This window comes from Lactuca virosa, chromosome 6, assembly GCF_052849685.1.
Source record: "Lactuca virosa cultivar CGN04683 chromosome 6, Lactuca_virosa_CGN04683_v6, whole genome shotgun sequence".
In the NCBI taxonomy this organism is placed as follows: domain Eukaryota; kingdom Viridiplantae; phylum Streptophyta; class Magnoliopsida; order Asterales; family Asteraceae; genus Lactuca; species Lactuca virosa.
Genome location: NC_136431.1, coordinates 126,412,705 through 126,484,793, shown reverse-complemented (window position 1 = coordinate 126,484,793; position 72,089 = coordinate 126,412,705). Strand labels below are relative to the sequence as shown.

At 38.1% G+C, this 72,089-nt stretch overlaps 1 protein-coding gene across 1 annotated transcript; it reads left to right on the top strand.

The window, feature by feature from the left end:
• The first annotated feature begins 51,044 nt into the window (after positions 1-51,044).
• Positions 51,045-52,828, top strand: LOC145119703 (9-cis-epoxycarotenoid dioxygenase NCED6, chloroplastic-like). Its single transcript, XM_079055411.1, has one exon. It carries the CDS (start codon positions 51,086-51,088, stop codon positions 52,826-52,828), a length of 1,743 nt encoding a protein of 580 aa, XP_078911537.1. The 5' UTR covers positions 51,045-51,085.
• Positions 52,829-72,089: the final 19,261 nt, after the last annotated feature.

The window sequence follows — 72,089 nt, the reverse complement described above, 5'->3', positions numbered from 1 at the left end:
TCCTCCAGAGATCACATTGATTACCTTGGCGCCCGCATGAGGGGATCCTAGTTTCTCTGGGATCTTATAAGCATCCTGGTTTTTTTCTTTGGATCTTTCTTTTCTTATTCCAAGGATCCCCTTGAGGTATCCCATGCTAAGTAGGTAATTGATCTACTTTCTGAGGGATATGCAATCTTCCATAATGTGACCGAAATCCTCATGGTATGCACACCATTTGGACTTATCTTTCCAGGCGGTGGACTTTTCTCATTTTCTTAGCCATCTTGCTATGTCACCAAGATACTGTATAGCAAATATTAAACGTGAAAAATCCACAGAAAAACAATAGTAAGTGATCTTAGGAAATTCTTCTTCCTCCCTTTCATCTTCACGGACATTGACCCTATGATTATCAGGTTTGGAATAAGGTTTAGATTTATAGGATCTTCGGACTGAGGAGTCGGCCTTCCTATTGGGTTTATAATATGGGTTGCTCCTTTTTTGGATCTCATTGTCTTCTTTGAGCCTTATGAATCTCAATGCTCTACTCCTTACTTCGTCAATTCTTTTGCATGGAGTCATTAAAAGTTATTCTTAGAAAGAAGAGTCCTTCTTTAAGCCCATTTTGAAGGATTTCGACGACAGTTGCCATATCGATGTTGGGGATACTTAGAGCTTCCCTACCAAACCAATTCACGAAATTCCTAAGGGATTTCGTAGGATCCTGAACCACCTAATAGAGATCACTAGTGATCTTTTCGAATGCTCTGCTACAAGAAACTTGGTTGTTTAAAATATTAACTAAATGTGAAAAATGAAGTAATAGAGTAAGGAGGAACATTTAATAGACATTTCAAGGCTGATCCTGTGAGGGTCGAACCAAACCCTTACATAGGCAAGCTTCCTTCAAATCTATGGGAATGGGGATGATCTCCATTCTTTCCTTGTATTGTGCCACATGTTCTCTAGGATCCGCAGTCCCATCGTTAGGCTTCATGCTAGGAGTTTGGAAGCGCTTTGGGACTTCGGTATCAGCAATCGTCGGAGCGAATCTTGAAATCATGTGGCTTGCCAGGGAAGCTTCCAGTATAGGTTGGACCACCCAGGGCACACTAGAGATCATATGCCTTAACAGTTGAAGTTCCTTGGCCATGACCGGGCTTATTCCTTCATCAATGTACATAGATTTAGTACTAAAAGTATTATTGTTAGGGACAGGATCCTTGACTTATATTTAGGATCCTAAAATACTTTAAAAGCCTCAGTATCCTTAAACATATCTTGAGATCCTGAATATTATCACTTATATTTCTAACACTTGTAACGACTATATTCTCTTCATTTTTCTCACATGTGCAGAACGAGACAACAAGAGACCCATTCTCAACGGAGAGTCATCTCAACCAGGCAAAAGACCCGAAATACCATGTCAAATAACGTTGATATGCTGATTCTGGAGGATCCTGAAATTATCGGACTTCTTGTTATTAGCGTTAGACTATAAATAACACATGTAATTAGCACACTAGAGACACATTGAACTCATCCATGATACTTGTACTTATATTTACACATTCATTTATGTATTCAACATTTGATATCAATAGAATCAGCAAAGCAGGTGATCATTATCACATCCCAAGGTTTTATGCCGAAGATCCTATCAAGAATGAAGGGCTTTCCTTGTAACTCAACTGTGTCACCTTGATTATCATTTCTTACTTGATTTATCATGAACATCACAACCTCTCATACAATTTAGTTAGATTCTACTTAGTTGACTTTTGACCAAAACAATTTGGCGCCTACCGTAGGGCCGTGGTGTTCAAAACCTTTAAGAAAATCATGTCTACATAACCAACCATATCTTCCTCCTCCATTACTCCCATTTCCTCTAACAACCTTCCTCCACCCCCAGAGGGAGCTCCCAAGAAAGCCTCTGGGGCATCGAAGAATAACACCTCTCAGATCGCTACCTAAGGACTTCAGGATCCTCCTACGTTGATTTTCAATAATGAAATATTCGCTATGATGAAAAGACTGGAACGACAAGTCACTCAACAGTAGGAGGATAACAGGACAATACTCAAGGAAGTGGAAAGAATGAGGGCATAGATCCACAAGCCTTAAGAAGCATCACCCTCGATCTTGCAACCCAAGATCCTGAACTTTGATGACACTGGATCCCCAACAAATTGCCGTGAAATAGGATCCTTAACACCGGCCTCTGTTCCCACTTGGGGCACAACTCCAAGAGAGCAGGTTTAAGCCTGATCTTGAACTTTGATGACACTGGATCCCCATACAACCTAGGACCCCGACGAAACCTTACTACTAACTCTATGGACCTTGATACAGGTTTAAGCCTGATCTTGCCTAAGGCGCTTCAGCAATTAAGACAGATGATCTTAAGCATACCTAGATTAATCCAACCTATACCGGAAGTATCCCTCACAAGCCATAGGATCTCAAGATTCATTCCCACATTAGTTGTTACCGAAGTCCCGAAGCGCTTCCAAACGCCCTATGATGGGACCACAGATCATAAGGAGCACATCGCACAATATAAGGAAAGAATGGAGGTCATCCTCATTTCCACACACTTGAAGGAAGCTTGCCTATGCATGGTTTTATTTCGACCCTTACATGATCAGTCTTAGAATGGCTTCTTAACGTTCCTCCTTACTCTATTACTTTATTTGCTCACCTAGTTAATTATTATAACAATCAATTTTCTTGTAGCAGAACATTTGAAAAGATCACTAGTGATCTTTATCGAGTGGTTCAGGATCCTAAGAAATCCCTTAGGACTTTTGTGAACAAGTTTGGCAAGGAAGCTCTTAGTATCCCCGGCATCGATATGGCGACTGCAGTTGAAGCCTTTAAAATGGGCCTAAAAAGGACTCTCCTTTCTAAGAAGACCTTGTAATGACCCCATGCAAGCGAATGGATGAGGTCTGAAGCAGAGCATTAAGATTCATAAGGCTCGACGAAGACAAGGAGATCCAAAAAAGGAGTAACCCACCAAGCTCATACGAACCCCCTAACAGGAAGGCCGAATCATCGGCATAAAGATCCTACTTGTCAAAACCATATTCCAAACCTGATCATCATAGGGTTAATGTCATTGAAGATGAAGGGGAAGAAGAATTTCCTAAGATTACTAACTATTGCTTTTCTATGGATATTTCAGGTATAATATTTTCTACGTAGGATCTTGCCGACAAAGAAAGATGGCCAAGGAAGGGAGAAAAATCAACCACCTGGAAAGAAAAATCCAAATGGTGGGCATACATACAAGACTTTGGTCATATCACAGAGGATTGTATAGCTCACGGAAAGGAGATCAGCTACCTCCTACGCAAAGGATACCTCAAAGAAATCCTTGGAAGAAGAAAGGAAAGATCCAAAGAGAAAGATCAGGATCCTCAAAATATCCTCGATAAGCAAGGATCCCCTCGTGTTGACGCCATGGTAATCAATGTGATCTCTGGAGGATTTGACATTTGTGGTACCTCTTATACTGCAGCAAAAAGGCATGCTAAGGTGTCCAAAACATAAAAAGAATAAAGGCCATGGAAGAATACGTCGATCACAAACGAGAAGAAGATCGCCTCCGACGAAGCAGATAGGCAAGACATCCAGAATCCTCACCACGACGAATTGGTGATCACTCTTTACATCGCCAACAATTTCGTCAGAAGGATCCTTTTCGACGGAGGATCCTAGGTCAACATTATACTCTTGGTTGCTTTAAAAAGAATGAACATCCTAGAGTCTGAAATAATCAAAAGGTCGTCAGTATTAATAGGATTCAGCGGCGAAACAAAATATACAGTCAGCGAAATAAAGCTACCTGTCTACATTGAGGTGGTAAACTCTATGCAACGGTTTTGTGTAATAGATACATTATCCTATTATAATGTTATACTAGGTAGACCAAGGATCCACAAAATGAGGCAGTCTTATCGGCATATCATCAATGCAGGAAGATGCCCACCCCATGGGGAACAATGAAGATCACATGTGATTAACAAGGATCCAAAGAGTACTACAAGACCTAAATGAAATCCTCAACAATACCACGACAAATATAGCAATTAAAGTAGGGGGCACATGATGTGCCAAGAACAAAAGAGCAAGATATAAAGGAAGTGCCCCTGGATCTTGAGGATCCTGATGCCAAAGTTCTCATAGGATCCTCAATACCAGAACCAATCGAAAAAGAACTAATAAAGTTCCTCATAGCTAGAAGCAAGAAATTTGCATGGAAGCACGAGGACATGACAGGTATAGATAAAAATATAATAACCCATAAACTTAATATTGATCCTTCTTTCATACCAATACACCACAATAGAAGGAAGTTCGCACCAGAGAGAAACGAAATCATACAAGAAGAAGTATAAAAACTTCTTAAAATAGGAATGATCACGAAAGTGAACCAATCGACGATGATAAGGTAACAACCAGAGTTGCTATATATTGTTATACTGCCATGCCATTTGGTCTTAAAAATGCAGGTGCAACATATCAAACGATATTCAACAAGATGTTCAAGGAGAAACTAAGGGACACTATGGAAGTCTAAATTGATGACATGGTGCTCAAATCGAAGAAAGATGAAGATCATCTCAAGGATCTTGAAGAAGCCTTCTACATACTAGACGAGTATAACATGAAGCTGAACCTCGCCAAGTGTCACTTTGTAATGAGATCAGGCAAGTTCCTTGGGTACATGGTGACCAAAATAGGAATTGAATCAAGTCCTGAGAAAATCAAAGAAATCATTGATATCGGATCCCCGTCCTCAACAAAGGATATTCAAATATTAACAGGAAGAGTGACATCCTTAAACAGACTCATCTCAAGATCCTCAGAATGATGCAAACCTTTCTACGACATCTTGAAGAAAAATAAAAGGTACGATTGGACTAAGGAGCACAAAGATGTTTTCTAGGAACTTAAGAAATACCTAAGTTTAGCACCCCTATTGGTAAAACCATTAGAGAGGGAACCACTTCTTCTCTACCTTTCAGTATCCTCAAACGTGATGAGTGCAATCTTAGATTAGGATCTTAACGGGAATCAACATCCCATCTACTATGTAAGTAAATGTCTCTTGGATCCTGAGACCAGGTACTCTCACCTTGAAAAACTTATACTTATACTAGTAACTACTTCCATGAAATTAAGACACTACTTTGAAACACATCCTATAAACATAAAGACTAACTATCCTATTAAGAATTTTATGAGAAAACCATAAACGTCAGGAAGGATGGCAAATTGGTCCATAAATCTAAGCACATACGATATCAAGTACGATCCAAGATCCGTGATAAAATCCCAAGCACTGGCAGACTTTCTGGTTGACTTTAATAATGATCTACAAGCCGAAGTAGAGATAGAAACTAAACGATTCCTAGAAGAAGAAAACACATGAAGATAGATGCTATTCATAGTTGGATCATCAAGCCAAAGATAAACTGGATTAGGTATCATATTAAAGTTGCCACAGGGGGACATCCTACCCCAGGCAGTCAGTTGTTATTTCAATGCAACCAATAACGAAGTTGAATACGAACAACTAACCATTTTAATGGATCCTATGTAGTAAAAGGAGAAAGACTAACAATATACCTCCAAATCCACAAAATATTAGCCTCTGAATTCGAAGAAATCAACCTAAACCAAGTTCCTAGAGAAGACAATGCTAAAGCAGATACCTTAGCCAATTTAGGATCTTCCCTTAGGATCCCACCAGAAACCAAGATCCTGATAATACATGTGATGATCCCAGTAATCTAGGATCCTGCGAAAAGACTGATGGATCTCGACGATGACAAGGAAACAACCAGAGTCGCTATAATCGAAAATACTGATCCTCAACATCCTCGTCGGGATCCTACCATCAAGGATGCTTCCTCAACCTCAAGATCCTGGATTCAACCCATTCTAGAATATCTCCAAAATGGTACCATCCTGAGGGAAGAAAAAAGTGACAAGTCATTCAAAATGAGGGTCTCACGTTTTGTGATGATCCAAGGTAAGCTATACAGGAAATCCATGGCAGGTCTATACCTTCGATGCCTGGAAGATCACGCAGCTTCGGAAGTCTTGAAAGACATACATGAAGGAGATTATGGTAACCACATTAGGGGAAGATCCTTGTGCTCTAATGTGTTGAGGACGGGATACTACTGGCCAACCATGAACAAAGATTCCTTCTTGTATACTCAGAGATGTGATGCTTGTCAAAGACATAACAACATCCTGCACAAGCCAGCGGAACCATTACATCCTATCATTTCCCCTTGGCTATGTGACATCTGTCAAAATTTGATCAACAAATGTAACATTCATAAAATTCTTGAAAATTTTAAACTTTTTACACAACCCAAAATCCATCATTGTTTAAAATTTGTTTTCAAAATAAGTTTCACATCAGAGAAATCCCAAAATCGTAAAACCAAAAACATGAGGAGTTGCACGATCACGTCTTCTCCTTGCTGCGATCCTCTGAGGTACCTGAAACACAATCCAAAACTGTAAGCCCAAAGCTTAATGAGTTCCCCAAAATACCAATACATAACAACAGTACAAACATAATAACATCATGTAATGGGTCCACAACTTAACAAACTGGATGACCCCTAAGCCCACAATATAAGTCTGGCTTGCCCTTGGCCCAGAACTTATGTTTGGCTTGCTCCCCGGCCTGATCAGTCAACAGACTGAATATTGCTAAGCCCTCAGTGCGAGTCTGGCATGCCCTGCCTGGTCCTCAGCTCGTATCTGGAATGCTCATGACTCCTCAGTGTGGGTCTGGCATGCCCTCCCTGGCCCTCAGCTCCTATCTGGCATACTCCAGGGTTTGTTGGCTACAGCACAAAGCAGTACTACCTCAACCCATCCATACAATATGACGACATATAACAGATAATATTATATATAGATAAATAGGCAATTTCACAGGTAGTCCTATAGGTCTACCAGACTAGCATATCAAAACTAGCATACATATTTATACCATACTCAGCATATCAACAATATCAAGTTATCAAACCAATTGGCCAGCCTTGGTGCCTTCGACCTGAAAGTATAGCGAGGAAGACTCACCTCACAAGTAATGCTGAAATGATAAGATCTAACTCCGAATCTGAGCTCCCGAATCAAATGCCTACAACCACCATGTGACCACTTCCATCAAAACCCCGAAATACCCAAAATGCCCTCAAAAGTGAACTTGGTCAACCATGGTCAAAGTCAGAGTCAATGGTCAAGGTCAACAGTCCATGTTAAACTAACTCGTCGAGTGCACCAATGAACTCGTCGAGTTTCTATAGTACTCAAAAGGTCGGGAAAACCCTAGCCAACTCGCCGAGTTGGCTGGACAACTCGCTGAGTTTTCCCAGCTTAACACATTCAGTTAATTCTTCCATTCCACACACCCTAAGGCTCAGATATAATACTCAAATGTTGTCTAAAAGGATAAAGTTTCCAACTTTATCCTTTGGGGCTACTCCAAGCACTCAAAAACCCCTCCACAAGGCTTGATAACTCAAGGGCTTAACCATTAAGCACAAAAATCCTTAAGATCCGAAACCCAACCTCCAGAAGAGATTCTAGCTTCAAAAACGTCCCAACGGTTGGTGCTTTATAGACATGCATGTCCAATGCATGTCGTGAACCCAAAATGAGTCAAAAGGGAGAATATTACCTAAACTCCATGCATGGCATCAAGGCTTTGCTAAAGACTAGATTCAACCCACTATAAGGTCACCTTGACCTGGAGATTTATAAAGTTGCAACCTTTATGAAATCCGTCCATAGCAACATCCAAGAATAAGGAGAAAAGGGATAAAAACTCAAGATCTAGCTACATAGAGGAATAAAAATCGAATCTTGGACACTTACAAAGGTCCAGAAGAGTGCCAAACTGGAGATGAGAGCTTTGCTTGCTCGATCCTTTCTTCCTTCTTCCAACTTCCTCTTCTTTTGCTCCAAGAATACCACACTAGCTCACAAAATGAGAAGGAAAGGTGATTACGGTTCACAAGGGCCGATATGGGAGTTTGGAGGCTGATAAAAGATCAGTCTTAAAGCCTTAAGGAGATTATATGGGTGCCAAACCCTAAAATTTAGGGTTTCCCACTGAGCCCTCAACACGTCAAGTTCTCCTCACCAACTCAAAGAGTTGGTCCCAAAAAATACGTGGCCCAAAATCCCTTCAACACGCCAAGTTGAGGCTATCAACTCGCCGAGTTCCAAAGAAAAACTTGCTTTTAAAGAATAATCATCATACCAGGAAATCAGGATGTTACAACTCTCCCCCACTTGGACTAGGCTTCGTCCTCGAAGCCTACTGCGGAGAACAAATCCGGATAATACTCCTGCATCTCATCCTCCAGCTCCCTAGTCCACTCATAGCACCTCCGGTTCTGCCATTGTACCTTTACCAAAGGTACTTCCTTGTTACGTAAAGCCTTCACCTTCCTCTCCAGAATAGCTACCGGCCTATCGACATAGTTCAGGTGCTCATCAACCTGAATATAATCCAATAATACCACTGCATCCTCATCGAGTACGCACTTTCGCAGCTGCGAAACATGGAAAGTGCTATGAATCTGACTGAGCTCCTCCGGAAGATCCAATCTATAAGCAACCTTGCCAAGCCTGGAAACGATCCGTAATGGTCCGATATATCGGGGACCCAATCTCCCCCTTTTCCAAAAGCGAGTCACACCTTTCCAAGGTGAGACTTTCAACAAAACCATGTCACCGACCTGAAACTCCAATTCAGATCGGCGCCGGTCGGCATAACTTTTCTGCCGACTCTGTGGAGTCTGCAACTCCTGCCTAATCTGGTGAATCATCTATGTAGTCTGAAGGACCACCTCGGTCCAAACCATGACTATGTGACCAACCTCGCCCCAACAGACTAGAGTACGACATCTCCGCCCATACAAAAGCTCAAAAGGCGGAGCACCAATGCTTGAGTGGAAACTGTTGTTGTAGGTGAACTCTGCAAGAGGTAGGTAGGAGTCCCAGCTCCCACCAAAATCAATAATGCATGCTCGCAACATATCCTCGAGAGTCTAAATGGTCCACTCACTATGTAGTCGGTCTGCGGATGATAAGTTGTGCTGAAGTGTAGCCTCATGCCCAGTTCCTCATGGAACTTCTGCCAAAAACGGGAAGTGAACCGAACATCACGGTTTGAAACAATAGAGAACGAAACCTCATGGCGAGCAATGATCTCACGAATATACACATCGGCCAACTTCTTGACCGACGAGCTCTCCCGAATTGCTAGGAAATGGGCACTCTTGGTCAATCGATCCACGATGATCCAAATAGCATCAAAACCCTTTGTCGTCTTCGGCAACTTGGTGATGAAATCCAACGATACCTGCTCCCATTTCCACATGGGAACCTCCAGAGGCTGCAGCTTGCCATGCGGCCTCTAATGCTCAGCCTTAACCATCCTGCAGGTCAAGCACCTCTCAACGTACCAAGTGATCTCTCTCTTCATGCAAGGCCAGCAATAGCTCAACCACAGATCCCGATACATCTTGGTGGCCTCCGGATGGATAGAAAAAAGAGACTTATGAGCCTCCTCCAACAGAATCTGTCTGAACCCACCAGACATAGAAACCCATACCCGATCGCATCGGGTCAACAAACCACGACTATCCTAAACAAACCTGGTGATCTTGCCCCTGATCCTCTCAATCTTCCAATTTTCTTCCCGTACCCCCTTGCCCTGAGCCTCCCAAATCAACCCTACAAGTGGAGAATCCACAGATATGCTCATACAAGACGTCTCAACAGAAGATCCAGTCAACTTGCAGCTCAGGGCATCCACCACCACATTCGCTTTACCCGGATGGTAAAGGATCTCGCAGTCATAATCCTTGACTACGTCCAGCCACCTGTGCTGCCTCATGTTCAGGTTCGACTGATCCATAATATGCCTTAAACTCTTGTGATCCGTGTAGATACTACAACGGACCCCATAAAGGTAATGCCTCCAAATTTTGAGGGCGAAAACCACAGCCCCCAACTCAAGATCATGCGTGGGGTATCTCGTCTCATGTGGCTTTAGCTGCCGCGAAGCGTAAGCTATCACTCGTCCTCTCTGCATGAGAACTGCCCCCAACCCGGTGATGGACGCATTACACAAAACCACAAAATCCTCGACTCCCTCAGGGAGGGTCAAAACTGGGGCCTCGCAAAGTCTCTGTCGAAGGGTCTCAAATGCTGACTGTTGCTCAATGCCCCACCGAAAATTCACCCCTTCTTCATCAGACGAGTGAATGGTACCACAATCTAGGAGAAATCCTGAATAAATCTCCGGTATTACCTTCTCAAGCCCAAGAAACTCCTGATATCTGAGGGAGATTTTGGAACCTCCCACTGCATCACCGCCTCGATTTTGGCCGGATCGACCAAAATCCCATCCTAGTTAACGAGGTGTCCAAGGAACTAAACTTCTCGCAACCAAAACTCGCATTTCGAGAACTTAGCATAAAGCCGTTCTTGCCTCAAAACCTCCAGAATCTCACGAAGATGCTCCTCATGCTGCTCTTTGGTCTTGGAGTACACCAAGATATCATCAATAAACACGGTGACCGAGCGATCAAGCATCGGCCTGCATACCCGTATCATCAAATCCATGAATACCGCAGACGTATTGGTGAGCCCGAATGGCATCACCACGAACTCGTAATGCCCATAACGAGTTTGGAACGCGGTCTTCTCAATGTCCTCCTCCCTCACCCTGAACTGATGGTACTCAGACCTCAGGTCAATCTTGGAGAACCAAGATGCTCCCTGCAACTGATCAAAGAGATCATCAATCCACGGAAGGGGTTAACGGTTCTTCACCATTAACTTGTTCAACTCCCAATAATCGATGCATATTCGGTGTGAACCATCCTTCCTCTTGACGAATAGAATCGGCGCTCCCCACGGAGAACTGCTTGGACCGATGAACATCTTGCCTGGAAGCTCCTACAGCGGAGATGACAGCTCCTGCATCTCAGGCAATGCCAATCGGTACGTCGCCTAGGCAATAGGGGCCGCACCTGGCACAAGGTCGATCCTGAACTCGACCAGCCTCTCAGGAGGCACACCGGGTAACTCCTTCGGGAATACATCCGCGAACTCCCTGACAACTGGAACATCAACCACCGACATTGGATCCCCAACCCGTGTATCCAATACATAAGCCAAATAACCTTCACACCCATGCTGAATATACTGTCGTGCCCTGGCTGCCGAATAAAAACCTGAACCCATCCTGGTGTCCTCTCCATAAATAACCAGTTCTCCCCCACTTGGGGTTCGAACTACCACACACTGACCCTCGCAATCGATCATGGCACCGAAATGCTCAGCCAATCCATACCCACAATCACGCAGACATCCCCTATGCGAATAGGAATCAAATCGATCGGAAAGGATACCCCGCAGATCTCCAAAATGCAACCCTGATAAAGCAAAGAAGCAGAAACCCCATGTTTGTTGGCGATACAAACTCGCAACGGACACTCCAACTCCCCTATGGGCAAAGCAAACTCCTTACTGAAAGACTGAGAAACAAAGGACTGACTCGCACCCGACTCAAACAACGCTAAAGCAGGCAAGGAGTTTACTAGAAATGTACCTACCAAAGGTACAAAATATATGAGCATAAAACAAACATAATCAATAAGACAAGGGATAGAAACATACCAGTCACAACATCTGGTGCTGCTCGGGCCTCCTCAGAAGATAGCTGGAAAGCGCGACCTCGAGCCCTCGGGGGCTCCGCCCTGCCCTGACTCTCGCCAGTGATCCTCAAGGTAGCCGACGCTGGAACCTGTTCCGTCCTGGCAGCGAGCGATGGACAGTTGGCCTTCACATGGCCAACCTGGTCGCAATGATAACTAATCTTGGAACTGAATTTTGGAGCCTGATGGCGGTAATCCCTCGCCATATGGCCCTGTCGGCCACAATTGTGGCATCCAGATGATGATCGACAAGCACCCCCGTGCGCCTTGCCACACTTCCCGCAAGTGCGACCCTTTTGGCCCCCCGGTCTCACGTTAGCGGTCTTAAACCGCTTTGGCGCAGGCTGCAAATGTGCTGAGGCCGGCCTCTGCTCTCTCGTCTGCAGATCGATCTCAATCTCACGCCACCTGGCGGCCTCCTGAATCTCCAACAATGAACCATAGTGCTGTGTAGAAACAAACTGTCGGATCTCCATCTTGAGCATGCTCAAGTAATAGGTCATCTGAGTCTGCTCAGATGCAGTGAACTAAGGGCAGAACATAGCCCTCTCCGTAAAAATCTTGATGATCTCCGTCACCGTCTCAGAACCCTGTCTCAAATGCAAATATTGATGCGCTAACCTCTCACGTTCCACCAGAGGAACATATCAGGAGCGATACATCTCAGAAAACTGATCCCAAGTTACAACAGCTCTCTACTCAACATAATAGGAACTAGTAGCGAGCCTCCATCAATCCTTCACTCCGGACCTCAGAAGGTTCAGAGCACACCTGGCCTTCTATTCATCAGGGCATAAACATGTGAAGAAACATCCCTCCACATCAGATAGCTACCTCATGGCTATGATCGGGTCCTGAAATCCATCGAAATTCGGGGGCTTTATATTATTGAAGTCCCGATACTGAAAGAACCGCCCTGACCTAACACCTACAGCCATCACTGTGGAGGCTGCAGCAGCAGCCGTCTCAGAAATGGCAACATAGCGATCATCAAAGAACTCCATCATCGCGGTCTTGATAGACCCGAACATCTCCGGAATCTGTCCCCAGACAATAGCAACCACCTCCTCATGAATGATCTCCCTGCTGCAGTCCTTTGACAATACTGGCCCACCCTGACTGCCAGCTCCGGATCCCGACCCAGATCCGATCTCAACTCGTCTCGTAGTCACCTTACTCAAAATACAAGAGGAAGATATCAAATAATCCACATATTAAAATGGGGAACCAACTCCAAAGAAGTCCTAGGGGTTGTGACTTCCTTGCTAAGCGTACGGGTCCTGTGCTTTCAGTAGTACGGGCCCATACTCCACACCTACCTGTATTTGTCTCAAGGATCACCACAACGCACTAACAATACTAATAAGCATGGCCGAACACTCAAACCCCACTCCCTAGAGGAAAGGCTAAACATCTCACGACTGGCCAGCTGACCCCACATGACTCATCCATGAAACTTCCACCAACCCTGCAAAACTCGTGTATGCTAGCCATACATAACACTGGACCCTATAGACATTCGAATATCTGATCCTACCCTAATCCCTTCATCAAACAAGAACTACGAAATAAGGCTAAACTAAACATTCTTAGGCTATAAGATCTTAGTTATATATAACCATGATGTATACACTAAGTAACTACAGTAATGATGACAATTCAATAAAAGAAAGGCCCTAGGCTATCAGGCATCATATAATCAGGTAGTTCTATCATGCAATTCCTGAAGATCCCTAGCCTATCGCTATCATGTTAATCTATCATATCACTGTTGGGTTATGAGCATTCTAACACTCCTAAGTGTACATGCAACCCTAAATACCTTGGATCTATGTTTTCTCTATTATACATACAATTATGAACATCTAAGGTATTATTCTAATCTAGCATACAAAATAATAAATATAACAAGATAGAATACATACCTCTTTGATGTAGAATGTCTTCATGAAGCTTGAGTGCCTAGTGCCCCAAGTGTGACACCTCAAATGGTTCACACAACACCAAATACACTTGGAATAACTTGAGAGAAACTTGAACACTCCTTGAAATGTCTAGCCCTCACACTCACACATTAGTGCACGATTTCTTGAGCCATGGGATTCTTTTATATGGTGGCTATTAGGGTTACACCATGTAACTCATAACTTTACCCATTCCTTATGCTCCATGGATTTTAACCTCCATGGAGTATCCATGGGTCACCCCATGGACTTAGTCCAACATAAGGAATCTTGGATCACAAGCCCACATATATAAGAATGAATGATTTACACAATCAACCCATATATTTAATTAGTCTCCTTTTGATCACTTAATTAATTCCAAATTAATTCCTGATCAATACTAATTAAATAACCTTATTAATATATTAGAACTTATAATATATTAACCAACCTTAAGTGTTATTTCTCTCATTATAGTCTATCCAAATGCATGATGCCATGCAACCCAAATGGACCATGCCGGGTCGGGTCAAGTCTTACCAATTATAGTTATGGACTTAGACATTAATCCAACAGTCTCCCACTTGGATAAGTCTAAAACTATTATTGCGTATGACTTCAGGAACCGATCAGCAATCGTAGCTCTCAAAAGCTTCTATCGAACTCTGACCTTGTCGATGAACTCTGACCTTTGTCAATGACTTGTCCATTAGATAAGGGATCATATATTCCTCCATTCTAGATATCATATGGACTGAGACATGGATTATCAATCATTCTCTCTGTCTATTTGTTGTTTCCTGATTTTCGATTCATGATGACTGACTGATTGAACAAATCAAATCAGTCCTGGCTTGGCCAAGCACTCACACGTATCATCTTTAAATCATCGAGGGGCCCACAGATATCGCTTTTATCCCGAAGGTAAAAGGAATGGATAAACTTCGACTCATATGGCTTGTTCTACTACTTGTTGAATCATACACAAAGGCACGTTTTATAACATCGAGTTACCAATGCGTTTTCGTGCAATCAATGTATAACCAACTCATAGTAACAACTCATATCTCTAGGTTTGAAGAATATAAGATATTATCGTCTCATGATCACTCGTGATAAAATCCATGAAGTGATTCAAATGAGCGCGGGTTGAATCCAATACTCAGAACTTATGAGCATTCATGAGTGTTGTAGCACCACTTTGTCCACCAACTTGGACCTCTACAAACCAACCCATGACAGTCTTGATTCATATCTACTTCCAACATATGACCGACTGTGGATGGTTTGAATAACTTAATCATTCAGGAAGAGCGACTTAGTTATTCTGGAAGTCAAAACATGCAAAGTGAAACACAAGAATAAATGAATCAAATATGGTATCAAACCCTATGAATATAAATAAACACTTTTATTTATCACCATACTGATTACTCATTATTCATTGTTTCGGTTTTATCAACTTTATACTTGAATTTAAAACAATAGTTGTCCCATGCTCCAAGCATGTACACTATGTTTTCTAAACACTAGTCATGCCATACACCATGTATGCATACTATGTTTGTCTATGATCTTTACTTTGTAAAATAGATCAATTGAACATCACTCCAATGATCCTCTTTTCACAGTCCCAAATCCTTACTGCAAATGCAAGAATTCCAAATTCATGCCATTTACTGAAATCTGTTAGATTCTAAACTTATATGCATTGATCCTCTTAATGATTATGCACGAAGTCAGAAAGACTTGACAACAATCATTACAGAGCATTCCAAAGGAGATCAGCTCCTTGGAAACATCCTTCCTTCATTAAGTTTCCTAATCTTACACAGATTGAATAATTTCTAACTTTGAAACATTTCTATATTCCATTTTTGACTATCACTTCTGAACAAGAGTTGCCTCCTTACAGATTATGTCAATATGGTCCTTCCAGAATTAACATTATACTTCCAACTGTCCTTGAGCAACCAATCTTTGGTAAACCTTAGATTGTCCTCGACAATTTCTTAATCATTTTAGTCATATCCAATTCTAGACCTTTTCCCTTCATAATGCCCCAGGCATTTGGAAAATTTTAGAAAGGATGAATATAGCACATGTAATCGATCCTATATCCGAAGCATATGGGACACGATTCATGATGTCTCACATAAAGACTGAACCAGTCTTTTGCTATAATATTTCCATTTCAATTTGCCAAGTTCTCAAAATTCAGATTATGAAAAGGGATGCCGTAATCATAATCGAATTTTAGAACGCAAATAATGGACCCATATATAGAATTTCCTTATGTTGAGCCATTCCAACATGAAATTCATATATATATATCCTTGATTAAATACGATTAAAATCTCAATCTAAGCTTTTAGAATTGAAATGAAGTATAATTTCCTCTCCCTTAATTATAGCAAAACAACTTTTTCAACCCCTGCAACCTCACGAATTGAAACTTTTGTTTTCTATAATTAACATTGCTAACTTGCAACCTTTGTCATAATTATCATGCTCCCACTAACATGATGATTATTAGCATAACACTTATGCTCCCACTAGCTTTGACATGTACTCAGAAATCAGCTGACTTTCTTACCAAAGTTCAGATTTCTGATACTAGATTGTTTTGATAAAACTTTATCAAAATCATACACCTCTCTTAGATAGCTCACATGTGTGTCTAAACAATTTTAGAACTATAAAAAGGGATGCCGTAATCATAGTCTCAATTGTTTAGACCTTTGCCACTTCTCACAAGTCCATGTTAGTGTGCCGGTAAACCACACACACTCCACTAACGACTTTGAGAATGCAAATATCACAATTGCTATCTAGCTAAAATCTACTTAGTGAAAGTGTTTCCTCACCATCATTTTCATGAATCGGAGAGAAACTTTATGACACTTAGATTTAATAGTGTATGTGTTCTTATCCATGTGAATTTGTCAAAACCATAATCACAAGACAAGGTTAGTGACAAATCCAAACTCATATTGATTAAACTTGTGTAATCTTAAATTCTTGCCATTTGGCAGCTCAGGTGCCTGCCATTGCTTCCAAGTAGTTATGCAACCAATTGAGAACTCTCAGAACTCCTATTGAAAGCCAACTTGAATAGGCACAAAAATTTCAACACGATAGGTTATAAACCTCAAGTCGTGTGCTAGTGAAGGACTTTAGGTTTTATTCTTGATTAAGTCTTGAAACTTTCAAGAGCTTTAAGACTCCCACTATCCTCTTGACATATAAGACTCCCTTGTCAAATATTCAAGAGATAGTGCGGATTCTTTATCAAGACTAACACTTTACACAATTGGCCTAAGTTGGTCTCTGTTTTATCCAAAACATCACAACTTACCAATTTCAAATGTACAAGAGTTGATAACCTTTTACTCTTACATTTGACTAGTGTTAACAAACCCTCTTTAAGATATGTCACTCAAGTTACAATCTTGGAGTATGACTCTAAGAATTGTTTTGGAACGAAGTATGACTCATCTTTTTGATTTAACCATTTCAACAATTCATGACTCCTCTTCTTGACTTTAGAGGACCAATTGTGATATGGTATCTTAATCATTAAGATGATCATAAACATGATACTAAAGTACTCTCCCATCTTTTCAGGTTTGAGAAACTTTTATCTTTCTACCATACTTTGATTCTTCTTATTCGTTCTGTCTCACATTGAAACTTCTCCAATGCTACAGACTTATACTTAAACTTATAAGTATAACCATATTTACTGAACTTAAGTAAATCATGACGAATAGTCTTCTTGATCTTTTGTGGTGGACTTGACCAGTGCACAAGAATGTGTACTCGATCCCTTAGTCCTTTCCTTATTCACATAAGGAATTAGTCTTAATTTTCCAAGCTGAAAGTTCTCATTCATCATACTATACAACTTGCATGATTCCAAGTTTCGGTCCAATTGAACCATGGGTGATGAGAATCTTTCCTTATTTGGTAATATTAGACACTACCACAACCGAAAGAATCAAATCCATTTTTCCAATATTGCTATCAATGGAATCTTATAAGTAACAACTTTTCACAAATGCCATTGTAAGGATACTTAAAATAAATAAAATCAAAACCTTTTTCTTTTATTTTAAAACTTTGCGGAAAAACTTATCCTTACAATCCATATGAAAACCTTGTTGTTATCTATTCCTAAGCAATATAAATATCATAACTCTTAAGTAATAGCCCAAAATTCTGATCACCGAACCATGCGATTGAAATCCATCTTCGCGATCAGAATCAGCATGTACTTAATAGAGTTAGACAATGGACTTTACCTGAAGTAGAGCCAAACTTATTGACTTTAACATCCTTAGGTAAATTTGGCAGCTTCGTAACCAATGCCCCTTCCTTTGGCAATAGTTACCTATGGACCCTTGATAATGGGACTATCTCAGACTTCGCCTCTCTCTTTACCATTGGGTCAACCGAGTTGACTATGGCCGATCCCTTTCCATTGGGAAGAGAGAGCTTTACTGGATATCCAATGTCATCATTGTCAATGTCCATAGCGTTTTAGGAAGTTGATCTTAGCAAATGTATAAGATCATTAAGGGTCTTGTCTTAGTCTGTTTCATAGGATTCCCAAAAGAACTCACTATGTGACTTAGAAAGTAGTTGAGCCACCAACTTTCTCAAGACTTTGACACCCAACTCTCCCGGCTTGTCAATATGTGACTACATCTCCAAGATGTGATCACACCTAGACCTTGCCTTGCCAATAGGGCTTGAGTGACCTTAAACTTTTTAGGAACTTGTGGGTTAGGGAGAATAATTGGAGGAGGTGAAAGAAGTATGATATCCATGGGACATCATCTTCATTTAGGAAAGCTTGTTTCAAGAGATTTGGGAAGATCATAAATGTCTAGACCAGACATCTTTTTGGGAGATATTCAAGATAGTTGATTTAAAGTCCTTAATATGACACCCAATATGAAATATTAAGGCTAGGACCCAACAAACTATTTTATAACTTAGAAGAGGGATGCCGTAATCCAAGCTATAAAATATTTGAAGGTAGGTGAATGACGATTCACCAATTTCCACCATGAAAAACGAAATAATTTATTAGGTTTTAATTGGATTTGAAAGTCCTAGATCTTTGAGATTCATTGAACTGTTCAAAGGCATGTTTCAATCTCGAGTGTGCCCTTCAGGTTTTGTGACTGGGATGCCGAGGATCACAAAACAAGGTGTGAATAACCATGCAAATATACTTGGTACCCTTAATATTTACCCCTTAATCAGTGTGCCGGTTAACCACACACGCTCCACCGATACTATGATAAATATTAAGTTACCCTTTGCCGACCTTGTTAAGTCCAGGTTAGTGTGCCGGTTAACCACACACGCTCCACTAACGACTTAAGCAAAGTGCAAAGTGTAATTTCATGGGTTAGCACCAAATTCACATTTTCCTAAGTAACTAAGATTGGGTATTAATAAGAGTTTAGTTACTTAGTTTTTATCATTAATACTTTTAATGAAAGGAGAATTATAGTCCTTGTCCTACCCGTTCGGCTAACGACCCTCCACCAGTCAAGGAAGCGGTGGGTGAGAGTGGACACCCATTAAACTGCCATTTTATAGGCAGTAACCTTATACCCCCCTTATAGACCGGCTTCGTGAATGAGGCCTACTAACGGTAAGACTGACTTTACTCTTATACATATATATAAATATTATTAACTTATAATATTATAAAGTATAAGGGTTGAATTTTAACTTTTAATATTCTAAGGGCTAACTTGGAATTAAAGTATTCATAAGTGAAAACTTTTCAAATTCCAAAACTTGAGGGCAAGTTTTGAAACTATTCAAAACTAATTAATTCCATAACTTATGAGTTTAAAGTAGTTTTAATTAAAAAAAAAAACTCTTCAAGTTCCATAACTTGAGGACAAGTTATGGAAGACTTTAAACTAATTAATAAAAAAAAATAACTTCTTTTTATTGTAACTTATGGAACTAATTAAGGTTACACTTTTTTTTTAATTTAATGAAGAGACTCTTGAACCTCCATAACTTGAGGACAAGTTATGGAGTCATAAAACCATGTAATTAGAACTAGACTCTTCATTTTGTAACCTTTGCCAACTTTTATGAGTTTTATGATTCTTAAATGTGACTTTTCATATAACTTGAGGACAAGTTACAAAAACACACTTTGGAATCAACTCTTAGATTAAAATGGATTGAAAACAACTATTTCACACAACTTTTCTATTAATCTAAGAACCTCATAAGAACAAGATAATTCAAATCATCAATCTTCAAGAAATTAGCATGAACATACAAACTAATACAAATCTTGAAATTATGACAATTATCTTAGAAATTGGATTAGCATGAACATTACCACATCAAAAACAAGTTTATAAGTCCAAAAACATCTTAGGGTAATGTTCCTAGTCCAATTCCAGCCAAAACAATCGAATATATGCATCCAACTCGATTTTTTAGCTACTTTTGCAAGTATAACAAGAAAACAAGCCTAGGCTCTGATACCACTGTTGGGTTATGAGCATTCTAACACTCCTAAGTGTACATGCAACCCTAAATACCTTGGATCTATGTTTTCTCTATTATACATATAATTATGAACATCCAAGGTATTATCCTAATCTAGCATACAAAATAATAAATATAACAAGATAGAATACATACCTCTTTGATGTAGAATGTCTTCATGAAGCTTGAGTGCCTAGTGCCCCAAGTGTGACACCTCAAATGATTCACACAACACCAAATACACTTGGAATAACTTGAGAGAAACTTGAACACTCCTTGAAATCGTCTAGCCCTCACACTCACACATTAGTGCACGATTTCTTGAGCCATGGGATTCTTTTACATGGTGACTATTAGGGTTACACCATGTAACTCATAACTTTACCCATTCCTTATGCTCCATGGATTTTAACCTCCATGGAGTATCCATGGGTCACCCCATGGACTTAGTCCAACATGAGGAATCTTGGATCACAAGCCCACATATATAAGAATGAATGATTTACACAATCAACCCATATATTTAATTAGTCTCCTTTTGATCACTTAATTAATTCCAAATTAATTCTTGATCAATACTAATTAAATAACCTTATTAATATATTAGAACTTACAATATATTAACCAACCTTAAGTGTTATTTCTCTCATTATAGTCTATCCAAATGCATGATGCCATGCAACCCAAATGGACCATGTCGGGTCGGGTCAAGTCTTACCAATTATAGTTATGGACTTAGACATTAATCCAACAATCACAATATCAAATAACAGTATGGTATTTTAGGGTCTACTTACTGGCTCCGGCTGATCGTACACATCGCATCCTCCTTGAGTATTTTGAAAACCATATGAAAACCATTTTGAAAATATTTTCCTTAGTTTGAGTCTGGATTCACACGAGTGTTCCTCTAATTCACTCAAACCAAGGCTCTGATACCAACTTATAACATTCATAAAATTCTTGAAAATTTTAAACTTTTTAAACAACCCAAAAACCATCGTTTTTTACATCTTGTTTTCAAAATAAGTTTCACATCAGAGAAATCCCAAAATCGTAAAACCAAAAACATGAGGAGGTTCACGATCACGCCTTCGCCTTAAAGCAATCCTCTGAAGTACCTGAAACACAATCTAAAACTGTAAGCCAAAAGCTTAGTGAGTTCCCCCAAAAAACCAATACATAGCAACAGTATAAACAAAAATAACAGCATGTAATGGGTCCACAGCTTAACAAATTGGATTACCCCTAAGCCCACAACATAAGTCTGGCTTGCCCTTGGCCCACAACTTATATTTGGCTTGCTCCCCGGCCAGATCAGTCAACAGATTGAATACCGCTAAGCCCTTAGTACGAGTCTGGCATGCCCTGCTCGGCCCCCAGCTCGTATCTGGAATGCTCATGAGTCCTCAATATGAGTCTGTCATGGCCTCCCACGCCCTCAGCTCATATCTGGCATACTCCAGGGTTTGTTGGCTACAGCACAAAGCAGTACAACCTCAACCCATCCATACAATACGACGAAATATAACAGATAATATCATATACAGATAAACAGGAAATTTCACAGGTAGTCCTACAGATCTACCAGACTAGCATATCAAAACTAGCATACATATTTATACCATACTCAGCATATCAGCAATATCAGGTTATCAAACCAATGGGCCAGCCTTCGTGCCTTCGACCTGAAAGTATAGTGAGGAAGACTCACCTCACAAGTAATGCTGAAATGATAAGATCTAACTCCGAATCTCAGCTCCCGACTCAAATGCCTACAACCACCATGTGACCAATTCCATCAAAACCCCGAAATACCCAAAATGCCCTCAAAAGTGAACTTGGTCAACCATGGTCAAAGTCAGAGTCAATGGTCAAGGTCAACAGTCCATGTTGAACTAACTCGTCGAGTGCACCAATGAACTCGTCGAGTTTCTATAGTACTCAAAAGGTCAGGAAAACCCTAGCCAACTCGCCGAGTTGGCTGGACAACTCGCTGAGTTTTCCTAGCTTAACACATTCAGTTGATTCTTCCATTCCACAGACCCTAAGGCTCAGATCTAATACTCAAATATTGTCTAAAAGGATAAAGTTTTCAACTTTATCCTTTGGGGCTACTCCAAGCGCTCAAAAACCCCTCCACAAGGCTTGATAACTCAAGGGCTTAACCATGAAGCACAAAAATCCTTGAGATCCGAAACCCAACTTTATCCGAAACCCAACTTCAAAAACGTACAAAGGTTGGTGCTTTATAGACATGCATGTCCAATGCATGTCGTGAACCCAAAATGAGTCAAAAGGGAAAATATGACCTAAACTCCATGCATGGCATCAAGGCTTGGCTAAAGACTAGATCCAACCCACTATAAGGTCACCTTGACCTGGAGATTCATAAAGTTACAACCTTGATGAAATTCATCCATAGCAACATCCAATAATAAGGAGAAAAAGGGACAAAACTTAAGATCTAGCTACATAGAGGAATAAAAATCGGATCTTGGACACTTACAAAGGTCCAGAAGAGTGCCAAACTGAAGATGAGAGCTTTGATTGCTAGATCCTTGCTTCCTTCTTCCAGCTTCCTCTTCTTTTGCTCCAAGAATTCACACTAGCTCACAAAATGAGAGGGAAAGGTGACTAGGGTTCACATGGGCCGATATGGGGGTTTGGAGGCTGATAAAAGATCAGTCTTAAGGACTTAAGGAGATTATATAGGATGCAAAACCCTATAATTTAGGGTTTCCCACTCAGCCCTCAACACGTCGAGTTCTCCTCCCCAACTCAACGAGTTGATCCATAAAAATGCGCGGACCATAAGCCCTTCAACACACCGAGTTGAGGCGATCAACTCGCCGAGTTCCAAAGAAAAACTTGCTTTTAAAGAATAAATTTCATACCAAGAAATCGGGATGTTACAACAAAAGTCAACTAGAGCGTAAATTAGGTTAAAATAGTGAAATGTAATTTTCATAACCTACCTAATGTATTATTAGATATTATAATACTACATACGCCATTTTGAATCAAATATCGAATAAACTCTTTAATAGCAATCAATAGACTACGATAGCGTAGAGATTCGATAAAACACACAAGTATTATCTTCAATTGCGTAATATTCATAACACGAGGTATACGTGTTCAGAAATCCATAAACATGAAAAACATAATATGACCTAGTAGTTAGTTTGATACTCCGATTATTTTTCCGGGAAAGGTCACGAGAAAATGAAAGTTATCGTGTTTTAACGCTCATATTTTATACAACGAATTGGAAAACAATTAAATCATAAGGTTTTAATATTATTGTTAATAATATTAAATAAAATTATTTTTTCTTATTTATTAAGCCTTACAAATGACTCAAATCTCACCACACATTTATAAAAATGTCAACCTTTTATAAAAAAAAAGACTAAGTTTTTATAAAAACCATAAGAGGACAAATCATGCCTCCTCTCTTCCAACAATCTCCTAACACCCAACATCATCATAACCATCTTTATGTATTATAATCAAAAGAAATCTTACATATGTTATTATAATATAAAGAAGACCACACTTTGAATTTTATATTCCAAAGACCTTAGCCCTAATTTTATATTCAAAAGAACACATGTGCGACTTCCCCATGCAAACCAACACCTCTCACTCCCCCGCCCCCCTCTCTTTAAACTCAACCAAGAGGCCTCCCTCCCTACCATTTCATCTTCAGTCTCACTTTCATCCTCTCTACTCTCTCCAAAAACACTCTAGTTGGTTCAATGATTTTTGGCAAGTGTTTAACAAGGGTTTTTGGTAAGTTTCCTTCCATATTTTTAAGTTCTACCATGCATTCATCATCATCTTTGGTTATCTTATTTATAATCTTGACCCAAAACCCCTAGGCAAGATCTTGAAGTTCAAGAAGGTATTTTCTTCCAAGACTTGATTCTTACCTCATCTTTTCACCATCATCTAGGGAAAGCATAAAAGGTGAGTTCATACCCCCTCCCCCCTCCTCCTTTCTACTAGTTTTCACTCATTTTACATTTTCGGGGGAGGTTACATGACATGCAAACAAAATACATTTTGGACAATGATTTTACACAAAGGTCCTAGATCAAATATATGTTGGATAAAACTTTTAACATTTGGGTAATACTACATCATGCATGTTTATGTTCTAGTTATGAAAATATATACATATATTCATATTTTCAAAGGAAGCACACAAGTCTCGTTCCTTCATATGCACAAGTTTCTATTACTAGATATATTGTATGGTGGATAATACATTTATCCTTTGGATAATATTTTTACACATTGGATAACTGCAAACCAACATTTTTACCAAAAGTCTAGTCTTGAACGATTAAAACTTTGTGTTACACATCAGATAAAACCATTACCCCTTGGATAATACCATTATCCATTGGGTAATACTTTTACACACTGGGTAACCAGAACAGATTATTAACAATACGCTAAACATGGAAAAGCTTTGATTTCATCTACAACTAGAATATCATACTTTCGATGGCTTATGTGAGACATTTATTCAACCATATCGCTAAGTCTCGACCTTATAATTGTTAAATCTTAAATGAGCAGGAGAGTTGTGTATAGATCTATATGGGATTGACAACCCCAACCTATGGTTACTATCTACAATCACGACCAACGGGTCAAGGGTGACAATTGTCATAACATTTTAACGACATCCGAAGAAGCGTCGCGGCGGGCATCATTACAGTTGATAGCTCGATTATAAGGGCTCACTATGACATCAAATAGTGAAATTCTAGTGCAAAACAAATTTATAAATATGGTTATTTACTTATACACTATTTTATAAGTATGGTTATACACTACACTTATAAGTATGCTTATTTAGTTATACACTTGATTTTTGGATAAAAAAATTACATGACAAGCCACATTTTCTTATATAAGTCTAGAATTTATAGGAAATTCTATTTTACAAATACTTTTGATTACATATGTTATTATAATATAAAGAAGAACATACTTTGAATTTTATATTCCAAAGACCTAAACCCTAAATTTTATATACAAAAGAATACATGTGCTACTTCCCCATACAAACCAACACCTCTCTCTCCCTCACTCTCTTTAAAACTCAGCCAAGAGGCCTCCCTCCCCACCATTTCATCTTCAATCTCACTTTTATCCTCTCTACTCTCTCCAAGAACACTCCAGTTGGTTCAAGGCTTTTTGGCAAGTGTTTAACAAGGGTTTTTGGTAAGTTTCCTTCCATATTTTTGAGTTCTACCACCCATTCATCTTCATATTTGGTTATCTTATTCATAATCTTGACCCAAAAACAAATACTAAGTTCTTGATAAACAAATACTTTTTTAGTATAACCTGCAACATATACACAACCAGAAAGAGCTTAACATGAAGCAACAAAGATGTGTTGAGTTGTTAAGCAATTATGAATGTGATATTCTTTACCATCCGGGAAAGGTGAACATAGTGGCAGATGCCTTGAGTTGGAAAGAGTACTTAGGACGTCGAGTAAAATCGTTAACAATGACCATAAATTCACATGTTTTCGCGCAAATCAAGAATGCTCAGTTCGAGGCTCTGAAAATGGAAAACGCCCCGAATGAAGTGTTATGGGGAACGGATAAGAACTTTGAGCTCATAGATGACGGAATTCAGTACTTCATGAATCGAATTTGGACGCCAAAGGTTGGTGACCTTACATAATTGATTATGAATGAGGCACATAAGACCAAATACTCTATTCACCCTAGGTCAGACAAGATGTACCAAGACCTAAAAAGGTTATATTGGTGGCCAAACATGAAAGCTGATATTGCCACTTATGTAGGTAAGTGGCTAACATGTGCTAAGGTCAAAGTGGAATACCAGAAACCCTCGGGACTATTGCAACAAACATAAATACCCGAATGGAAGTGGTAACGGATTACCATGGATTTCATAACAAAATTACCCAAAACATCAGGTGGGCACAATACCATTTGGGTGATTGTTGACAGACTAACCAAATCCGCCCACTTCCTACCGATCAAGGGGACTAACAAAATGGAAATGCTGACAAGGACGTATCTCAAGGAAATCGTAAGGCTGCACGGTGTGCCATTATCTATCATCTCAGATAGGGATGGTCGATTCACTTCGTGCTTTTGGAAATCATTGCAGAAGTCCTTGGGAACCCGACTCGACATGAGTACAGCTTACGATCCCCAAATAAACGGTCAGAGTGAACGAACCATACAAACACTAGAAGACATGCTTCGTGCATGCGTGATAGACATCGGCAACGCATGGGACGCTCACCTACCCTGAATCGAATTTTCCTACAACAACAACTACCACTCTATCATCAAAGTTGCTCTGTTCGAAGCTATGTACGGACGCAAGTGCATGTCACCCTTATGTTGGGATGAGGTTGGAGATCCTCAACTAGCTAGGGGTCAAGCGACAAATAGCACACTTACCGGCCCTGAAATCATACGGGAAACAACATAGAATATTTTTCAGATACAAGATCGATTGAAAGCAACTCAGGATCGGCAAAGGAGCTATGCTAACAGGAGACGCAAACGCTTGGAGTTTCAGGTGGGAGACCGAGTACTACTAAAAGTCTCTCCATGGAAAGGGATAATAGTTTTTGGAAAAAGAGGTAAACTCAATCCCTGGTATATAGGACCTTTTGAAATCCTTGCAAGGATAGGTCTAGTAGCCTACAAGCTCTAACTGCCACGAGAACTTAGCAATATACATCCCACCTTTCACGTGTCAAACCTCAACAAATGACAATCCGACGAAACCCTTGTCATTCTGATAGACAAGATCGAGGTAAACGAAGGTCTGAAATTCGTCGAAGAACCAGTCGAAATCATGGATAGGGAAGTCAAACCAACGGAACAAGGTCGCATCCCGATAGTAAAGGTCCGCTGGAACGCTAAGCGGGGGCCTGAGTTTACTAGGGAACGCGAGGATGAAATGAAACATAAATACCCCCAACTATTTCAAAGTCCGTAGGAGTCCGATACCAAAAACTTTTTTCGGGATGAAATTCCTTTCAACGGGGGGATGACATGACATCCGTCAAATTTTGGTCAACAAAAGTCAACTGAAGTGTAAATTAGGATAAAATAGTGAAATGTAATTTTCATAAACTACCTAATGTATAATTAGATATGATAATACTACATACGCCATTTTGAATAAAATATCGAATAAACGCTTTAATTGCGATCAATAGACTACAGTAGCGTACGGATTCGATAAAACATACACAAATATTATCTTCAATTGGGTAATATTCATAACACGAGGTATAATGGTTCAAAAATCCATAAACATGTAAAACGTAATATGACCTAGTAGTTAGTCTGATACTCTGGTTATTTTTTTGGGAAACGTCATGAGAAAATGAAAGTTATCGTGTTTTAACGCTCATATTTTATACAACGAATTGGGAAAGCAATTAAATCATAAGGTTTTAATATTATTTTTAATAATATTAAATAAAATTATTTTTTTCCTTTATTATTAAACCTTACAAATGACTCAAATCTCACCACACGTTTATAAAAATGCTAAACTTTTATAATAAAAAAAGGACTAAGTTTTTATAAAAACCATAAGAAGACAAATCATGTCTCCTCTCTTCCAACAATCTCCTAACAACCAACATCATCATAACCATCTTTATTTAGTACTAGATGTGTGCCCGCGCAAAGTAGCGACAAAAATTAGCTTTTCTGGTGAATGGTTTTTTTATAGGAAAATAATTATTAGATTTTGTTATTAGTTATTTTATGTAATAATAAAAATTACCACTTTTAATTAAAATATTTATGTTTAGAACTTATATTTATATTGTATGTTTATACACTTTGATGTAAATTAATAACACCCAACATTATCATAACCATCTTTATGTAGTATAATCAAAAGAAATCCTACATATGTTATTATAATATAAACAAGACCATACTTTGAATTTTATATTAGAAATACCTTAACCCTAAATTTATATTCAAATGAATACATGTGCTACTTCCCCATGCAAACCAACACCTCTCTCTCCCTCCCTCTCTTTAAAACTCAGCCAAGAGGCCTCCCTCCCCACCATTTCATCTTCAATCTCACTTTCATCCTCTCTACTCTCTCTAAGAACACTCTAGTTGGTTCAAGGCTTTTTGGAAAGAGTTTAACAAGGGTTTTTGGTAAGTTTCCTTCCATATTTTCAAGTTCTACCACCCATTAATTATCATATGTGGTTATCCTATTCATAATCTTGACCCAAAAACCCTAGACAAGATCTTGAAGTTCAAGAAGGTGTTTTCTTCCAAGACTTGATTCTTACCTCATCTTCTCACCATCTACTAGGGAAAGCATAAAAGGTGAGTTCATACCCCCCTTTCTACTTGTTCTCACACATTTTACACTTTCGGGGGAGGTTACACGACATGCTAACAAAATACATTTTGGACAATGACTTTACACAAAGGTCCTAGATCTAATATATGTTGGATAAAACTTTTAACCTTTGGGTAATACTACATTATGCATGTTTATGTTTTAGTTATGAAAATATTTACATATATTCATATTTTCAAAGTAAGCACACAAGTCTCGTTCCTTCATATGCACAAGTTTCTATTACCAGATCTATTGTATGGTGGATAATACCTTTATCCATTGGATAATATTATTACACATTGGATAACCGCAAACCAACATTTTTACCAAAAGTCTAGTTTTGAAATATTAAAACTTTGTGTTTACACATTGGATTAAACCATTACCCCTTGGATAATACCATTATCCATTGGGTAATACTGTTACACACTGGGTAACCAGAATACATTTGGAACAATACACTAAACATGGAAAAACTTTGATTTCATTTACGACTAGAATAGCATACTTTCGACGGTTTATGTGAGACATTTCTTCAACCATTACGCTAAGTCCCGACCTTATAATCGTTAAATTTTTAATGAAAGGGAAAGTTATGTATAGATCTATATGGGATTGACAACCCTCACCTATGGTTGCTAGCTACATTCACGACCGACGGGTCACGGGTGACAATTGTCTTAACATTTTCACGACGTCCGAAGAAGCATCGTGGCGGGTAGCATTACAGTCGATAGCTCGATTATAAGGGCTCACTATAACATCAAATAGTGAAATTCTAGTGCAAAACACATTTATATATATGGTTATTTACTTATATTATAAGTATGGTTATACCCTACACCTATAAGTATGGTTATTTACTTATAAACTGGATTTTTGGATAACAAAATCACATGACAAGCCACATTTTTTTGTTATATAAATTTAGAAGTTATAGCAACTTCTATTTTACAAATACTTTTGGATACACACCACACAAAAATATTTTTCTTTTGCGTTCAAGGCGTACTAACACCAAACTTTTTACAAGGCAAAGTTTACGATTTTCTCACAAGGAAAAACATCAGCTTTTTCTACAACTAAACTCTTATGAACTCACCAACTTTATGTTGTGTAACACCCTGTTCTAAAAGCGTTCGTTTATGGATTTCAGAGGCCAAGGTTGGGGACGTTTTGGTCCTTCATGGGCTTTGAGTTCGATTCGAGAAGGTTTCGGGCCGGGGTGTTTTGCTAGAAGGGTAGGGCTTCTCGCCACCTTTTCATGGATATAAAGTTCGTCAGAAACGGACTTAGAATGAATGAGTTATAGCACTTTGAAGTTATTGACATAAATGGTCCCTAAAGGAAATATTTGGCAAGTAAGTCCCATGCATGCAAGGGATGCATGCACGTGTTTGGATGGGTACGCCCAGCGTATAAGGAGGATTGGTCGCAGATGCGGAGAGGCGTACTGTAACGCCCGCATATTCGGGCTAGTCAATTTAAAGACAATGATCGTCAAAAATGAGTTTTTGATGGAATATTATTTATAAGGATTAATCTTAACCAAGTTGTAGTATATGTTACAAGGGTTCTGTACGTATAAAGAACGCCGAAATCCGAGTTATAACGAAGAAGTTATGGTCAGTCGAAGTTTTACGGCAAAACCGGCACGTACCGGGAGACGTAAATAGTGAATTTTTGATAAATGACTTTTTAGCCTTAGTGATCTAAACAAAAGTAGTAGTATACGTTAAACCAAGAGCATCGATAAAAATAACGCCCAAATCTGACTTCGTATGAGTAAGTTATGAATTTTCTAAGATTTGGCATAGCAGTGCACGCCCCGAAACTCGAATTTTAGTTTGAGCGGTTTTTGACCTACGCAAACTAAATGAGAGTTGAATATCTCATTAATAGGAACTAAACGGTAAAAAGACAGACGAAAACAAAGTTCGTATGTAGAAGTTATGAATTTTACGCAGACATTTAACAGTATAATCTCCTCCTACTGTTAAATTTATGATCGGTCGAGAAATAGCCTACGGAGTCTAAATGAAAGTTTTAGATCTTGTTTTTACCTACGCGTGGATATAAAGAATGTCGAGAGTAGAGCTCCTATGTTAGAAATATGGACGAAACTTGGTCCTTAATCTTCGAGCGCGATAAATTCGATACAGTTTTGTAAATCTGAGATAGAATGAGAATTAGCTGACGGCGTCTAAATGAAAGTTGTAGTACTCGTAAATACCAACGCGTGGATATAAAGAACGTCAAAAATGGAGTTCGTATGAACGAGTTACAAATTATAATAGCATATTTACGTATTAAAATAAAGTATAAATCATATATACGTACACATATATATATAAATGTATATATCATTAGAAAGGTATCGACGATGCGCCTATAATAAGACTAGTGTTGAGTACTTTCGACATTAGTTTAGTACAAATATCGTTAAATCTATTTAAAATAGTATTATGAAGGGGTGTTTAGTTGTTTATATAACTATAAGGTGATTAAGTAATTATAGAGGGTAGTTTTTGTAAATTCAATTACTATAAATAAGAGGCTTGGGTTCTCATATTTCTTGCACCATTCTCTTGATTCAAGAGTCCTTCTCTTCTTATCCCCCGAGCATTTCGGCCCCTCGTGATTCGACTTCTCTTTCTGTAGTTTTAGTATAATAAGGTGAGTACTAAAGCGCTACACGAATCTTTCTTAGAAAGATTCAACGACGAAGTTCTGCCCCTGCAGAGCCCGACTCCTAGCTAAAACCCCCTTGTAAGTAAGTTATGCTTACCCTATTTTAATATAGCTTATATTTAAAATTAGTATTGTTATTATGAACTTATAATAAATATTTGAGCTATTATTATGCCTTATATAAGTGTCGCTATAATATCTTTTTAACTACTCGCGGTACGGGGAATCTGGTTTAAAGGGTCGCATAGGGTTGCTGGATTTCAGAAGTGCTATATGCCAAAATGGTCCTGCCCTCCGGTGTTTTATGTCTGACCCCTGCCTGTACATAGTGATTGGAAAGTATTTTTTAAACGCTTATATAATAATAATAATAATAATAATAATAATAATAATAATAATAATAATAATGATAAGACTAATAATTAGTCACGGTAGATATTAGACTAAAATCTAGTGGTAATAATACTAGGTTTCGTCGAAGGAAATTATTTTAAAGTAAACGAAGAGCTGTCCGAGTACCGAGTCACCACCTTATCAATTGAGTGCATAGTCTCTTTCATCTTACACATAGATATGAAGTATTTAATACAAATTACGTGCTATGTGTGCATATTGTTTGAATATTTGCTGTTCATGGTGGGTGAAAGATTTTTTATACATGTTTTAAATGTTTTAAACTGTATATGTATTTTATATCTACAAAATGTGTTGGGTAAAACATGGGTAGATGAAATAGTTGTTGTGTGATAACGCGATGAAAGACCTCGAGGTTGACAGTGATCCAGTCATCTAGTGGAGTATAGATGACGACCACGCCCTTTACTAGATAGTCCAGTGGAATGCTAGCAGGCTCGTAACGTGTAGGTACTTTGAACTGAGTGTGTTCACTAGGTATTTTTGAACTAAGTGTTCATCAAGTATTTTGATCTGATTGTGTTCACTAGGTGTTTTTGAACTAAGTGTTCACCATGTATTTTGAACTGAGTGTGTTCACTAGGTATTTTAGAACTAAGTGTTCACCAGATATTTTGGACTACGTGTTCACCAGTTGTAATCCATAAACCCTGGTAACAATGGACTTTGTGCCTATTCCATAGGATAATCCTTAGGAATGAATGAACGAGAAATTGTTGATTCTTAGGGTAGACCCTTAAGAGTAAAGAAGATAATGGGGATGGGTAATTGGGTTGATTGTTAGATGTTTAAACATAATAATTATATTATTGTGGGTTGAAAACCCTATGTACTCACCAGGTTTCCCAACCTGACCCACTCAAGCTTATTTATATCATAGGTGTCGATACGAAGCTACTTTACACTGAGAGATTTAAAAGAGATGTAGATCACTAGTGTAAATGAATGTAAGTTCTGTTTATGCTTATGTTTCTGTATTGACGATGACATCCCAAGGTTTTAAAAGGAATAAAAATACATTTCTTCGGAAATGCTTTTGATAATGTATTTATCATGTTTTTCTGGGAACAAATTCCGCAACTCTTTTATTAAAATTATTACTCTGATTTTTAAACAAAGCATAAACAAATCGGTCTTTTCTGGCCGTGAAAATGGGGATGTCACAGTTGGTATCAGAGCATTAGTTTAAGCGAACTAGGAATATGGATTTATTTCTAGACTTAAACTTAGAATGCTAAGCAATGATTGTGAGGAGTATATCTAATAAAATTTAGGTAATACACCTGAATAGACACAAGCACTAGCTTATTTAGGGAAAATACCTAACATGCTTTAATATGCTAAATGATTTATGATATGCATTATATGATCGGATCTATGGTCTGTTGCCGACCGGATCTGGAAACTTTATGTGTTAAGGTTTCTAAACGTTTAATTACGGTATTAGAACTGGCATATAACTTTTCGGAGTGATAGGGAGATTTACACGTCGATCGTAAATAAAATCTTTCCTATCTTAATTCTCGTCATTACACACCGAACGTTTGAATTGGTGAATAGATTGAAATGGCAAGAACCCGTAGTGGAGCCGGGAATGCTAATGGAAACAGAAATCATCCCCCAACGATTGAGCAAATACCTGTGGTAGTAGCCGCACCTGAGCCAATGACGATGGTCGGGGTACAAGCGATGATCCAGATGATGTTGGATCGTAAAATGGAGGAGACGAGGAGATTACTGCTACAGAATCGGGATGAACCCACGATGCCTGTCGAACAACCTGAATTGAACAATGGGCAGTGTGAGGAGGGAAACTACAGTAGGACCGTTGGTCAAGCTGATCCGCCGGTGAGAAACAATCAAGATAACGGAGTCGAGAGGAATGGATGCAAGTACAAAGATTTTCTAACTTGCAAGCCATTGACTTTCACTGGAAAGGAAGATCCGATCGGAGTCATGGATTGGATCTCGGAGATGGAGTTAGCTTTCATGACGTGTGGTTACAGAGGCAAGATACAGACCACCTTTGCTGTAAGTCAGTTCCAAGGAGGCGTTGTGCGTTGGTGGAATACCCTGGGGAAGACTCTGAGCCCCAATGAGCCCCTGCAATTGACATGGGTAGAGTTTTTGGTGCAATTCAAACGCAAGTAATGCTTAGCCCAAAACCTGCTCGAGCTAGAGAACCAATTCCTGACCTTGAAGAAAGGAAGCATGTCGATTGATGAATACACCAACGACTTCACAGAGAAGATGGAGTTCGCCTTTCGTCTTGTTCCGGATGAGCTGACGAAAATCGACAAGTACGCAAAGGGACTTCCATGGGAGTACGCGGTGCCAGTGCGTCAGACACCTACTCTGGAGGCAGCTATCTGGGCTGCCAAGTCTGTTGAGGAAATGATCAAGGGAAGAGCCGCCAGCAAGATTGAGGTTGGCGAAAAGAGGAAGTTTGAGGGGTCTACGAGGCCCAATAAGAAGAGCAAGTCTGGTTCAAAGGAGTTTATCGGAGGAGGAAACGAAGCGAGACGGTGCGAGAAGTGCAAGAAGAAGCACTTCGGGAAATGTAGCAAGGAAGTGACCTGCTACAAGTGTGGGAAGACCGGGCATTACGCCAACGAGTGCACCGCCAGCAAAAGGGTGTGCTATGAATGTCGTGAGGAAGGGCACGTTACTAAGGTTTGCCCGAAGAAGAAAGAGGCGGCAAGGCCCAACATTCCACCGAAACCGATGGCAAGAGCATTCCATATGATCCTTGACAAAGCAGATGGCAATGCAAGGGATCAGGAATGAGGATCTATGAGGTAGTCGTGTAGATAGTACCACGTGGTGTAGCCTATTAGAGGCATAGTCTAGGGTGAACTTGAACACCTATGTAATCGTGTCAAGGAATAATATAAAACCTTCGTTTGTTATCTCGTGTGTTAAGTTGTTATGTGATTTTTCTTGTATGGTGACTTGGAGAACTGCTAGACAATACTTGGGACGAGTATGAGTATGTGTGAATGGTAGTAGAGGCCTATACTACCGGAAGCATATGACTCACGCTTGGATCAGGGAAAAGTCACAAGGTTACCAAGAAACTGGTAATTGATTTCGTTTTATTCAAGTATGTCGTTACCATCGTTTCGGTGATGACTAAGAAGATGATTCTTATTCTGACCCTAGTGGTCATATCAAATTGAGTCCGACTACGCTGAGTATGTTATGTGGTTCAGAGAATCAAGTTCGATGTAACATCTGACTTAAGACGGAAGATTGAAATAAAAAGCGATCAGTAGAGGTATCGCGAAAAGTTGATTGTAGCTAGAAATGCTACCTTTTCAGATGAGATTAGAACATGAACGAAAGTATAGTCTATTCTGGAAGACTCTAAGAGACCTGAGTCTAAGCGTTGCAACATACGATGATAGGTCATTAGAATATGACACATCGTTCCATTGTAGTAATAAAAAAACTTATCTTAAGTTCGTATCCAGTGAGGATCGAGATTGTGACTTGAAGGTCATAATTTGGAGTCTAACATGAGATAGGGAGCAAGTGCAAGATCGAGCACCGCCTGCAGTCGAGAAGTCCAAGAAGTAGATACTCATTCGAAGGAACATAGAAGTTACGCTTATTACCTAGGATGAAGAAATAACATATGGAATCATTATACAAGCCCTGTTTCTTTGATGATTCCGGGACGTAATCATCCTAAGGGGAAGATAATTGTAACGCCCGCATATTCAGGCTAGTCAATTTATAGACAATGAGCGTCAAAAATGAGTTTTTGATGGAAGATTATTTGGAAGGATTAATCTTAACCAAGTTGTAGTATATGTTACAAGGGTTCCGTACATATAAAGAACGCCGAAATCCGAGTTATAACGAAGAAGTTATGGCTCGTCGAAGTTTTACGGCAAAACCGGCACAGCACCGAGAGACGTAAATAGTGAATTTTTGATAAATGACTTTTTAGCCTTAGTGATCTAAACAAAAGTAGTAGTATACGTTAAACCGAGAGCGTCCATAAAAATAACGCCCAAATCTAACTTCGTATGAGGAAGTTATGAATTTTCTAAGATTTGGCATAACAGTACACGGTCCGAAACTCGAATTTTAGTTCGAGCGGTTTTTGGCCTACGCGACCTAAATGAGAGTTGAATATCTCATTAATAGGAACTAAACGGTAAAAATACAGACGAAAACGGAGTCCGTATGTAGAAGTTATGAATTTTACGCAGACATTTAACAGTATAATCTCCTCCTACTGTTAAATTTAAGATCGGTCGAGAAATAGCCTACGGAGTCTAAATGAAAGTTTTAGATCTTGTTTTTACCTACGCGTGGATATAAAGAATGTCGAGAGTAGAGCTCCTATGTTAGAAATATGGACGAAACTTGGTCCTTACTCTTCGAGCACGATAAATTCGATACAGTTTTGTAAATCTGAGATAGAATGAGAATTAGCTGACGGCGTCTAAATGAAAGTTGTAGTACTCGTAAATACCAACACGTGGATATAAAGAACGTCAAAAATGGAGTTCGTATGAACGAGTTACAAATTATAATAGCATATTTACGTATTAAAATAAAGTGTAAATCATATATACGTACACATATATATACAAATGTATATATCATTAGAAAGGTATCGACGATGCGGTTATTATAAGACTAGTGTTGAGTACTTTCGACATTAGTTTAGTACAAATATCGTTAAATCTATTTAAAATAGTATTATAAAGTGGTGTTTAGTCGTTTATATAACTATAAGGTCATTAAGTAATTATGGAGGGTAGTTTTTGTAAATTCAATTACTATAAATAAGAGGCTTGGGCTCTCATCTTTCTTGCACCATTATCTTGATTCAAGAGTCTTTCTCTTCTTATCCCCCGAGCATTTCGGTCCCTTGTGATTCGACTTCTCTTTCTGTAGTTTTAGTATAGTAAGGTGAGCACTGAAGCGTTGCACAAATCTTTCTTAGAAAGATTCATCGACGAAGTTCTGCCCCTGCAGAGTCCGACTCCTAGCTAAAACCCCCTTGTAGGTAAGTTATGCTCACCCTATTTTAATATAACTTATATTTAAAATTAGTATTGTTATTATGAACTTATAATAAATATTTGAGCTATTATTATGACTTATATAAGTGTCGCTATAATATCTTTTTAACTACTCGCGGTACGGGGAATCTGGTTTAAAGGGCCGCATAGGGTTGCTGGATTTCAGAAGTGCTATATGCCAAAATGGTCCTGCCCTCCGGTGTTTTATGTCTGGCCCCTGTCTGTACATACTTGTTGGAAAGTATTGTTTAAACGCTTATATAATAATAATAATAATGATAAGACTAATAATTAGTCAAAGTAAATATTAGACTAAAATCTAGTGGTAATAATACTAGGTTTCGTCGAAGGAAATTATTTTAAAGTAAACGAAGCGCTGTCCGAGTACCGAGTCACCACCTTATCAAGTGAGTGCATAGTCCCTTTCATCTTACACATAGATATGAAGTATTTAATATAAATTACGTGCTATGTGTGCATATTGTCTGAATATTTGCTGTCTATGCTGGGTGAAAGATTTTTGATACATGTTTTAAATGTTTTAAACTGTATATGTATTTTATATCTACAAAATGTGTTGGGTAAAACATGGGTAGATGAAATAGTTGTCACAACTAGGAATTCTAATGCTTTGTAAACATTTAACAAGGATAACATTGTAACTAAAACTTGAAAGCATGTATGATGCTTATTCAATGACAACAAAATTCCATCAAACACTCTATACAAACACCCAAATAGTCAAACAAAAGGTTGGAAACCCTAGAAATCCCGGTTTAAGTCCAATATAGATTAGGATTTCCTTATTGGGCCTGATGGGCCAATAAACTTCCAATTTGACTATTTTGGGCTTAGAACTCTTAAATGGGCTCTAATTCAACCCACTTTCATGAAACTTAACTTTTTGGGCCATAATGGGCCTTAATGGATTGGTTTGCCTTAATGGGCCTTGTTGGGCCATAACAAATCCAATAAGCCCTAATGGGCCATAAAACTCATTCTTTTATGCAATTTGGGCCGTAAACTACCCAAAGGGTCCAATGGGCCGAAAACCATCAATTTGGGCTTCATATTATGGACTATAGCACAAAAGGCCCAAGCCATTCTTTTCCTTCTCTCTCTTTCGGCCCAAGTAGAAAACAAAAAAAAGAGAGAATTAAAGGGGGAGGGTTGACTTTGGAGTGTCACCTCCATTTTGTCCATCATACACCCATGCAAAATCCTCCATGTATCCAAGCTAGTCATTCACCACTCTCTCTCCCCTCTCTTCTTCTACTCTCGTCCGAGGATCACCAAAACACACACACATCACAACAAACTCTCTCTAATTCTCTCAAGACTCATCCATTTTCTTCATCCAAAATTCTCAAAACTTTTGCTTGTGTTTCAAGATGTTTTCACAAGATAATCATCATTCTTGGTAAGTCTTTACACCTCCAAGTTTTATCATTCCATTCTCTTGATAGATCACTCTTTTAAGCAAAGTTTTGGTGATTTTGCTTCCTAGAACTTCTTAAGTTCGAAATCAACTCTAGGAGGCTTGCTAGGACCAAAAATCTTCTTCACATCTTTTTCAAAACCGAAGCAACTAAGCAAATGTGAGTTCATACCCCTCTATTTTCTGTTTTCATATGATTTATGGGGGAGAATACAAGTAAAATGTGAAGATCTATGTGTATTTGTATGTTATGTGTGATTTCTTGTGTTTTTGTGGCAAATATGTACTAAAAATGAAAGATATTTCGAGATCTATAGTTCAAGAAGGAAAAATAGTTGATCTAGGTCATACTCCACTTAACATGTCAAGATAAACTACTATACAAGCTTTAAAATAACACACTACAACATAAAAATTTGTTATTGGACTATTTTTGAAAAATAAACAAAAGATGGGGAAAAAGATGTCATTCACGGTTTCTACAAGGATCAAAAGGTCAAAACAGCCAAAATAAGAGTTTTTATAAATATTAGGCTTTTTAAAGGACTAAAAATGTAAATTTTAGCCTAATGGGCTAAAATTTGGGCTTTTCGGCTATTTAGGCCCAAAAATGCGAAAAATCAAATTTAAGGGGCTGAAATGGAAAGTTTTCTCAAAACAGGGGCTATAAACGTAAATAAACTTATTTCAGGGGTTAAAATGGCCTTATTTATCAAAAGGGACTAAAAATGCATAGATTTTGGATTTTGGGTAAAAAGTGTAAAAATTGCGAAAAGTGTGGATTTAAATGCAAATCTTTTAACTAAGGGGCTGAAATTGTCCAAAATAAAACTTTGGGCTTAAATCATCATTTAATTAAGTGTTTAGGCCAAAAATGTCAAGAAAAAGAGTTCAAGGACCTAATATGTCATTTTTCATAAAAAGGGCTAAAAAGCGCCAACTTTACCAAAATAAGGGCTGAATAGGTCAAACTAATATTTTTGGTCAATTATGTTAATAATAAAATAATTGGGTCAAAATATACAAAACTTTATAACTTATGGGTTTTAAATAAAAAAATAACTATTTTTATAAATCTATTAATCGTTATAAAAAAAATTCGTGATTATTACGACATATCGATTTAACAATTTCGCAACCAAATACTATACAAAACAAGTAAACATCCTAATGATTAGGCTTGAGAGATTCCAATCATGCTTATTGGGCCTTCGTGACCCATTAACATGACTTTTGGGCCCAACATAAATAATACATGTTATTGGGCCTCTTGTGACCTAATTACATGCTTAAGGGACCCTCAATGGTTTTTACATGCTATTGGGCCTCAGTGGCCCATTAGCATTACTAGTAAGGTCCAAATAAATCATATGCGAAATGGGCCAACGCGCCTTTCGTATACTCGACAGCCTTAAATAACATACGAAATTAGTAGGGCCTAGTAGTCCTCTTCTCCTCGTCTGTTAGGCTTACCTTCTCTTCAAGTAAACTAAAATCAGGTCATTAATCAAGGTTAATCAAAAATCATGTGGATTAAGTGAGTAATAACGGGTGACACCAATAAGTGTCGGTCGTAGTCTGTAGTTGTAATCAAAGTCTCCTGGAGGGAGAGCGAGAGTTTGTGTATAGATCTATACGGGGGTGACTCCCCCACACCTAAGTTGTTCGCTACAGTTAGACTCGGCCAGTCTAGGGTGACAAAATCTTAAGATCAATTTCGGTGTTCATTAGAATGCCAAAACAGACGAACTAGTCATTATCATGCATGGTTATAACGACTCACATAGAAATCCGATATCATTTAAGAAATCAAGGGAAATCATATTCATTCGATGTGACGATATAATAATACAAAACAATCATAACTTGTTATCGGAAAACATCGGGTTTTTCGGGGAAACCAATCTTACTCATTTGTACTTTCAAAAACTCTAATGCAAAACTTCTCATTTGTATACGTTTTGAAATCCTTCACGCATATACTTACAGGATCATCACAACATTTTCATGAGAAGTTTTATTACATAAAATATCGGATTTTCTGGGTTTTACGAACGACATAAACTATTTTACATTAAACACACTTATGAACTCACCAACATTATATATGTTGACCGTTTTCAAAATAACTTGTATTCTCAGGTAATCGTTAGAACGAGGAAGCATCCAGTGTGTTGAAAGTTTCTTTTGTAGTAGCTAATCACCAAACACTTTATATTTTGGGATCATGTAATGTAAACCATGTACTTGATGTAAACAATGCTGGTTGTACTATGTAATGTTTGGTGATAAATGTGTTATATTTCATGTATATTCATTGTGATGATATTTCAATTTAAGTCACGCGAGCCCTCAGACGTTTCCGTCGTCTGGTTCGGGGGTGTGACAATAGTTGTTGTGTGATAACACGATGAAAGACCTCAAGGTTGACAGTGATCCAGTCATCTAGTGGAGTATAGATGACGACCACGGACTTTACTAAACAGTCCAGTGGAATGCTAGCAGGCTCGTAACCTGTAGGTACTTTGAACTGAGTGTGTTCACTAGGTATTTTTGAACTAAGTGTTCATCAGGTATTTTGAACTGATTGTGTTCACTAGGTGTTTTAGAACTAAGTGTTCACCAGGTATTTTGAACTGAGTGTGTTCACTAGGTATTTTAGAACTAAGTGTTCACCAGATATTTTGGACTACGTGTTCACCAGTTGTAATCCATAAACCTTGGTAATGATGGACTTTGTGCCTATTCTATAGGATAATCCTTAGGAATGAATGAACGAGAAATTGTTGATTCTTAGGGTAGACCCTTAAGAGTAAAGAAGATAATGGGGATGGGTAATTGGGTTGATTGTTTGATGTTTAAACATAATAATTATATTATTGTGGGTTGAAAACCCTATGTACTCACCAGGTTTCTCAACCCGACCCACTCAAGCTTATTTGTATCACAGGTGTCGATACGAAGCTACTTTACACTGAGAGATTTAAAAGAGATGTAGATCACTAGTGTAAATGAATGTAAGTTCTGTTTATGCTTATGTTTCTGTATTGACGATGACATCCCAAGGTTTTAAAAGGAATAAAAATACATTTCTTCGGAAATGCTTTTGATAATGTATTTATCATGTTTTTCTGGGAACAAATTCCGCAACTCTTTTATTAAAATTATTACTCTGATTTTTAAACAAAGCATAAACAAATCGGTCTTTTCTGGCCGTGAAAATGGGGATGTCACACGTACGCCCAACGTACGCTCAGAGTCTCAAAACCCTAATTTTACGGCATGCCACTATATAAGGAACATAATGGCCCAAACGCTAGCCTCCTTATATGTCCCTCAACCCCAGAGAAACCCTAGATAGCCGTCCTTTCTCCATTTTTGTGGGTGTTTGACCATGTGAAGCTTAGTTTGGCAAAGAAGAGCTTGGAAGAAGAAAGAAGAAGTTAGCAAGGAAGGATTTGGGTGGCTGGAGCTTATAGATCTGGGAAAGCATCATCATTTGAGACACTCTGAAGGTAAAAAGCTTCCAACTTTCCTCATAGAAGCTTAGATCTAGGTTTATGGAGCTTTGGACCTTTCTAGGTCTAAAGATTGGGCCTTTATGGTAAAACTTCGTCCTTGAGCTTGGGATTGCCACCCTCAGAGCTAAAAGTGTCCCATAAGTAGTAAAGTTGTCATCTTTATGGTACTTTTGTGTTCATGCATGAGATCTAGCTCTCTTATGGAAGTAGAATATCATTTTTGGAGTTTGGGTTGGTTTGGACCAAGTAAAGTTATCAAGTCAATGAATTTATGGATTAAGACATGGAAAAGGACCTGGATCTGAGTTTGTAGCCTTTAGAGTGGAGGAATAAGCACTTAATGGAAAGAGGACTTAACAGGAGGATTACGCTGAGCGTACGTGCAAGTACGCCCAGTGTACTCACCATTGTGCCTGTACGCTTAGCGTACACAGATGTACGCCCCGCGTAATCTGTCTGTATGGGCCATGTGTTATTGGGCCTCGGTTTGGGCCATGCTTTGGGTTCTTGGGCCTTAGTGGGCCATCAGTAGTCCGATAATATGGGCCAAGGAAATAGTTGGGCCTAGAGTAAGGCCCAATAGAGGGAATGGGCCCAATTTAGCAAATTGTGCCATTAGTGGGCCACTAGTGGGCTTGGAAGCTTACTTAGTGTTGGGCCTTAGTTTTGGGCCTTAGATATGGACCAAGTTGGGTTAGAGGTAGAATGGTCATTTTACCCTGGAAGAGTTATTGTATTGGACTAAGTGATGTTTGGTATTGGTAGTCGGGAAGCCGAATGGTCAGCAGTTCGGGAATTGCCAGTCAACAGACAGAGGAGTATCAGCAGGGTTCAGTAGTGCGAGGTGAGTCTCCTCACTGTGTGAATGGGTCTACGGCCACAATGCCGACCCATGTAGTTTATGAGTAGGAAGACCTGGGGGTTAGCCCTAGGCACTGTATGCTAGTATGTTATTCCGGACCAAGGTCCGATGCCGGGTGGGAGTCCGAGGAATGTTTGCATGTTAGTTTATACTTGTTGTCTTTGTGATACTTGTATGTGCCTGGTATAGAGGTGAGTGTGGGCGAGGTCCCGTATCTCACCATTAGCAGAGTATGGACGAGGTTCCATATCTTATTAGTAGCAGAGCAGGGGCGAGGCCCGAGGTAGGAGAGAGATGAGTGTGGGCGGGGGCCCGTATCTCATTATTAGCAGGAGTATGGACGGAGTTCCATGACTCCCAGTAGCAGGATAGGGACGGGGCCCAAGATAGGCGATGCCTTAGTACATGAATTCAATAGAGTATGTTTAGTTTATGCGTTATGTGCTATGTTATATGATTGTATGTGTTGAGTGGGTGGGGCCTGGAGACAGGCGGGGCCTAAGAGAGACAGATCTGTATACCGAGCGGGGCTCGATGCCAGGCGGGGCCCGATGCCGGAGCTAGTCCGATGTCGGGCAAGTCCTGATGCAGCGGGCGGGGGCCCAGTACGTGGCTATGTATGTGGTATGTGGTAGGTTGGGGAATTCACTAAGCTTCGTGCTTACTGTTTTCAGTTTTGGTTTCAGGTACTTGCGGTAGCGGAGGGAAGAGCTCGGGGTGATCGCATGGCATACACCATTGTTTGTTTAGCCTGGGATGTTTTACTCTGATAAAAAGAATATGTTTTGAGATTATACTCTGATTTGATATATCAGTTTTGTTTATAAATGAAATAGTTGATAATTATGGCTTTTACTAAGGATTTTAAATGAAATTTTTGGTCACGAATTTTGGGATGTTTCATGTTGACTTTTAAAACGACATGTAATATCAGGAAACAATTAAGCTCGAATTAGTGGATTTACTTTTGAAGACAATACACAAAATATCATTACGGGAACTACTTTATTTGATAACATGCAAATCTTGTAATGTATTTTGATACTAAGTAACATTTGGGTCATGTAGCTGATATGATCATATGTAATGATGGTTGTTTATGTACCTGTGTTTCAATGTATACAATTATTGTGATATTGTGTTCTCGTTCCACCCCCGAATGTTTCTGCCATCCAGTTTGGGGGTGTGCTAGGCTATTCATGAAGTTAGGGGTGGATATAGTAGGAAAATTACTTAAGGCACCAGGAGGAAAAGTCTTCATGCTACTAATGATAGAATATTTCTCGTAGTGGATCGACGCTGAGGTTTTTTTTCAAGTAAGAGAGAAGGAGGTGGTGACATTCATCAAACGGAATATCCTGACCAGGTTCGGGATCCCTGTCGAAATTATATGTGAAAATGGATCCTAATTCATAAGCAAGAGGACTAGGGACTTTTACACAAGTTGGGGAATCAAAATGATAATGTCCAACCCTATTCACCCTCAAGCCAATGATCAAGCAGAATCTAGTAACAAAATCATAGTCAATAACTTGAAGAAAAGACTAGATGAAAAGAAAAGGAGATGGGCAGAAGAGCTTCCTTTTGTTCTATGGACAGATAAGACCACTTCCAAAGTAGTCACAGACCTAACTCCATACGCTTTGGTGGTCGGAGCAAAAGCGATGATCCCCACTGAAGTGGTGATCCCAACGACAAGATATCTATCTCAGGATCAAGAGAACAACGGTAGGATCCTAGCCTAGGATCTTGATATTATCGATGAACTCATGGATGTTGCCAAGATCCGCATCGCTTCCCATCATCAAAGGATCACCAAAGCATACAACAAGAATATCAAATTCAGAAGATTCCAGAAAGGAGACTTAGTTTTAAGGAAAGCATTCCAAAATACCAAGGATCCTAGTGCATGTAAATTGACGCCTAAATGGGAAGGACCGTATCTCATAGATGCTGAAGCAGGAAAGGGGCATATTAGCTACCTACCCTCGATGGAGATGTCTTGCCAAGATCCTGGAATGCTATACATCTTAAAGCTTATTTCATGTAAGTGAGATTAGTCATTTTCCAACAAACTCAAGGTACACATACTCTTTATCCTTTACCCTTTATTTTTACTATTGTTATTATTTACTCTCCTGAAAACCATTACTAACTTAAGCATCGGAGGGGCGTTAGCGAAGCTAACGCCCACCCCAAGGTAACGTTTTTTATGCGTAGGAACACATAAGGATTCTGATACACAAGGATCCTAACACACAAGGATCCCAACACTCGAGATCCAAGGATCTTGATATTTAAGGATCCTGGCATACATGGATCCTAATGGATACAACATTCTAAGATCTTCACGATGACAATATGCAAATGCCATAGTAACTACGAATAGAGACTGATCATCTCTCATATGAATAAGGGTACTTAATCCCCTCTATGGTTTAAATAGCTAATTACCTTTTTCATACGAGTTAAGGTTTCTACACCTGGCTTGGATGCACGATATCTAACTATAGGATGTGAATAAGGGGATCATTTCACTATGTAGTGACTTGGCAACCCTCTTATTTCTGAACATAAGTTAAGATCCCAAAGTTTAAATCTAAGGTTAATAACATTGAATTGTTATCTCATGTTGGGATCTTCCCCAGAAAACACATAAGGTTTATAACATTGACATGTTATCTCAAGGAGAGATCTTCCCCAGAAAACTCCTAAGGTTTACAACATTGACATACAAATTGGGATTTTCCCCAGTATTTTACCAAGATTTATAACATCGACATGTTAACTTGAATTGGGATTTCCCCAGTGATTTACTAAAGGTTGTAACGCTGACGTCTTATCTCAGATTGGGATTTTCCCTAAGATGTTCTAGGCATTATCTAAAGTTGGGATGATTCACCAAAAATATGAAAGGTTCACTATATTATTACATTTCAAAACAAAAGTTTTTCTCAGGAATTTCCCAAAGTCGAAGTTATTTCCAATTGATTCCTAAGAAGGGATCCTTCTAAAAGTTCACTAAGTTATGGCTAAACAAACAAGAATACTATCATATGAAAACTTCAAAAAACCACATGAAGTTTAAAAACTTCTCCTGAGTCGAGAGATCACAAGTCCTATGGATAACCAGGTTCTCTCCATCCTTACTTAACTGTTTTTTCTTATTACTAATTTCTGAGGATCCTCGCCAACCCGGGATCCTAGACTGATTGACTAAGTGATGCAGGTCCTAAGATTATTTACATGACTTTACTTTTCAGGATCCTAATTATTTGAAGAATCATTAAAGATCCTACTGCTATGCAAATCAACCACACAAGTCAAACATGTAAACAAGGATATAAAACAACCATTAATTAAAAGGGTTTCCCATCAACACCACGAAATAAAAGGTTATAAATTTTCTTACATCCCTAAACTAAAACCATTTAAAATATTTTTCTAAACAGGACTAAACTGTAGATTGGTTATCATCGCCCGAAACCTTTTTCCCTTCACACACCTTCTCCTGCTGCCCCTCAGGATCCTGACTGGTATTAACAGGCTTACCAGTTAATTTGGCCAAGGCTTCGTGCCAACCAGCCAAATCCCAGGATCCCGTGTTTGACACGTCCTCTGCGAGTTTGACCTTTATCTCCCAAACGGCCGCAGCAGCACTGGCATTCACCTCCGAAATCACCTCTTCCATCTCCGTGTCATGCTATTCCTCCTTCTCGGCCTTCTCCTTACTCAGAAGCTCCACCTTCCTCAAGAGATCCTCGTTAGTCGCCTTCTACTCCTTCTTTTGCTCCTTTAGGGCTTGTTCGACCCTCTCGGCCCGGATCCTTAGATCAATGTCGGACTGGAAAACATGAGCAGAAACCTAAAACAAACATGGCATCAGTAAAAGCGAGTGAAATATTGAAACTAGAATCACATGAATACTTACAGCTTGGGAAAAGGAAACCAACTTCTGGAGTGCCTCCTCGGTTCCAAGATTCTACAGGATCAAATATGTAGCTACTGCAGTCTTCCTCTTTCGAGAATCGGGGGTCTGCGCGGTGAGATCGATCTGAGATCTCTTCAGAGGAAGGGGAGGAACATATTTCTCCTTCTTGATTGCAATCAGGCCACTGGACATATTGTCTTCAAGATCAAACATACCAAATCGTGTGTTGGGGCGAGCAGCCTTGGGTCCTGGATGTCATACAGGATCCTCATTAGTTTAGAATCCTTGTCTACTCAGGATCTTTAAAATTTAAATAGGTAAAGTAAGAATCCTTACCAGTGGCCATCGAAGCTGTTGCGGATGAACCCCCTTGAAGACTAGGAGACTCAAGCTTGAACGATCTGACGTCTATAGGTAAAGCAAGAAAATGCCTTACTTTATCCTCGGTGTCCTCAGCAGTAGGGAAAGCTTCACCAAACTTGTAACCTGCATCAAAATGAACAAAATAAGAAATGTAAATCCTTGATCCTTAAGATCAACAAATAAGATCCTACCCTTTTCAACCCATGCGTTGAGCAAGAGATCTCCGCCATCCATAGAATCTCGCCTCACAAAAAAGAACTTTTCCTTCCAAGCTCCATCATTGTCTTTGGTTTTCAAGACAAAAGGGGATTTATTGGTCTTAACCCTAAATAGAAAGCAAGAGCTCCCGAAAATAGAGAGATCAAAAATGAAAGCTAACTCTGCAAGACCAATGTTCAGAATATGGGAATGATTCACTCGTTCAATCCAGTACAAAATACTCCAAATAATGGGCATTGCTTGGACATAGGAAAGCTTGGTGGCTTGAAAGAAATCAGAAATGATACCCGAAAAAGGGTATTTGAGGCCTAAAGAAAAGGGATATTCAAGGAAACATACCCAAGAAGGAGAAACGGAATCAGACTGCATGGAAGGGTTAAAGAACCTGAAGATTGCATCAGAGTGGAAGGCTCCATTGGCCTTAAGGGACTGCATGTCCTCGTTATTGAAGGAACAGACCTCGGCTTTGGCCAAAATCCCTTGATCGACGAAGTCATTCTCTAAAGAAGCAGTAATGTTGGTGCAAAAACCGACCATATTCTTGCCCATGTTAGGAGGATAAGGGTACAAATGAAAAACAAGGGGAAAGAATTACCTGCGAAAGTAGCCATAGACGTGTTAGTAAGGGTAAAAGGAGTAGAGAGGATCATCCTATCTAACCCTATGGTAGAAGAGAGAAGGTATGATTTGACCACGTAATGATTAACCTTGGGCAGATAAACCCTATCTAATTAGGGTTTAAAATTCAAATCTTTTATCTCTTTTATTTATTATTAAATTATACCTTTAAATACGGAAAAAATAACCTCCATATTTCACATGTATAATTTAGGGGTAATTGTTAGAGGCAATATCCTTGACTTATATTAAGGATCCTCAAATACTTCAGAAGCCTCAGGATCCTTAAGCATATCCCGGGATCCTGACTATTATCACTTATATTTCCAACACTTGTAACGACTATATTCTCTTCATTTTTCTCACATGTGCATAACGAGTCAACATTAGACTCATTCTCAATGGAGAGTCATCTCAACCAGGTAAAAGACTCGGAATACCAAGTCAAACAACATTCACATGCTGATTCTGGAGGATCTTGAAATTATCGGATTTGTTGTTATTAGAAATAGACTATAAATAACACATGTAATTAGCACACTAGGAACACACTGAACTCCTACATGATACTTGTACATACATTTACACATTCATTTATGTATTCAACATTTGATATCAATAAAATCATCAAGGCAGGTGAACATTTTCACCTCCCAAGGTTTTATGTCGGAGATCCTATCAAGGATCAAGGGCTTTCCTTGTAACTCAACTATGTCACTTTGATTATCATTTCTTACTTGATTTATCACGAACATCACAGTCTCTCATACAATTTGGTTAGATTCTACTTAGTTGATTTTTTACCAAAATAATTATTATTGACGATGTTACCAGGATCCTTGTTATTAGGAGTAATGAAGGTTTCGTCGGGATCCTGGATCATATGAGCCTGCTCTTTTGGCGTTGCACCCCAAGCAGAAGTAGGGGCCGGTGTTGAGGATCCTATCTCGCGATGGTTTCCTGAGGATCATGTATTGTCAAAGTTCAGGATCTTCGGCTACAAGATCGAGGGTGCTGCTTCTTGGGGTTTGTGGATCTCTGCCCTCATTCTCGCCATTTCCTTGAGTACCATCTGGTTATCCTCCTGCTGGTGAGTGACTTGTCGTTCCAATCTCTTCATCATAACAAAGAGCTCGTTATTGGAAATCAATACAAGAGGATCCTGAAATCTTTGTGTAGCGACCGTATAGGTGTTTTTTTTGGTGTCTCAGAATCTTTTTTGGGAGATCCACTTGGAGGTGGTGGAAGGTTTTTAGAGGAAATGGTAGGAATGGAGGAAGAGGATAAGGGTGGTTAGGTAGACATGATTATTGAACGATTGTCAACAAGCCCCACGGTGGGCGCTATATTTTTTTGGTCGAAAATTGATCAAGTACATTCCAACCAATTGTATCAGAGGTTGTTGTGTTAGGATAATGCAAGTGTAGAATAATAATCAAAGTGAAGCAAGTGAGTTACAAAGAAAGCCCTATATATATATATATATATATATATATATATATATATATATATAGAGAGAGAGAGAGAGAGAGAGAAAGAAAGATAGAAAGAGAAAGAGAGAGAGCTAGGTTCAAATGTGGATTGACATCTATTGTGTGGATGTGTGGACAATGCTATTCTATGAGAATGACAAAGAAAAATATGTTGTTTGATAATGTGAATACATGCAATCTTACATAACTATTCTTATTATCACACATTCTCAATAATTAAACCGTCTATAAGGTTATTATAGACTTTTTATTATTATTGTCATTATGTCAGAATTTTGTCAAAATGTTTATTGAGTCGTATTCTGTAAGAATGAAAGTGAGTGTAATACGATGTGTGAGAACAAAAACAAATAAAAATTAGTGAAAATGCATTAAAATGACAATTGTGTGAGGTTGAATGCATTCACATTACTAAACAACCTATAATCTTAAAAATCATTATAGAATAACATTGTCCATACGTCCACACAATAGTTGTTTATCCACATTATAACCTAGCCATATATATATATATATATATATATATATATATATATATATATATATATATATATATATATATATATATATATATATATATATATAATATTTAAAAATTGTTAAAATTCAACAAATATTTATTTTTATCTTTTTATGTAATTTACAGATAAAGATGATTTGATTTTAATATATATTTATAATAATTATAATGTGTTGTACCAAGTTAATATAAATTTAGAGTAAATTACATGAATGGTCCCTATGGTTTGGGGTAATTTGTGTGTTTGGTCCCTAACTTATTTTTTTAACTCGGAAAATCCTTACTGTTTGTTTTTGTTACGCGCTTGGTCCCTACTTTTTTTTGTTACGCGTTTGGTCTCTATCTTACCTAAAAAGACTATTATTTAAATAGGAAAAAATTATGGGGTAGGTAAGGTAAGGTGAATGGGGTGGGGTTGTGAATGTGTTTATTTAAATAAATTAAAAAATTAATGGAAAAATAGTTTTTTTAGGTAAGACAGAGACCAAACGCGTAACAAAAACAAACAATAAGAACCTTCCAGATTAAAAAAATTAGTTAGGGACCAAACGTACAAATTATTCTAAACATAGGGATCATTCGTGTAATTTACTCTAAAATTTATCAATTCTAAATTAATAACCAGGGTTATTTCTAATATTATACATGTATCAATACTTTATACTTTAATTATGTTATTGTAATCAACTTAATATATTTGTCATAATTATTTTAGTTATCGTAATTTTATTTTTATGCAACATGCATACTTTCGCATTGTAGCATATATAAAAACGAACAAAACCTAAAACGAACACCATTGCTCTTTTTTAACAACGATGTGAGCAATATTTGTGTCAAAGAAAGCATGTGCTCCAATCTTGATGTTATCGACTTAGATTCTGGTCGTATCAATCAGTTACATCGTACAGATTCGGTTTACATTAACCGATTATATGTATCTGATCATAAATAGCTATCATATTATACTTTTCTTCTATAATAATGGTACAGAATTTTTACTGCTTTATTCGTATCGGGGCATTTATTGGAACAAGATTTAAGGCTTTAAGCAGCGGATCCAACACAAGTTTTTCTCTCCAAGGTTGTATAGTTTCTAGAAATGGTGAAATGTAAAAACCTCGTAGATATTCCACGTGTCCCTACTATGCTAGGTGGACCACCATTAAAGCTATCACGTGTATCCAATTTTCACTTTTACCCCTACTTTTCAGCATATATATTTCATCACTTTTCATTTCTGATTTCCCAGGTCATTTATCTCCCTTGCCCCCTCTTACAACCATAATCACTACCACCGCCTCCTTCTTTATCTAAAAATGGACACCTTTGTGACTCTCACAAGATGTTCAACTGCAACATTAGCTCGTATAAGTACACGCCCATCAGTTACATGCATAATTCAAATAAATAATCATCCGACTACAAACACACCACCCCAGACGTCAAAGCCGCCTAAGATAAAACCGATATCCAAATCGTTGCCGGAATTATCGACGGTGTCGCCTCCGCAGCTCAACCCATTTCAAAAACTAGCAGCCTCGGCTCTAGACTTTGTCGAAAGGTCACTTAATGTTCTTGAAAACGATCAGAAACGATCACGCCAGGTTGATCCAGCGGTTCAGCTACTGGGAAACTTTGCGCCGGTTCCAGAGTGTCCCGTCCATCATGGTCTGGAGGTAATTGGTGAAATACCTAACGATTTAAATGGTGTTTACCTTAGAAATGGCGCCAACCCCATGTTTAAACCAACCGGTGGCCACCACCTTTTCGACGGCGATGGGATGATACACGCCGTGAAGTTGGGACCAAAGAATAAAGCCAGCTATTGCAGCCGGTTCACTCGAACCAGCCGTCTCAAGCAAGAATTATCGTTAGGCCGGCCGTATTTCCCTAAGCCAATTGGCGAACTGCATGGCCGCCTTGGTTTGGCTCGGCTGGCTCTGTTTTATGCAAGAGGTGTAGCCGGGTTATTGGACACGGCTCATGGAATCGGCGTTGCTAATGCCGGTTTGGTTTATTTTAACGGTCGATTGCTAGCAATGTCGGAGGATGATCTACCGTACAGTATCAACATAAAAAGTGACGGTGATCTCGCAACAGATGGACGGTTTGATTATGATGGACAGGTTAACTGCCCATTGATTGCGCACCCTAAAGTGGACCCTGTTACAGGCGAACTGTTCTCGCTGAGTTACGATGTTTTAAAGAAGCCTTACCTTAAATTCTTCAGTTTCGAGAAAAACGGTAAGAAGTCACGTGAGGTCTCCATCTCACTAAACCAACCAACAATGATCCATGACTTCGCTATCACGCAAAGTCACGTCGTCATTCCGGATCACCAAGTTGTATTCAAGTTATCTGAAATGGTTCAAGGCAAATCACCCGTTGCACTTGACCCGAATAAGGTATCCAGATACGGTATCCTACCCAAATCCGTCAAAAATGAATCAAGTATCCAATGGATCGACGTACCCGATTGCTTTTGTTACCATTTATGGAATGCATGGGAAGAAGTTGACGTAAAGGGTGACCAAATCATTGTAGTAATCGGGTCATGCATGACACCGCCCGATGCCATTTTCAATGAAATCAATTTCGACCTTCTCAGAAGCGAATTAACCGAAATTCGGTTAAACAGAACAACCGGACAGTCATCGCAACGTGTTCTGGTGTCAGACATCAACCTTGATGCTGGCAACGTAAACAAAAGACTACTTGGACGAAAGACACGATATGTCTACTTAGCAATAGCTGAACCTTGGCCAAAATGCAAAGGCATTGCCAAAGTTGATTTGGAGACAGGATTCGTCTCCAAGTTATTCTATGGAAATGGACGGTTTGGAGGTGAACCGTGTTTCATTCCCGTAGAAGACGGTGATAAAGAAGATGAAGGATACATAATGAGTTATGTTAGGGATGAAGCTACTGAGAGATCGGAATTAGTAATTGTTGAAGCTTCAAGTATGAAGGAAATAGGCATAGTGAGGTTAGCTGGTAGAGTGCCGTATGGTTTTCATGGTACGTTTGTTAGCACCCTTGAATTGGCTAATCAATCTTAATTAAATACGTTTACATGGCCTTATATAAGTCATACATATGTATTGTATATGCACAACATAAGTATGTGGATAAATTTTGATATAATATTGTTATTTATTTAAAGACATTTCAATCGGGCAAATCGTATTTGGTGTTTCTAGTATGTATTATTCACTCGATTTCCTACGACACTGTTGGAATCATAAGTCATCATTTCCCTCCACCCTGTCTTCCACTCCTAAAAGCTAACACAATTTCTGGAACAAAGTAGGGGACATCATCAAAGAGTGGTTGGGTCTCTTTACTTGTTTAATATTATAAGCTTACTCCAGCTTATATATATATAGCATATATCGAGTTATGAATATGCAGAGCAACACAAAACACATTGTAAACCAATTGGTTTTTGAGTGATATTTCCAATTATAAATCAAAGAGATATTTTGATATATTTATCTGTGTTTTTTACAATCTCTATACTAGAATTGGTATCAGAGACTTGAAATCAGTCAAGGGGAACTGAGAAATCAAGGAAGCTTATCTGTTTAAAATGTCTGATATTGAAGATGATGGAAGTGGGGGTGCTGCTGCTCCTCCGACGAGAATCAAAGAAGTCAGAACAACCACAGTCGCTTGCCCAATGCTAAACCAGACCAATTACATGGTCTGGTCCCTCCGTATGAAAGTAGTCCTGCGAATACATAGAAGCTGGTCAGTAATTGAACCAGGAGAAGAGAATGAAGAGAAAAATTACCTTGCCATGGGATTGCTGTATCAAGCAATCCTTGAGAGCCTGATAATGCAGATAGGGGACGTCGATAGAGCAAAGGTCCTCTGGGAATCTATTAAGGCTCGACATGTTGGAGCCGACAGAGTAAAAGAAGCTCGACTTCAAACCCTCACCGCCGATCTAGACCGACTGAAGATGCAGGAGACAGAGACGATAGACGCTTTCGCCGGAAAACTCGCTGGAATCGCCTCGAAGTCAGCGTCACTGGGAGAACCCATCGGAGAAACGAGACTCGTGAAGAAACTCTTGACGGTGGTACCTCATCGATTCATACAAATTGTTGCCTCCCTCGAGCAAGTACTAGACTTGAAGACAGTAACCTTCGATGACGTCGTAGGGCGTCTAAAAGCGTATGAAGAAAGAATCAAAGCAGATGAAGGCGGAGACGGGCAACAAAAGGCGTTGATGGCTAGAACGAGTGGTGGTGGTGGATGGAGAAGTGATGGCGGTGGAAGCTCTGGATCGTCGGGGAAGACGAATTGGGGAAAAAAGGGGAAGGGTTCAAATGGCTCCGACTCAGGAGGTTTTAATCGGAATGGATCCGGGTCGGGTGGAGGATCCGGGTCAGCAGGACCCAATGGGTCAGGCCCAAGTGGAAACCGGCCCAGTTCGGCCCAAAACCCTAATAAGCCCAAAAACAAGCCCAATTCTAATTCGGACTCGAACCGTAACCCGAAAAAAGATCTGTCAAAAATTATTTGTTACAGATGCGATAAATCGGGCCATTACGCATCCAAATGTCCGGACCGAACCCAAAAAATTCCAAGAAAGTAATTTTACTGAACACGACGATGCCGATGAAACAATATTTCTACACGAGTCCGTATTTTTGAACGAAGAGAAGGTGATACCGTCTCGATACAACTCACAAGAAAACGATGTGTGGTATTTGGACAACGGGGCAAGTAATCACATGACGGGAAATCGTTCATTTTTCTCCGAACTCGACGAAGGAATAACCGGAAAGGTCAAATTCGGTGATAATTCGTGTGTCGAAATAAAAGGGAAAGGCTCAATTCTTTTCCAAGGAAAATCGGGGCAACAACGATTGATAACGGATATTTATTTCATTCCAGATTTGAAAAATAATATTTTCAGTCTCGGACAAGCAACAGAAGCCGGGTGTGATATTCGGATGAAAGACAACTATTTGACGATGCATGATGCCGACAACTGCTTATTAATGAAGGTACAAAGAACTCCAAATCGCCTTTATAAAATACAGTTGCCTATTGGAGTACCTATCTGTCTTCATTCAAGACTAAGTGAAGACACGTGGCGCTGGCATGCAAGACTTGGACACATAAATTTCGAGTCAATGAAAAAGATGTCCAAGAAAGGTCTAGTCAAAGGGTTACCCTATTTTGACAGTGAGAATCAATTGTGTGAATCTTGTTTGGTGGGCAAGCAAACAAGAAAGTCATTTCTATTAATGACGACGTACAAAGCAACACGACCATTGGAGCTAGTTCACGGTGATTTATGCGGTCCGATAACACCGTCAACGAAGGGTCAAAATCGGTACATTTTCACACTAATTAACGATTTTTCACGGTATATGTGGATTTTTCTCTTAAAAGAGAAAAATGAGGCGTTTTTACACTTCAAAAAATTTAAAGCTTTGGCGGAGAATGAGCTCGGAAAGTCTTTAAAGGTGTTTCGAAGTGATCGAGGAGGTGAGTTTACTTCGCTCGAGTTTAATTCCTTTTGTGATATAAATGGAATCAAACGTCATCTTACCGCCCCATATTCACCACAACAAAACGGTATTGTGGAACGAAGAAACAAAACACTTATGGACATGACACGAAGTATCATGAAGGCGATGCATGTTCCAAACTATCTATGGGGAGAAGCGGTAAAACATTCCACAAACCTGATCAACCGTGTTTACACAAGAGTACTTGGTGATACAACTCCGTACGAGAAGTTGTATAAAAGAAAACCTAATTTGGAGAACGTACGCATCTTTGGGTGTTTAGCGTATGCAAAAGTTGAACCGTTAAACGTGAAAAAATTAGATGCAAGATCAAGACCATTGGTTCATCTTGGTTCTGAACCGGGTACAAAAGCCTATCGGTTATTTAACCCGGTTACACAAAAAATAATCGTAAGTCGAGACGTTATTTTTAATGAAACCAAAGGATGGAATTGGGTTAACGAAGCTACACCTGACAATGAAGAACCGGGATCATTCATAGTACCATGGGATTTACCGGAAGATGAGGCAAACAACAACCAAGGAAACGATGTAAACAACGAACCAAACGAATCGGATCACGAGATTGAAGACGGAGTGGAGGTACAAGAAAATGAGCAACCAAGTCCGGTCAACAACAACGTAAACAATGTTCAAAACCGAAGGCCCACAAGACAAAAGGTGCTTCCAATTCGATTACGAGATTATGTACTTTATGTTGATGAAATTGAAGAACTTCTCCTAGCAACCAATGACGAGCCGGTATCGGTTGAAGAGACGAAGAAAGAACCAGAGTGGGTCAAAGCCATGAATACAGAAATCAATTCGATCAACAAGAACAATACTTGGTCTCTCGTAAACAAACCTATGGGGGTGAAGCCCATTGGACTCAAATGGGTGTTCAAGCTGAAGAAAAATGCAGATGGCACCATAAACAAACACAAGGCGAGGTTGGTTGCTAAAGGGTACGTACAACAACCTGGTATTGACTTTCAAGAAGTATTTGCTCCGGTAGCTCGCATCGAAACCATACGGTTTCTCATTGCCTTAGCCGCTACCAATGGATGGGAGCTTCACCACTTGGATGTCAAGACGGCTTTCTTACATGGAGAGTTGAGAGAAACCGTCTATGTGTATCAACCGGAAGGCTACATAAGGAAAGGCGACGAGCACAAGGTGTACCGTCTTTCAAAAGCACTATATGGTCTTAGACAAGCACCGAGAGCATGGAATACGAAACTTGATGGGATTTTGAAAGGAATGAAATTTCACAAGTGCATGAAAGAACCATCGGTGTACCGGAAGAACGAAGGATCCAACTTGCTAATTTTAGCAATCTAAGTTGATGATTTGTTTGGCACAGGTACAAATTTAAGCATGATCAAAAGGTTCAAATTTGAAATGTCCAAGAACTTCGAGATGTCTGATCTTGGAAGATTAACTTACTACCTGGGCATTGAAGTCAAACAGGATGAATCGGGGATTACAATAAACCAAGAAGCGTATGCACAACGCATTCTGAAGGAAGCCGGTTTACATGATTGCAATCCTACCCACATTCCCATGGATCCAGGAACCAAAATGTCGAAGGCCGAAGATGAACCCGAAATCGACCCGACACAATACCGAAAGTTGGTAGGATGCCTTAGATATCTCTTGCAGACAAGACCCGATATGGCATATGCGGTTGGAGTTGTTAGTCGATACATGCAAGATCCAAGAGAATCACATGGTGTTGCAATCAAACACATCCTAAGGTATTTACGAGGAACAACGGGATACGGAATCAAGTACGAGAGGATGGGACAAAATCGAATAATTGGTTACAGTGATAGTAGTCATAATGTTGATCCAGATGACGGAAGAAGCACAACTGGTCATATTTTCTACTATGGGTTGTCTCCAATAACATGGTGTTCGCAAAAGCAAGATACTGTTGCTTTATCATCTTGCGAGGCAGAGTTCATGGCAGCCACTGCGGCTGCATGTCAAGCAATATGGCTTCAAGATTTGCTAGGCGAAATCATGAACAAAGCACAAGAGAAGGTGGTCCTAAGAGTTGATAACAAGTCAGCTATCGAACTCACGAAGAATCCTGTTTTTCACGGAAGAAGCAAACACATTCACACGAGGTTTCACTTCATTCGTAAGTGTGTTGAAAAGGAACAAGTGGAGGTGAAGTACATTCCAGATGAAGAACAAAAGGCAGACATTCTCACAAAACCATTGGCTCGAACCAAGTTCAAGACAATGCGGGACTTGATCGGGATTGAAGACATCTTTAGAAGGACTTAAAGATTGGCGGTGATCGGGAATCTCTAGAAGGACTTAGAGATTCGGGGGTGATTGTTGGAATCATAAGTCATCATTTCCCTCCACCCTGTCTTCCACTCCTAAAAGCTAACACAATTTCTGGAACAAAGTAGGGGACATCATCAAAGAGTGGTTGGGTCTCTTTACTTGTTTAATATTATAAGCTTACTCCAGCTTATATATATATATATATATATATATATATATATATATATATATATATATATATATATATATATATAGCATATATCGAGTTATGAATATGCAGAGCAACACAAAACACATTGTAAACCAATTGGTTTTTGAGTGATATTTCCAATTATAAATCAAAGAGATATTTTGATATATTTATCTGTGTTTTTTACAATCTCTATACTAGAGACACATCAAAGAGTTTATGAAGAAATAAGGAAAAGACATATGTTACCAAACAACAACAAACATTATGTTGATTTACCTACTATGATCACATACGTAAGAGTATTCTCTCTTGGAAAATAATTTAATTATATATTTCCATCGACTATTTATGTAATTAGTTAATTTCACAAAGGTTCGCGTACATATTCTATTGGCATTGTGTTATTGTGTAGAGTCCATATATATGTATCTAGAGATAGGATTTTCGGCACGGCCCATGTATGTTCCTATGTGTATTTCTCTACTGTACACAATTGTGGGGAATGAGAATTATATGAATCTTCATGGTATCAGAGGGTATTTAAAACTTTCCTATTATTTCTTCATTTTCACCAAGGCTTATGCCGTCACTAACATCAATTAAAACCTATGTCTCAATCATCCAGGATATCGCCATTCACAATTACGACCCATGGAGGGACATATTCACAGCTCATACATTGCCATTGAAGTTATTAATTGATCACAGTGAGAACACTTTTGACGCTTGGAACTACACCTACGGATTCTTAATGGGAGAAACTTGACCACACTAGTATAAAGTTGGGCTTTAAACACACAAAAAAAAAAAAAAAAGACAAAATTGCAAGAATGGTCCCTGTGGTATGTCAAAACTAGCAACTTTAGTCCAAAATGGGTTTGGCTCGCAAGAATGGTCCAATAGTTTCGTTTTGTTGCAAGTTTAGTCCAAAAATTTTAAAACTTTTTATAATGATGGATTTGCCCTTGGTATTTTCCTTTTTTTTATTTTTTTATTACAGAAATAAAAAAAAAGAAAAAAAGAAAATCTCTCTCTCTCTCTCTCTCTACACAAAACACATCTTATTCGTTCTAAGAAGAGGGTTTCGGTAAAGAGGGCGAATGAGGCTTCTCGCGAAGATGTTTCTGGTGAAGATGCTTCCGGCGAAGGTGCTTTCGGTGAAGAGGGTTCCGTCAAACGAGGCTTCTGGCGGATTATCGTCATCGCTGCTATCCTTCTTCCCAAACGTCGATGGTTGTGAGGGTTTTCAGATCTGGTTCATTGTTGTTTTATCGTGGCGACAAGATTAGAGTTTTGTTGGTTCGTGCTTCTTTTCCTCCGACTGATACAAGGGCGGCTAGATTAGGTTTTAGGGTAGCGGTTGTAATAGGGTTCTTATACCTAAAATTTTGCGAAGCCTGAGGTGTAACTGTCACCGTCACCTCCATACAGGCGACGATTCCGTGTATGTGGTGTCTTTGGCTCCAATGATGTTTCAGGCGACGTTGAAGCCAAAACGGAAACGATAAGGGTTTTTTTGGAGGTGCAATTCTACTAAAACAAGATCAGGTGCAGCTCCGCTTGTAATCATCTCATGTATTCCCCACTCCAACTAATTGTTCTTCTTACAAATCTGATTGTTCTTGTGGGTTTAAAAATCTGGTTGTTCTTGATTTTGAAGTTGCAGATCAGGAAAAAAATATGTTTGAATTCATCATACGGTGGTGGTAGTTCTTGAGTTTCATTTTGAAATTGTAGATGCAGATTTATATGATAGTGGTGGAAAAAATATGTTTGAATTCATCGGATGGTGTTGGTGGTGACCGACGGTCACAGTGGCAATGGCTATTGTTGGTGACCAACATTGGTGGTAGCGGTAGTGCTCGTGACAGACGGTGGTGATGATAACATAATCAATAACTGTATGCTAGAGAGGGTGGAGGGGTGGGGTAGGGATAGTGGTAGTATTATTTTGGTTCAATTATGTAAATTGTAAAATGTATTTATATAAATTAAAAAAAACTGAAAAAAAAACAAAAAGTAAGGGCAAAAACGTCATTATAAAAAAGTTTAAATTGACTTGGACCAAATTCGCAACAAAAATGAAAAGTTTGGACTAAACTCGCAACAAAACGAAACTATTTGACCATCCTTGCGAGCCACCCATTTTGGACCAAAGTTGCTAGTTTTGTCATACCACAGGGACCATTCTTGCAATTTTGTCAAAAAAAAACCCTCATCATAGACATTCTATGTTGGATTTTTTTTTTTGCCTTCAGCGCCTAAGGAAATGCTGCGTTATTACGAAAAGTTATGTTGTTTAATCGTGGTGAGTACAACCCATGATAACCCAATTTTATAGGTCAAACCTGGATATGGTAATGCATTTTATGAATATATCTATCATATTTTGATAACTGTCATTAATAATATACTTATAGTGATGTGTTTTGTCATATACAGTGATAAATGTTTAGTTATAGTCACCGTTTATGAATATTATTGCGGTCATTGTTGTCATTTGGAGACACTAATGTAATTAAGCTATCAACATAAATTATCTTTACTAACATGTTTAGTGGTTTATCATTGCTATTGTTTACATATACCGACAAATGAAAAATTAAGACATCACAAAAAATGATTTATACTCGCTTGTTATTTCTTTTATTATGATTATTGATTAACTCTTAATAACATGTTGAATATTATATCGTGAATATTGTGTACATTTCATCACTTATAAGAAAATTAAACAGTGACCATAAATTACTTATAATGATGTGTTTTTTTTTTTCTTTATAATGACAAATGTGTATATATAATCACCGTTTATAAATATGACCGCGACCATTGTTGATCCATCGATAAGTTGTTAACGTAAGTTATCTTTACTATTACATACACCGACAAATAAAAATATAGGTAATCACCAAAAATGATCTATAGTCAGGTATAATTTCTTTTATTATGATTATTGCTAACTTCTGATGATATGTTGAATATTATATCATGAAGATTTTGTAAATTCCTCACAAAAGAAATTAAATGGTAACCATAAAATACTAATAGTGATTTGTTTTTTTTTCTTTAGAGTGATAAATGTGTATTTATAATCATAGTTTACAAATATTATCGCGGTCGTTGTTGGCTTTGGAAACACAAATGTAATTAAGTTGTCGGTATAAGTTCTCTTCACTAAATGTTAAATGGTTTATCATTTCTATTGTTACATACACCGACAAATAAAAACTTAAGTCGACACAAAAATAATGTATATTCGCGTGTTATTTTTTATTATCATTATTGATAAGTTTTAGTGATATGTTTAATATTACATTGTGAATATTGTATATATTTACTTACGTACAAGAAATTAAACGGTGACCATAAAATAGTTATCATGATGTGTTTTCTCCTTTAAAGTGATAAATGTGTATTTATAATTACTGTTTATAAATATTATCACGGCCATTATTGACTTTTTTTTTTGAAACGACAAATCTAACCTACTCCTAAACTCCACCTATGTCCACGACGGGACTTGAACTCTCAACCTCAATGAAGGAGAGCAACACCAGATACCGCTGGGCTAGAAGGCCTTTGGTCATTATAATTAAGTTGACTTTCAGAGACACAAATATAATTAAGTTGTTGACATAAGTTATCTTTACTAATATGTTTAATGGTTTATCATTAATATTGTTTAATAGATTTTTTTTAATTTAATTACTGGACACCTTTCAACATTGTGAGGTGTAAAAATGAAAAATACAATATAATGTAAAAAAACAATTTTATACTAATAATAATTTTAAAGTTATTTCGTCACAAACAACAATATATATATATATATATATATATATATATATATATATATATATATATATCAACGTTGTAAAAATCGTTCGGCGGTAGCTCGACGGTTGACAGGGGTCAAGCGATTAATCGGTTTGGAGGGGATTAATCGAGTGTAATATTTTGAATTTTGAAAATTTGAATTTCTTAAAACTTTAAAATTTTGAAATTTTGGATGTAATATTTGAAATTTTGAATTTTTTAGAATATTTTCGCCTAGGAGCACCAATGACCGCCTAGTTCGAACGATATTGACCAATTTCCACCAAGCACCCTTAATCGTAATCAGTTGCAGACCGTCTAGCGTCTAGGCTGATATTTACAATATATATATATATATATATATATATATATATATATATATATATATATATATATATATATATATATATATATATATATATAAAGAAAGATAATACCACACTGTTACAAACCCAATAAAATAAGTTCTAGTTTCATTTGTTAAGGTTCTTAATAGCTCTACTCCTTAGTTTATTTACCGTACAGAAATGATGTTTCCCATTCTGCAGTTTTTTCCTTAGGCTTTTGCATTTTTTATTACATTCAACTATATGTACGTTAGGATCTTGTAACATCAATAAAAATATAAAATAGGTGTTAATCATGCATTGAAACAAACATGCACAGTGTATTTAATAAATTAATAGAATCGTTTAAAAAATATAAGGTTTAACTAATGAATAAAAATATTCATGAGTTATGCAACAAAAGTACCTTACGATCAATGGTTATAAGATTTTTTTCCCAAGCCACAAAAAATGTAGCCCATCATTTACTGTTAATGGTACTTTGTTATCTCCATTTGGTATGTAGGCGGCTGGTTTTATTGCTTTATCCATAGAAACTCTATAGTAATTAGTCGGTAGTGGCTTTGCGTGTGGTGTTTGCTTTTCATCCGTAGACTTAATGACAAAACCATTCACAACGATGTTGTTAAGATTACACACTGACAGTGAACATTTTATTTATACAAAGATATAGATGAATATATTAATAAATTTTTATGTATAAAGTTTAACTGACACATATATCTATGTAACATTTTCTTTTGGCTCGTCACAAATAAATGCAACATATTTTCTTCAACATTGTTCAAACGGTCCTGAAAATAATGTTTCATTTTTAGTCTACGAAAAACAATTGAAAATATTCAAAAAACAAAGTACAAAACTTATTATTATATTAAGTGACATTATTTTCGAGCTCTATGGGGGGTGTTTGAGATGTTAATGTACCCATATATTTTTTCCCTTTTCTAGAATGACAATATCCTACGAAAACATTAATTATCAATCCGTTATATTATTAAAAACCTATCATCAAAAATTCATGTGCTTACTTTTCTGTAGGAGACTTTTTTGGAGCTGAAGTAGTAGTTATTGAAGACTCCACATGATTGCCCTGATTAGAAGGAACTCTACTCATAAGAAAATCAACTTTCGACCTTAGTTCCACATTTTCTCTCTTTTGTTCCTATAGGCTTTGCTCAAGTAAAGAAATTATTTCTTTTGATGAGTGTAACATCCCAAAAATCATAGTAAATTTTTTTATTTTTTAAAGACCATCTTTAAAGACCACAAGTCATACAAAACCATATCTCCAAACATAGTCATAAATATCAGAGTATCCAAAAACATCTCTCAATATAAATTCCATTATGATGTGTAAAATCATGCCTTCGCCTTGCCCCAATCATTTGATGTACATGAAACCATAAAATCAAATTGTAAGCCAAAGCTTAGTGAATTCCCCGAAAATACCCCACACAACAAAACATATACAAACATGCATGTTGGGTCCATAATATCCCGAATAAATTACCCATGGCCCACAGTCTCCCGACTGGATTGCCCCTGGTCCACAGTCTCCCGACTAGATTGCCCCTCTGGCCCACAGTCTCCTATCTGGATTGCCCCGGGTTTGTTGGTCTACTGCACAAAGCAGTAATGCCTCTACCCGTACTCAGTATGTCGACATATGCAATAGATAAACATATAACCAACCAATATAGGTAATCATACATATCCATCAATCTAACAGATCACTACAACATAGCGTCATCCTATATATCAAGATACATAACACAACCTAGTGGTTAGGCATTAGTGCCTTCGACCTATGATTACAGTGAGGAAAACACACCATAAAGTTTAGAAGATATTTGAACTGATCACTACTCCAACACACCGACTCTACAGGTCATACATACAACAACCATGGACCAAGTCTTAATCCACAACTCAAATTACTACATTTGACCTACAGTCAATTTTTGGTCAAAGTCAACGGTCAAAAGTCAAAGGTTAACCTTCAGTTGGTTGCCACGCCGTGGCCATCCTTGGCCACATTATGGTAGCGGAACAACGAAACATACGAGTTCTTACCTAGTCACCACGCTGTGGCAACATAAGGCCACGTCGTGGGGACTGGTCTGGACAACTTAACTAATTAAGTCATTTTCCTACAACTCCAGGAGCTCCAAAGCTCAAATCTGGACCTACCCAAGGTCTTGATGGATAAAGTTTCCAACTTTATCCATTAAGACACCTCAATAAGACAAGATCCCAAGCCCTAAATCCTTAAAGGTTGTTCAACGCATGCAAACAACCATTAAGCACCTAATCACTAGGGTTACTCATCCAAAGTTTCTAGAAGGGTTTCCTACACCTAATTGGCTATAAAAATTGTAGCTTTATTGACATGCATATCCAATGCATGTCCCTTCCACTTTAGGTCAAAAACATTTCAATAAGGAACTCAAGGCTTGAGCATGGGACCAAAACTCCAAAGATCCTCAGATCTGGAACATATGACAGTAAGATGACCACAAGGATCCATAAAGTTTCCAACTTTATGGGATCCAACCTTCCAAATTCCCACACCATAAAGATTAAGGGAAAAAGGGCTAGATGTATAGACAAGTAACATAAATATTGGATCTTAAGGACTTACAAAAGTTCAGAAAACATGCACAAGGTGAATGAGGAGAGTTGCTTGCTAAAACAAAGCCCAAGGTCACCTTCTTCTTTTCATCAAAACACCACCAAACACCACAAAAACTCAAGAGTTAGCAGTGGAGGCTAGGGTTTTGCTTATATGGGTGAGGGAGAATGGTTGAGGATGAGGGTGGGTAACCCAAGCCATCACATCCCTTAAATAGGGGCACAAACCTCATATTAGGGTTTGCCATCAAACAACGGTCATGCCGTGGCGAATAGATCACCACGTCGTGGCCACCAAAAATCCAAAATTCAAAATATTAATTTACTTAAAAGAGACATACTCGAAAATTGGCGTTACAATTCTCCCCCACTTGAACTAGATTTCCTCCTTGGAATCCTCAGATGAAAACAAATTCGGATTTCGCTCGTGCATCTCCGCTTCGGGCTCCCATGTCTACTCGAAACCCTTTTGATGCTGCCACTGGACCTTAACCAGATGGACTACATTGTTATGCAAGGAATTCATCTTCCTATCTAGAATAGCCATCGGTCTCTGCATATAAGTTAGGCGACCATCAACCTGAATGTCATCCAAAGGAACCACCACTAAATCCTCAACATACACTTCCGAACCTAAGAAATATGGAAGTTGTTGTGAATCTAACTAAGCTCCTCACGCAGATCCAATCGGTAGGCCACCCTGCCTACCCTGGCCACTACTCGAAATGGTCCAATAAACTGGGGACGCAACTTACCCCTCTTCCTGAAGCTTCCACAGCCTTCCAGGGTGATACTGATGGCAACATGGTGTTCAAGATTAAGTTTCAAAACATAAAACTTTGAGTTTGCAACGGAAGACTTTTAATATAAAACTTGAACATCATAAAATCCGACAAAGGATCACGTTACATGAACATGCAAGATTTAAATCAACAACCATAAAAGGATAAGAACCCTTGTTGTCCTTTGGTCCTCATGGAAGTTTGAATGATGATGATGATGGAAAGAACCCAAAGTAGAATTCCTCTATAGAAAGTCCACTAACAAGCTCCAACACTAGATGAATTCTAGTTCAACTCTTGATAATACAATCTCTTGATCTTGAACAACCAAAAACGAATTTTTGGTGTTCAAGAGAGTATGTATTCTATTCTTTTAACAACTAACAACTTGGAGATAGAATAAGAGAGTTTGTGAGAGTAAAATTTTGTTCATATGCTTAAGCATAAGAAAAAATGAAATCCTTTCACTCTGTCAATCATCCCAAACATGCAAGAGTCAATCATGACTAACGTAAAAGCCTTTACATGCATTGGACCACCCATAAAGGTGGGTGTGAGTGCTTATTCACGAAATCATGAGAGATATGAGAGAAAGTTAGTCTAACACATTCTCTCTCATCTTTAATACTCCAAGTCTTCTTTTTTATAAACTAACTTTTATATTTTACAAAAACTTTCAAATATATACATATATTTTTTAGTTTTATTTATAATGATTCATTGACTTTTGCTTATCCCCAAGCAAAACTGAATTTTAACATACTAATACCACATAAGACAATCCCAATCGAACCCAACCATTATGCCAAAACCGCAACGCATACATTTGTGTCTAAAGTTTTTCCTAAGGACCCCCCTAATTCTAAATACTAACAATCCTCATAAACACTCGCCCACTTCTTTTGAACAATGCTCATTTTATGCATCCCTCCGAATCCATCCCTAGAAAACTTTCTTAACCTCAAGGTATTTTTGGTTAAGCTACCCAAGCATACATAATCTAGAAAAATTACAACTTTTGATACCACAGTGGAGCTCTTTTGGAATTCTTCACTTTGATAATTTGATCTTGATTTCTTTGAATTCACCACCTTTTTTATTTTTGGTATCTTCAACTTTTTGAATTTCTTCAGAATTTTAATCTTTTGATCTTCATTTTGATTGCTCAAAAATTCTTACAACTTTTTCTTGTAATTCTCTCTTTTTTTACATGTATCTCACTTTTTTTTCACTCAAAACCTACATGCATAAGCAAGGGCGCTCAACTTCAACCTTTATTGGTTAAAGATATTAGTTTTCCTGGATAGATTTCAAGTACACGATGCTAAACATGTTGCGTCCCTCAAACTAAGCGAGATTGTGTTTTTGTCCCATGATTTCACAAGAATAAAGGGGACCACAAATGCACTAGAACGTGTATAGGCTCAACTAAACATTTGGGTCTTCAAAGAATCATCGAACACAATACTAGCATGGAATCCTAATTGCTTTTACCATAATTTTATGAATTAACCCTAGAAAGTTTTATGCAAATTTTTTAAAATTATACCTAGGATTTTAATGTCACTAATGTAACCAACCTCCTACCCCACACTTAATTCATGCAATGTCCCCATTGCATGTTATGCATGATAAAGAACATAAAAGTAAAGATAGAATTGGAACAAACTCCCCTGGGATAGAAGTTGCGAGGTTGATATTCTTATTTTGAGCTCCAACTTCAGCTGACTTTGGATATGGGAACAGCTCATCCATGCCATGGGTGTCAAAATCTCGTGTGGTTGACAGCTTTAAATATGCAGGAAAAACTTCTTGGAATCACCTAGAAATGGTCTTCATAAATGTATATAGTGCCCGCCTTGATTGGAATCGAATCAAATACTTGAAAATAAGAAACTGAGCAACTCACCGAGTTATAAGTAGATACTCGTCGAGTTGGATCATGACTCAAAAGAAAAACATGAAATTCTTCATGAACTCGTCGAGTTTTAAGTGTGTACTCGACGAGTTTTCGGTTCTGTATGGGCAAGTTTTCCTTTCTTCTCCAGTTTTGATTTTATGTTCAAGGAGGGTATTAGGGTAATACACCTCCTTTGTTTCTTCAGCAACGAGATTCTTTTTGAACCATTAAAAGCATCGGACTCATAGTTTCACTCAAATCTTCTAATCTTCTCGTAATCGACTCGACCCCTCACTTTTAAATCTCTCACGCTTGTATTTATTCGCTCAATATTCACCCTAAACTCTGCAAGATCAAAAACACAAAACCACGTAATAAAAAAGGAACACAAACATCAAAATAAATATCCTAAATTATCCCTAAATACTAGAAGTTTAGAAAATCAAACTCTAATGACGGGTTGCCTCCCGTAAGCGCTTCTTTTTGTGCGAGTCTTGAACTGCACTCTCAACTTAATAAACTTCCAATAAACTCAATGTCAATCCATCTGTTGCATTGAATATCTTCTTTGGTGGACCAATTTGTAAAATTTGGCTCTTTGCTTTAAAAATTGGCCAAACGAGCTTTAATTCATGTAACCCAAAAATCTTGACAAGGGTTGGAACCGGTTGGATACTAATCAGAAATGGATCGTGCTTCAGAACTTTCTCCAAAGTTGGAATCGTCACCCCATGCTTCGACACACAAACCGGAAATACAGGGGGCCATGTCGTGGTAATAGTCGAACCACAACTTGGTTCCTTCAATTCAGCTTGTTCTTGTTCTTCGTCCGACCTCTCTGCTAGCAACCTTTACAGCTCCTCCAAATCTTTTTCTGGATTAAATTCTTCATCTTGTAACTTTAGCTCTTGTGACTCAGATTGTTCTTGTTCGTTAGACAAGATGTTATCTAACCATCTTCCAAATTTCATCAAATCTTCATCTGAGTCATACTCCTCATCTTCTTGCTCAATTTCCTGTACTACTTCCTCAAGAAAAGCATCAAGAGCATCGAGATTTGGAAAATACATAATAAATAAAAATAAAAATTAAACTATATAAAAAATAATCAATAAAATAAAATCGATAACAACTAGCAAATAAAATTAATTATTTGAACCGTTCCCCGGCAACAGCGCCAAAAACTTGATGTGTGTTAAACGAACTAGTTTTAATCCTACTAACTTAGACACAAAATAAACACACGAAAGGCAGTGTACCTATCGATTAGTAATATAGTTTAAGCAAGTAGGGTATCGAACACAGGGAACGGTAAACAATTAAAATAAATGTTAATAATATCTAAATAAAACAAGTAATAAAAAGGGAGGTTTTCTCTAGTTTTGCAAGACTAGAAACTTACGCACTCAACTAACACACAAACTAAGCAACTTAGTTCTAAATACTAACAATCCCCGACAACGGCGCCAAAAAACTTGATGTGTGTGGAATGCACTAGTTTTAATCCTACTAACTTAAACACAAAGACAAACACACAAAAGGCAGTGTACCTATCGATTAGCAGTTTAGTTCAGGTAAGTAGGGTATCGAACACAGGGAACGGTAAACAATTAAAATAAATGCTAATATTATCTAAATAAAACAAGTAATAGAAAACAAATTAATTCAAGCAGTGATCAAGTGATTAAACTAATAAATTTCCTAGTTTATTAATTCGGGTTAAGTAAGACTTGTAGTTAGCTAATCAAATTACTAATTCAATTAACTTCTTGTTGATGGTTCGTCACACAAGCTAACACATTAACTTACCTATTTTCTAGTTAACCCTAGTTTCACGTTCACTATTCCTAGGCATATAATATTGTTTTCACATAAATTATATGAGACAAGCAATTAAGAGATGTTCATGCAACTTAATAAACTTGATAATTAATAGAAAATAGTTATTGTCAACACACGAGGATCTTTAACAAGCTTGACAAAACAAAATTCACCAAATTAAATAATCCAAGCCATAAAATTCAAACCATAGTTATAAGTTTGTCTACCCTAAACAGAAGCAAAGAGTTTTTAGCTCATGTCTACAGCAATTAACAATCCAAAAACGAAATCTAATGATGTAAACATAGTTTATGCAAAAGATTAAGAAAAAGTATAGTGTTTATTGCCTTTGATCTTTTCTAACTTGACTTCTAGGTTGAATTCTCGAAAACCAGAGCTCCAAGAACCCTTCTAGCCTCCAAAAATCGTCCAAAGCTTCCAGAATTAGTTAGGGTTCGAATGAGAAGCGTTTCTATATATAAATTCTGAAACTAGGGCCAACTCGATGAGTTTGTGACCCAACTCGTCGAGTTGGTCATTAAAATCCCGTGTACGGCAAGTCAGCGTCGAGAATCGAGAACTTTCTAATCAACTCGTCGAGTTGAGGCCTAACTCATCAAGTCCGTTTGGAATCAGCATCTTCTCAAAACACGAAAGTCGTCTGAAATTGTGTCTAGTTTTCAGAACATTGTGAATCTCGTAAATCGGAGTTACGGTTCATGAGATATGGTCAAAACACTGACGAGGAGTCAAGCTGTCCAGCAACATTCTTCTTTCTTCAAAATCCAAGATCCAAGCTTCCAATCGCCAATTCCACTTCCTATTCCTTCCGAGCATGTCTTTATTGCTGAAAATGAAATTTGAAAACTAATTAAGCATATTTTGTTCATTAAATGAGATAAAATCAACATAAAGTATTAAGATAATGCATGAATTTTATAACTAAATATGCCCATATCATTCATACACTTATAACTACCATTTAATAATTAAACAATTTAAGTACCAAACTTATAATAATTCATACACTTATGAATCACATTTTATTATTATTATTATTATTATTATTATTATTATTATTATTATTATTATTATTATTATTATTACCATGTAATTACAAACTCAAGAGTTCTAATATTTTAATATGAATCAAACTCATATACTAAAATATTAATTCAAGTGTCTACTTGTTATTGGTGTGACCCTATATGATCATATGTTATTAATAATATCGTTTTATGATCATTCTTGAGCATATAGAACCAACAATCTCCCACTTGTGCAAGATTGAATCATGAAATGATATAGATAGTGGTGAACGTCAAGCAACATTTTGCTTCCCCCAACAACACATGACGAAGTGTCATTCAATAACATTCAATTCCCATAATCCCAAATGTTCAATTGATATGACTAGGTGATGTATCAATTATCCCTTTGTTCCGGACATCATGTTAAACATGAGACATGGATCACAATCATTCTCATTTGGTGTTCAACTTTAGTCAGGCACCTTAGATGTGTCACTCTCAACACATAAGAGGAACAAATCCCACTTTGACTATTATGACTGTTTGGTTAAAGAGCAGGGAAGAACCATATTAAAGTACAACACTCCTCACATATGAGTCACGTATATGTATCTTAGGTCTAAGGATACAAAGATACTACCTTGTTCAAGAATCATTTATAACGACGATCCATGAAGTGATCTTGAAGCGGGTCATGTCGAATACTTCTTCCCCATCAAATATCTATGAACTTGGTTGAAATCCTTTTGCAAATTTCATCTTGTGAAATTCAACCAATCCAATTCGTATTATTCTTTATTCATATTTGTTCCCACAAATATGATTTACTATGGACCTTTTAGAATAATTAGTATTATTCAAGGATTAAACATGCTAATATAGAACACAATAAATATTAATGAAAGTATCATATCTCCATATATAAAACTCATTACATAATTGTTGCTTACAATGTTCCAATCATCCAAAAACTAAATCCAAAACAAATCCATTCACTAGAATAACGAAGCGCCAAAGCTCTACCATGATGCTCATGCTTGGCTGATGGTAGTGGCTTCATAAATGGGTCTGCCACATTTTGATATGTATGAACTTTACGAATACAAACATCAACCTCTTCAACTGTATTTCGAATGTTGTTGAATCTTCGTTGGATATGCGTAGTTTTTTTCATCCAGGCTACTTCGTGTGCTGCTTCCGAAGTGGCAATGTATTTTGATTATGTAGTAGATTATGCGACTATGCTTTGCTTGGTGCTCTTCCAAGAAATTGCCCCTCCATCAATAATGAATACAAACTTAGATTGCGATTTAGAATCATCTACACATGTTTGGAAACTAGCATCAGTGTAACACTTTACACTAAGATCTTCTTCCACACCTCTATAGATGAGGAACATTTCTTTAGTTCTTCATAAGTACTTCAAAATGTTCTTAACAACAATCCAATTACCTTCTCCCAGATTTTGTTGGTATCTACTCGTCATGCTCAAAGCATACGATATATCCGGTTTAGTGCATAACATGGCATACATGATGGATCCAATTGTAGAAGCACATGTGATATCATTAATTCTCTCTAGCTTAACTTTTTTGCTAGGGCATTGAGATGAGCTCAATATAGTTCCATGTGGTTTTGGCAAAAATTCCCACTTAGAATTCTCCATCTTGAACCTTTACAAGATTTTGTCAATGTATGCACTTTGACTTAAACTTATAAGTCTCCTTGATCTATATATATATATATATATATATATATATATATATATATGCCAAGAATATAAGCTTTTTCACCCAAATCTTTCATTAAGAAACATTTCTCACGCCATGATTTAATTCCTTTCAAAGAAGGAATGTCATTTCCAATAAGCAGTATGACATATGCATATAGAACTAGGATTGTGACATTGCTCCCACTAGTTTTCTTATAAACACATTGTTCATCTTCATTTCGTTTAAAACCAT

Excerpts from the sequence above, each read along its gene's own strand:
- LOC145119703 (XM_079055411.1), top strand. The coding sequence starts at position 51,086 with ATGGACACCTTTGTGACTCTCACAAGATGTTCAACTGCAACATTAGCT.